Source organism: Arachis ipaensis, chromosome B6, assembly GCF_059453495.1.
Source record: "Arachis ipaensis isolate K30076 ecotype BB chromosome B6, ASM5945349v1, whole genome shotgun sequence".
Taxonomy (NCBI): Eukaryota; Viridiplantae; Streptophyta; class Magnoliopsida; order Fabales; family Fabaceae; genus Arachis; species Arachis ipaensis.
This window is the reverse complement of record NC_142441.1, coordinates 102,837,123-102,909,211: the sequence shown is the minus strand read 5'-3', so window position 1 is coordinate 102,909,211 and position 72,089 is coordinate 102,837,123. Positions and strand designations below refer to the sequence as shown.

Sequence of the window (72,089 nt, the reverse complement as noted above, 5' to 3'; positions counted from 1 at the left end):
AACTAACACAACAAATCCACCAGCAGGAGTAGCCAACAACAACAACAATCCACCACAGTAGAGAGTTTTGGCGTCATATACATTTGCAAATCCTAGACATTGTGGGAGTAGCATTCTTACCCCCAAATGTTAATGCAAATAATTTTGAACTGAAGCCACAACTCATCACCTTGGTTCAAAACAACTGCTCCTATGGAGGAGGACCACTTGAAGATCCAAACCAACACTTATCCACTTTTCTGAGGATTTGTGATACTGTCAAAACTAATGGTGTGCATCCTGACATCTACAAGCTATTGTTATTCCCTTTCTCCCTCAGAGACAAAGCCACCCAATTGTTGGAGTCATTTCCAAGAGATAGCATCAACAATTGGGAAGATCTAGTGAGCAAGTTCTTTGCCAAGTTTTACCCGCCTCAGAAGATTATTAGATTGAAGACTGAAGTACAAACATTCACACAGATGGAGATTGAACCTCTCTATGAGGCATAGGAAAGATACAAGACTCTAATTAGGAAGTGCCCTCCTGAAATGTTCAATGAATGGGACATATTGCAGAATTTTTATGAAGGCTTGACATTGAAAGCTCAGGAGGCTCTAGATCACTCAGCCGGGGGCTCTTTACAATTGATCAAAACTGCAGAGGAGGCCCAAAATCTCATTGATATGGTGGCTAACAACCAATATTTCTTTTCTCACCAAAGGCAACGCCAACCATCACAGAGAAAGGGAGTACTAGAGTTAGAAGGAGTGGACACAATCTTGGCTCAACACAAAGTGATGCAGCAGCAAATTCAGCAACAATTTGAACAAATGGCTAAGAGGATTGATAGCTTACAAGTTGCATCGGTGAATGTCACAAGCCAACCATCAACCCCTTGGGGCAGAATGAAGAGAATCAAAAGGATCAACAGCAAGAACAAATTTAATATGTGCACAATCAAGGGTTTGGATCAAATGAGGTTTATGGTGACACTTACAACCCTTCCTGGAAGAACCACCCCAACCTCAGATGGGGAGACAATCACACTCAGACTCAACAGCCATGGCAAAGGAATTCAACCCAAAATAGTTGGAAAAACACAAACCACAACAACCAGCAGAGTAATAACCAAAATACATACAGAAAATCACAAAACACTTACCCCAACTCTAACCATCATCCATCCAATAACCAAGCCACCAATCAAAACACTTACCATCAACCCTCAACATCTCACAACCAACCAATCTCACAAGACTCTCAGAGGATCACCAATTTGGAGCTCTTAATGGAGAAAATGATGAAGCACCAAGAGATGACAACAAAGAACCAGGAAGCTTCCATGAAGAATATAGAGAGGCAGATTGGACAGCTTTTCAAGCAAATTGCTATTGAGAGACCATCAAGCTCATTACCAAGAGACACCATTCCTAATCTAAAAGAGGAGTGCAAAGCTATACAGCTAAGGACTGGAAAGACATTGGTGGACAACAAAGACACAACCAAGAAAGCTATGGACAGCAACAAAGAGCCAACAGAGAAAGAGGAAGCCAACAAGGATGCAACAGCAAGCAAGCATACCCCAGAGAAGCTCAAAGAAAAAGAGGACCAGCCACAAATCTCAAGGAAAGGGAAGGAAGTAATGGAAGAACCAACCAAGGAACAAAGGCAAGGAGTGAACTTCACACCTCCACTGCCATACCCCTAAAGGTTTAACAAGGAGACTAAGGACCAATACTTCCCTAAATTTCTTGAAGTCTTCAAGAAATTGGAGATAAACATTCCACTGGCTGAGGCACTAGAGCAGATGCCTCTAAATGCAAAGTTCTTGAAAGAGCTTATCAACAAAAACAGAAGTTGGCAAGAGAAGGAAACAATGCTTCTCACTCAGGAATCTAGTGCCGTGATTCAAGGGGGTATCCCACCAAAGCTCAAAGATCTAGGGAGTTTTGTAGTTTCATGTACCATATGCAAGATGACCTTAGATAAAGCTCTCTGTGACCTTGGTGCTAGTATCAACTTAATGCCCCTCTCCATGATGAGGAAGCTTGCAATAGAAGAACTGAAACCCACCAGGATGTCGCTGGTAATGGCTGATAGATCAGTCAAGACACCCAATGGAATTGTGGAAAATCTCTTAGTAAAGGTGAGAGAGTTTATCTTCCCGGTGGATTTTGTGATTTTGGATACAAAAGAGGAAGGAAACAATTCAATCATCTTGGAAAGGCCATTTCTAGCTACAGCCAGAGCCATTATTGATGTAGAGAAGGGAGAGATGATCTTCAGGGTGCACCAATGAGCAAATGGTCATTAATGTCTTTAAATCAATGCAACATCCCCCTGAACAAGAGAACTATATGAAGGTGGATATGATAGAAAGTCTGGTAGAGGAAATGTTAGAGGCCACCTGTCAAGAGCAATAGGAAGAAGAAGTGGAGGAGGAACAAGAAGAGGAAGTGGTAGAAATCTCCATTGAAGATAAGGAGAAGCCAAAACAGGAATTGAAGCCCCTTCCCCCTTACCTCAAATATGTGTTCCTTGGAGAAGAAGAGGCCCTGCCAGTAATCATTAACTCCTCCTTGAATATGAAAGAAGAAACAAGGTTGATTGAAGTGTTGAAAGCTCACAAAACAACCTTGGGTTGGACAATTGAGGATATCAAAGGCATTAGCCCAGCCATCTGTATGTATAATATTTTGTTGGAAGAAGAATCAAAGCCTGTAGTTCAACCCCAAAGAAGGCTCAACCCAGCCATGAAGGAGGTAGTTCAAAAAGAAGTCATGAAGCTATGGAATGCTGGGATAATTTTTCCAATCTCTGACAGCTCATGGGTGAGTCCGGTTCAAGTTGTACCAAAAAAGGGAGGAATGACAGTCATCACCAATGAGAAGAATGAGTTGATCCCCACCAGGACAGTGACTGGGTGGAGAATGTGCATAGACTATAGGAGATTGAATGATGCTACAAGGAAAGATCACTTCCCTCTACCCTTCATTGATCAAATGTTGGAGAGATTGGCAGGCCATGCTTACTACTACTTCCTAGATGGATACTCTGGGTACAATCAAATAGTGGTAGACCCCAAGGATCAAGAGAAGACTTCCTTCACATGTCCATTTGGAGTTTTGGCCTACAGGAGGATGTCCTTTGGGCTATGCAATGCCCCAGCCACCTTTCAAAGGTGTATGCTTTCCATTTTTTCTGATATGGTGGAAAAATTTTTAGAAGTCTTCATGGATGATTTTTCTGTCTTTGGCAATTCATTTAACACTTGCTTGCATCATTTAACTCTTGTTTTGAAAAGATGCCAAGAAACTAACCTGGTATTAAATTGGGAGAAATGCCATTTCATGGTTCCTGAAGGGATAGTTCTTGGGCATAAAGTGTCATGAAAAGGTATAGAAGTTGATAAAGCTAAAATAGAAATTATTGAAAAACTTCCTATACCTGTTAATGTGAAAGCAGTAAGGAGTTTTCTTGGGCATGCTGGCTTTTACAGGAGGTTCATCAAAGATTTTTCAAAAATAGCAAAACCATTGAGAAATTTACTAATGATGTTCATCTTTGATGACAACTGTAAACATGTCTTTGAAACTTTAAAGAGAAAACTCATTACTGCACCAATTATCACACCCCCTAATTGGAACTTACCTTTTGAACTTATGTGTGATGCAAGTGACCTTGCTATTGGTGCTGTGCTTGGGCAAAAGAGAGACAAGTTGCACCATGTCATATATTATGCCAGCAAAGTGTTAAATGAAACACAGAAAAATTATACCACCACTGAGAAAGAGCTTTTGGCAATTGTATATGCATTCGATAAGTTTAGGCAATACTTGATTGGTTCAAAGGTTATAGTATACACTGACCATGCTTCTCTCAAGTATTTAATGTCTAAACAGGATTCAAAGCCAAGGCTTATTACGTGGGTGCTGCTGCTACAAGAATTTGACATTGAAGTGAGAGATAGGAAGGGAAGTGAAAATCAAGTAGCAGATCATTTATCAAGAGTACCACAAGAGGCCAATTAAGATAGACCACAACAAGTAAATGAGAATTTCCCTGATGAGCACATTTTCCAAGTTTAACAAGCACCTTGGTTTGCTGACATATCAAATTACAAAGTGGGAAGGAAGATACCCCAAGAATTCTCCAAGCAACAAGTGAAGAAGCTACTCAATGAAGCAAGGAAGTTCTTGTGGGACGAACCATTTTTATTCAAGAGATGCTCTGATGGAATGATTAGGAAGTGTGTCCCTGAAAATGAAATGAAAGATATATTGTGGCATTGTCATGGTTCAACATATGGTGGACACTTTGGACCAGAGAAGACAGCTGCCAAAATACTGCAGAGTGGATTCTACTGGCCAACAATCTTCAAGGATGCCAGGGAGTTTGTTCACCAGTGTAATGAATGCCAAAGGGCTGGAGGATTGACAAAAAGGAATGAAATGCCTCAAAATTTCATTCTTGAAGTGGAGCTATTTGATCTTTGGGGCATAGATTTCATGGGACCATTCTCCCCTTCTTACTCCTTCAAATACATCTTGGTAGCAGTGGAATATGTCTCAAAGTGGGTGGAAGCAATAGCCACAACCACATGTGATGCACAAATTATTCTTCAATTCCTAAAAAAGCATATTTTTACTAGATATGGAGTACCTAAAGGACTTATAAGTGATGGTGGTGGGCATTTTTGTAACAAGCAGATGGAGAAACTCCTTCACAAATATGGAGTGATCCATAAAGTAGCTACACCATACCACCCTCAAATCAATGGCTAGGCTGAGCTTGCAAACAGAGAATTGAAGAGGATCTTAGAAAAGACTGTGGGAGCAACCAGGAAAGATTGGGCCAGAAAATTAGAAGATGCACTTTGGGCATACAGGACAGCATTCAAGACCCCTATTGGGAAGTCACCTTTTTAGCTGTTATATGGCAAATCTTGTCACCTCCCTGTAGAGCTTGAACATAAAGCTTTTTGGGCCACTAAACTTCTCAACCTTGATTCTCAAGCAGTAGGGGAGAAGAGGTTGCTACAACTAAATGAGTTGGATGAGTTTAGGCGAGAAGCTTATGACAACGCCAAGATATACAAGGAAAAGGCCAAGAGGTGGCATGACAAGAAGATCTCAAGGAAGGAGTTCAAACCAGGACAACAAGTGCTCCTGTATAACTCCAGGCTCAAAATTTTCCCTGGCAAGCTCAAATCCAAATGGACTAGCCCTTACTTGGTGACAAAAGTCCTCCCTTATGGAAGCCTTGAATTACTAGATGAGGCAACAAAAAGCCAGTTCACAGCGAATAGGCACAGAGCAAAGCCGTATTTAGGAGGTCAATGGAACAAGGAAAAGAAGGTTCAGAACTTAAACTGACCAAAGAATGAAAGATGTCAAGCTAGTGACAATAAAGAAGCGCTTGTTGGGAGGTAACCCAACCTGAGGTAGTTTTCTTTTCATAGCTATTTTAATAAAAAGGTTAATTAGCTTTATCTATATTGCAAGAAGCTAAGTTGGTGTTGCACACCAAAACAATCTAAGGGAGAATGAAGGATTCTAAGTTTGGTGTTCCACCAAAATCTCATCATAAAACATATTCTCTCCTTCTGCATAATGCTAGCCTTAAGCATTTAGATAAACTAGTTAATCATTCTACTGTTTCCTAGTTTTTAGTTATATTACCTTTAGCAAGACAGAAGGGTCTTACATATGGTTAGTTTGTTGCATAAGAAGCATTGGCAAAGGGACTAAGTTTGGTGTTCACACACCAAAGTAAGTTCAAAAGCCCACAAATAAGCTTTGCATACTAACCAGTTACCTTAAGGGCTTGAGAAGCAAGCAACTTTTGAGACTCATGCAAGAATATGGCCAACATCTGAAGATAATCTGCATTATGACTCAAAAGGGACACAACAGCAGGAAGAATGAAAAATTGCAACCCAACAGGTTGTATTTACACTTTATCTTTATTATTGTGAAATATTTTAATTTAGAGATCCCTTCATGTCTGGTTAAAGTGTTCATTTGGTTGCAAGTGGAATTGTTTGTCAAGAATGCTGATCTGCATAATGCTTATTGTTCATTACTTAGCTTGAGTTTTGTTTTGTTTCCCATATACTTGAATAAAAGAGAAATGTTTGAATTAGGAAGTAAATATCCAATGTTGCATAAGTTAGAATGAAAGTTAGTGGTGGTATTTGTTGATTTAATGCATGGCTTATAAAATAAATGATGCATAATGATATGTTCTTTGAAGAAGGAACTAGTTTGCTGTTATAAATGCTTGTATCATTAAAGATCCCTTGAGAATGAAATAAAACAGAAAGAAAAAGAAAGAAAAAAAAGCCAAAAGTGGCAAAGAAAACAAACAACAAGGCTAGGCACCAATAGCTTGAACCTTAGGACACATGCCTGTGGTGTTTTTGTGCGAGGATATGCTTGGACAAGTAAGTTCTAAGGAGTATTTCAAAACTTGGCCACTTAGATCAACTGATTTGGGATTGCCAACTGAAAGTCCACAATAAAGAGCAACCTAGCTACAAAACATTTAGTAATCCAAAGAGATGCTGGGCATCAATGATCCTAGGAAAAAAATGTGAGCCATGTGTCTGTGGTGAAGAAATGTTGAGCAAAACTAAGCCAAAGGCTGCTGCAACATTTGCCACCAAGCCTTCAATGAACAATAAGCTCTAAGCACAAATAAAGAAGGAAAAGCTAGCAAGGGATTAAGCAAAAATTAAAGCATTATAGCAGCAACCTTAGTGAACCTTTGAGGAAACATATCTTATGTAACAGCAAGTAATAAATGAGCTATCATTGTCTGCATAAAACCCCATGAACCAAGTTCAACTATCGGCTCATAAGGATATGAACACTTCTCTGTTTCAATTCATTTTCTCTTATGATTAGTGCTTGCTTGGGGACAAGCAAGTCTTAAGTTTGGTGTTGTGATAACAAGTCATCGTATGCTAGCTTTTCAAGCAAATTTCACTTGTTTCATTAGTTTTTATGCACTTTCTTGCATTGTAAGTTAGTAATTTGGAGTGGAAATGCATGGTTTCTTTGAATCAATCAACCACCCTTTAATTGGCACAAAATCATAATGTTTAAGCTTGAATTAATTGGTTCTTAAATGAATTTTAAACCTTGTGAATTTGGTGATACTTTGATTGGTTGTTTTGATTTTTTGCAGGTGAAGAAAAGAAAAAATTAAGAAAAGCGTGCCCAAAGGAAACAAAAAGTGTAGCCAAAGAAAGAAAGAAGCATGGCTTAAGGAGGAGGAAATCGTGGCACATACAAGGAGCAAGAGCCTAAAGCTCTTGCCAAGAGCCTAGAGCTCTTGCCAAGAGCCTAGAGCTCTTGTAGAGAGCTTTACTTCAAAGGCCAAAGGCCAAGCAAGGGGAGAGCTAGGCTCTCCACAAGAAACGAGCGCTACACATCAAGGAGGGAGCAAGGAAAATTTTTCAAAGCTCAGCTTTCCCCAAGAGCTTTTTCAGGCTTGCCTCAAGGAAAATCAAGGAAGAAAAGCTTGCCAATGCACTCACCAAGGTTTGAACTCAAGACCAAAGGGGGAGGGGGCAGCGCTACCTCACAAGAAAAACAAGCCAAAATTGGCTTGTTTTCACTCCATGGGATTCGAACTAAGGACTTTAAGGAAGCAAGGCATTAGACGCTACTCATGTGCCAAGGAAAAGGAGCCAGCAAATGCTCTCCCAACAGTTTGAACATGGGACCTCACCAAGGATGAAGAGAAAGCTCTTGCCAAGAGCTTGAAGTTCTCACAAGGAGCGCTACTTCTCTTGTGATGTCACGCAACAAATTGGCACAAGGAGGGAACCAAAGCTCGGCTCTTGCAAGCACCCGAGCCTAGCCCTGGGACAAACACGCATGGGTGATGAGCGGATAATTTATACGCTTTTTGGCATTGTTTTTAGTATGTTTTTAGTAGGATCTAGTTACTTTTAGGGGTGTTTTCATTAGTTTTTATGTTAAATTCACATTTCTGGACTTTACTATGAGTTTGTGTGTTTTTCTGTGATTTCAGGTATTCTCTGGCTGAAATTGAGGGACTTGAGCAAAAATCAGATTCAGAGGTTGAAGAAGGACTGCTGATGCTGTTGGATTCTGACCTCCCTGCACTCAAAATGGATTTTCTGGAGCTACAAAATTCAAAATGGCGCGCTTCTAATTGCATTGAAAAGTAGACATCCAGGGCTTTCCAGCAATATATAATAGTTTATACTTTGTCCAAGTTTAGATGACACAAACTGGCGTTCAACGCCAGCTCTCTGCCCAATTCTGGCGTCCAGCGCCAGAAACAAGTTGCAAAGTGGAGTTCAACGCCCAAACTGGCACAAAAGCTGGCGTTCAACTCCAAGAATGACATCTCCATGTGTAGACTTCAAGCTCAGCCCAAGCACACACCAAGTGAGCCCCGGAAGTGGATTTATGCATCAATTACTTACTTCTGTAAATCCTAGTAGCTAGTTTATTATAAATAGGACCTTTTACTATTGTATTAGATATCTTTGATCAGTTGTATGCTATCTTAGATCACATTTTGAGGGCTGGCCTCTCGGCCATGCCTGGACCTTTCACTTATGTATTTTCAACGGTAGAGTTTCTGCACTCCATAGATTAAGGTGTGGAGCTCTACTGTTCCTCAAAGATTAATGCAAAGTGCTACTGTTTTCTATTCAATTCATCTTATTTCGCTTCCAAGATATTCATTCGCACTTCAATCTGAATGTGATGAACGTGACAATCATCATCATTCCCTATGAACGCGTGCCTGACAACCACTTCCGTTCTACCTTCGACTGAATGAGTATCTTTTAGATCTCTTAATCAGAATCTTCGTGGTGTAAGCTAGAATGATGGTGGCATTCAAGAGAATCCGGAAAGTCTAAACCTTGTCTGTGGTATTCCGAGTAGGATTCAATGATTGAATGACTGTGACGAGCTTCAAACTCGCGATTGCTGGGCGTAGTGACAGATGCAAAAGGATAGTAAATCCTATTCCAGCATGATCAAGAACCGACAGATGAATAGCCGTGCCGTGACAGGGTGCGTTGACCATTTTCACTAAGAGGATAGGATGTAATCATTGACAAGGGTGATGCCTCCAAACGATTAGCCGTGCCGTGACAGGGCATTTGGATCATTTTCCCGAGAGAAGACCGAAAGTAGCCATTGACAATGGTGATGCATTACATAAAGCCAGCCATGGAAAGGAGTAAGACTGATTGGATGAAGATAACAGGAAAGCAAAGGTTCAGAGGAACGAAAGCATCTCTATTCGCTTATCTGAAATTCTCACCAATGATTTACATAAGTATTTCTATCCCTATTTTATTAATTATTTTCGAAAACCCCATTACTATTTTATATCCGCCTGACTGAGATTTACAAGGTGACCATAGCTTGCTTCATACCAACAATCTCCGTGGGATTCGACCCTTACTCACGTAAGGTATTACTTGGACGACCCAGTGCACTTGCTGGTTAGTTGTGCGAAGTTGTGAACCATGGTATTGGCATCATGTTTTTGGCGCCATTGCTAGGGAAAGAAAGAGCAATGAATTTTACATAATCAAAGTGTAATCACAATTTCTGCGCACCAAGTTTTTGGCGCCGTTGCCGGGGATTGTTCGAGTTTGGACAACTGACGGTTCATCCTGTTGCTCAGATTAGGTAATTTTCTTTTTGTTTTGTTTTCAAAAATTTTTCAAAAATCTTTCAAAAATTTTTCTTTTGTTTTCGAAAAAAAAAAATAAAAAAAAAAATAAAAATGTTTTCAAAAATATATTTTTCTTCAGAATTTTTAAGAATGAATTCTAGTGTTTCATAAAGCATGTTGAAGCCTGGTTGGCTATAAAGCCACGACTGTAGGGCATGTTAGACGTGTCATGTCTGAGTACATACTAAAGCTTGGCTGGCTATTAAGCCATGCCTGACCCTTTGATTGGAGCTTTAGACTAAAGAGCATAAGATTCCTGGAATTCATATTAAAAATTTTGGAATCCTTATTTTTATTTTTCATAATAATTTTCGAAAAAATTAAAAGAAAATACAAAATATTATAAAATCATAAAAATCAAAAAAAATATTTTTTGTGTTTCTTGTTTGAGTCATGTGTCACATTATAAGTTTGGTGTCAATTGCCTGTGCATCTTGCATTTTTCGAAAATTTTCATGCATTCATAGTGTTCTTCATGATCTTCAAGTTGTTCTTGGTAAGTCTTCTTGTTTTATCTTTGCATTTGCATGTTTTGTGTCTTTTCTTGTTTTTCATATGCATTCTTGAATTCTTAGTGTCTAAGCATTAAAGAATTCTAAGTTTGGTGTCTTGCTGGTTTTCTTTGCATTAAAAATTTTTCAAAAATATGTTCTTGATGTTCATCATGATCTTCATAGTGTTCTTGGTGTTCATCTTGACATTCATAGCATTCTTACATGCATTCATTGTTTTGATCTAAAAATCTTCATGCATTGCATAATTTTCATGTTTTTCTCTCTCATCATTAAAAATTCAAAAATCAAAAAAATATCTTTCCCTTTTTCTCTCATCAAATTCGAAAATTTGGATTGACTTTTTCAAAAATTTTTAAAATCAAGTTGTTTCTTATGAGTCAAATCAAATCTTCAATTTGAAAATCTTATCTTTTTTCAAAATCTTTTTCAAAAATCAAATCTTTTTCAAATTTCTCAGTTATTTTCGAAAATTCCAAAAATATTTTTCAAAAATATTTTTTCTTATTTTTATATCAAATTTTCGAAAATAACATCATCAATTAATGTTTTGATTCAAAAATTTCAAGTTTGTTACTTACTTGTTAAGAAAGATTCAAACTTTAAGTTCTAGAATCATATCTTATGATTTCTTGTGAATCAAGTCATTAATTGTGATTTTAAAAATCAAATCCTTTTTCAAAACTAATTTCAATCATAGTTTTTCAAAAATATCTTCCTTATCTTATCTTTTTCAAAATATGATTTTAATATATCTTTTCTAACTTCGTATCCTCTTATCTTTTCAAAATTGATTTTCAAAATTTGTTTCAACTAACTAACTAACTTTTTGTTTGTTTCTCATCTTTTTCAAAACTACCTAACTAACTCTCTCTCTCTCTCTCTCTAATTTTCGAAAATATCTCCCTCTTTTTCAAAAATTCTTTTTTAATTAACCAATTATTTTAATCTTTGATTTTAAAAAAAAAATTTCGAAAAATTACTAACTTCTGTCAAAAACTATTTTCGAAAATCACTAACTCTTTTTCAAAAATTATTTTCGAAAATTCTCTCTCTCTCATCTTATTCTATTTATTTATTCATCTACTAACATCTCTTCCTCACATCACTCACCAAATTCGAACCCTCTCTTCCATCTGTGTTCGAATTTTTTTCTTCTTCTCTTCTTCTACTAACAATAAGGAACCTCTTTACTGTGACATAGAGGATTCCTCTTCTTTTCTTTTTCTCTTCTCTTTCTTATGAGCAGGGATAAAGAAAAAGGCATTCTTGTTGAAGCTGATCCAGAACCTGAAAGGACTCTGAAGAGAAAACTAAGAGAAGCTAAATTACAACAATCCAGAGACAACCTTATTGAAAATTTCGAACAAGTAAAGGAGATGGCAGCCGAACCCAACAACAATAATGCAAGGAGAATGCTTGGTGACTTTACTGCACCTAATTCCAATTTACATGGAAGAAGCATCTCCATTCCTACCATTGGAGCAAACAATTTTGAGCTGAAACCTCAGCTAGTTTCTCTGATGCAGCAGAACTGCAAGTTTCATGGACTTCCATCTGAAGATCCTTTTCAGTTCTTAACTGAATTCTTGCAAATCTGTGATACTGTTAAGACTAATGGAGTAGATCTTGAAGTCTACAGGCTCATGCTTTTCCCTTTTGCTGTAAGAGACAGAGCTAAAATATGGTTGGACTCTCAACCCAAAGACAGCCTGAACTCTTGGGATAAGCTGGTCACGGCTTTCTTAGCCAAGTTCTTTCCTCCTCAAAAGCTGAGCAAGCTTAGAGCTGATGTTCAAACCTTCAGACAGAAAGAAGGTGAATCCCTCTATGAAGCTTGGGAAAGATACAAGCAGCTGACCAAAAAGTGTCCTTCTGACATGCTTTCAGAATGGACCATCCTGGATATCTTCTATGATGGTTTATCTAAGCTATCAAAGATGTCATTGGATACTTCTGCAGGTGGATCCATTCACCTAAAGAAAACGCCTGCAGAAGCTCAAGAACTCATTGACATGGTTGCTAATAACCAGTTCATGTACACTTCTGAGAGGAATCCTGTGAGTAATGGGACGCCTATGAAGAAGGGAGTTCTTGAAATTGATACTCTGAATGCCATATTGGCTCAGAATAAAATATTGACTCAGCAAGTCAATATGATTTCTCAGAGTCTGAATGGAATGCAAGCTGCATCCAACAGTACTCAAGAGGCTTCCCCTGAAGAAGAAGCTTATGATCCTGAGAACCCTGCAATAGCAGAGGTAAATTACATGGGTGAACCATCTGAAAACAACTATAATCCATCATGGAGAAATCATCCAAATCTCTCATGGAAGGATCAAAAGCCTCAACAAGGCTTTAATAATGGTGGAAGAAACAGGTTTAACAATAATAAACCTTTTCCATCATCCACTCAGCAACAGACAGAGAACTCTGAACAAAATACTTCTAATTTAGCAAACTTAGTCTCTGATCTATCCAAGGCCACTGTAAGTTTCATGAATGAAACAAGGTCTTCCATTAATTTGGAAGCACAAGTGGGCCAGCTGAGTAAAAGAATCACTGAAATCCCTCCTAGTACTCTCCCAAGCAATACAGAAGAGAATCCAAAAGGAAGTGCAAGGCCATTGACATAACCAAAATGGCCAAACCCAAAGAAGGAGAGGAGGACGTGAATCCCAAGGGGGAAGACCTCCTGGGACGTCCAGTGATCAATAAGGAGTTTCCCTCTGAGGAACCAAAGGAATCTGAAACTCATCTAGAGACCATAGAGATTTCATTGAACCTCCTTATGCCATTCATGAGCTCTGATGAGTATTCCTCTTCTGAAGAGAATGAGGATGTTACTGAAGAGCAAGCTGCCAAGTTCCTTGGTGCAATCATGAAGCTAAATGCCAAATTATTTGGCATTGATACTTGGGAAGATGAACCTCCCTTGTTCACCAATGAACTAAGTGATCTGGATCAACTGACATTGCCTCAGAAGAGACAGGATCCTGGAAAGTTCATAATACCTTGTACCATAGGCACCATGATCTTTAAGGCTCTGTGTGACCTTGGTTCAGGAATAAACCTCATGCCTCTCTCTGTAATAGAGAAACTGGGAATCTATGGGGTGCAAGCTGCTAAAATCTCATTAGAGATGGCAGATAATTCAAGAAAACAGGCTTATGGACAAGTAGAGGACGTGTTAGTAAAGGTTGAAGGCCTTTACATCCCTGCTGATTTCATAGTCTTAGATACTGGAAAGGAAGAGGATGAATCCATCATCCTAGGAAGACCTTTCCTAGCCACAGCAAGAGCTGTGATTGATGTGGACAGAGGAGAATTGATCCTTCAATTAAATAAGGACAACCTTGTGTTTACAACTCAAGGATCTCTCTCTGCATCCATGGAGAGGAAGTAGAAAAAGCTTCTCTCAAAGCAGAGTCAACCAAAGCCCCCACAGTCAAACTCTAAGTTTGGTGTTGGGAGGCCACAACCAAACTCTAAGTTTGGTGTCAAACCCCCATATCCAAACTCTAAGTTTGGTGTTGGGAGGTCTCAACAAAGCTCTGCACATCTGTGAGGCTCCATGAGAGCCCACTGTCAAGCTATTGACATTAAAGAGGCGCTTGTTGGGAGGAAACCCAATTGTTATTTATCTAACTATATTTTTTCTTAGTTATATGTCTTTGTAGGTTGATGAGAGGATATTTTATACGCTTTTTGGGGTTAATTTCATATAGTTTTTAGTATGTTTTAGTTAGTTTTTAGTTTATTTTCATTAGTTTTTAGGAAAAATTCATATTTCTGGACTTTACTATGAGTTGTGTGTTTTTCTGTAATTTCAGGTATTTTTCTGGCTAAAATTGAGGGAGCTGAGCAAAAATCTAATTCAGGCTGGAAAAGGACTACTGATGCTGTTGGATTCTGACCTCCATGTACTCAAAGTAAATTTTCTGGAGCTACAAAACTCGAAATGGCGTGCTTCTAATTGCGTTGGAAAGTAGACATCCAGGGCTTTCCAGAAATATATAATAGTTCATACCTTTCTCAAGGATAGACTACGTAAACTGGCGTTCAACGCCAGTTCTCTGCCCAATTCTGGCGTCCAGCGCCAGAAAAGGATCAAAAGTTGGAGTTCAACGCCAGAAATGGATCCAAACCTGGCGTTGAACGCCCAAAATGGCCTTATGCACGTGAATTGCTTAAGTCTCAGCCCCAGCACACACCAAGTGGGCCCCAGAAGTGGATCTCTATACCATCTGCTATAGTTTACACATTTTCTGTAAACCTAGGCCACTAGTTTAGTATTTAAACAACTTTTAGAGACTTATTTTGTATCTCATGACATTTTTAGATCAAAACTTTGTACTCTTTGACGGCATGAGTCTCTAAACTCCATTGTTAGGGGTGAGGAGCTCTGCTGTGTCTCGATGAATTAATGCAAGAATTTCTGTTTTCTATTCAAACATGCGTGTTCCTATCTAAGATATCCATTCGCGCCTAACTATGAAGAAGGTGATGATCAGTGACACTCATCACCTTCCTCAATCCATGAACGTGTGTCTGACAATCACCTCCGTTCTACATCAGATTGAATGAATATCTCTTAGATTCCTTAATCAGAATCTCCGTGGTATAAGCTAGATTGATGGCGGCTTTCATGAGAATCCGGAAAGTCTAAACCTTGTCTGTGGTATTCCGAGTAGGATTCAGGGATTGAATGACTGTGACGAGCTTCAAACTCGCGAATGCTGGGCGTAGTGACAGACGCAAAAGGAGGGTGAATCCTATTCCAGCACGATCGGGAACCTCAGATGATTAGCCGTGCTGTGACAGAGCATCTGGACCATTTTCACAAGTGGAGGGGATGTAACCATTGACAACAGTGATGCCCCAACACACAGCTTGCCATAGAAGGACGTGTGTGCGTGAATCAGAGGACAGAGGAAAGCAGGGATTCAGGAGACAAAGCATCTCCAAAACTCCAACATATTCTCCATTACTGCATACAAGAAACCTTTAACCCATGCTCTCTTGTTTATTCGCAATTCAACTGATAAATACAATTGACTTCCTGACTAAGAATTGCAAGATAACCATAGATTGCTTCAAACCAACAATCTCCGTGGGATTCGACCCTTACTCACGTAAGGTATTACTTGGACGACCCAGTGCACTTGCTGGTTAGTGGTACGAGTTGTGAAAAGTGTGATTCATAATTCGTGCTCCAAGTTTTTGGCGCCGTTGTCGGGGATTGTTCGTGTTTGGACAACTAACGGTCTATTTTGTTGCTTAGATTAGGAAAAATTTCCCTTTTTAGTTTAGAGTCTCTTATTATTGTCGTGTTAAAATTTTAGAATCCTTATTTTCTTTTTTTTTCTAAAATCTTTTTCAAAAATAATTTTTCTATTAAATCCTGTGCCAAACTTTAAGTTTGGTGTTTTCTCGTTGATTTTTCTGTGTTTTTCAAAAATTTTAGTTTGGTTTTTCTAAAAATTTTAAGTTTGGTGTTCTTCCTTCATGTTCTTGTGTTCTTGTGAGTTTTCAAAGTGTTCTTGAGTTTTCCTTGAGTCTTGATCTTAAAATTTTTAAGTTTGGTGTTCCTTGGTGTTTTCCCTCCAAAATTTTCGAAAACTAGGAGCATTAGATCTAAAATTTTTAAATCCTGTGCTATTTTATTGTTTTTCTCTTTCCTCACTAAACTCAAAAATATCTTTTCTCTCTATTTTTAAAACATATTTTCGAAATTTATTTCAAAAAAAAATTCAGATTTTTTTTTTCAAAATTTAAAATCTTTTCCAAATCATACCTTTTTCAAAACTTTCTAATCACTTTCTCTCTCCTCATTTTTTCGAAAATCTTTCACTCATTTTTATTTATTTTATTTTGATTTATTTTATTTTCGAAATAAATAAATAAATAAAAATATTTTTTTTATCTTACATCATCTCCCTTTCTCCATCATGGACCTAAGCGGAAATGAACAGTCCAGGAGGACTCTGGGGTCATATTCTAACCCCTCTACTGCTTCATATGGGAGTAGCATCTGCATACCCTCCATTGGAGTCAGTAGCTTTGAGTTGAATCCTCAGCTCATTATCATGGTGCAGCAAAGTTGCCAGTATTCCGGTCTTCCACAGGAAGAACCTACAGAGTTTCTGGCACAGTTTCTACAGATTGCTGACACAGTACATGATAAAAAAATAGATCAGAATGTCTACAGACTATTACTGTTTCCATTTGCTGTAAAAGATCAAGCTAAGAGGTGGTTGAATAACCAACCTAAGGCCAGCATAAGGACATGGAAACAGCTGACAGAAAAATTCTTGAATCAATACTTTCCCCCAAAATGGATGACACAGCTAAGGCTGGACATCCAAGGCTTTAAACAAGGAGATAGTGAATCTCTTTATAATGGCTGGGAGAGATACAGAGAGATGCTACGAAAATGCCCTTCTGAAATGTTTTCAGAGTGGGTTCAGTTAGACATCTTCTATTATGGACTTGCTGAAGGAGCTCAAATGTCTCTAGATTACTCAACTGGTGGATCTATCCACATGAGAAAGACAATTGAAGAGGCTCAAGAGCTCATTGATACAGTTGCCAGGAATCAGCATCTGTACCTAAGCAGTGACCCTTCCATAAAAGAAGATGTTAAAACAACAACTGCTGAACTCAGTCCTGTAAAACAAGCTGCTGAATTCAATCAGCAATTGGACTTTCTAACAAAGCAGTTAGCCGAATTCAAAGATAGACTACAAGAGACAAGGATGGCTAATATACATATGGACGAACAGTTTCAGCAAACAAAGCAGCAGCTATCAAGGCAAATAACAGAAGAATGCCAAGCAGTTCAACTGAGAAGTGGGAAAACATTAAATACCCCACCTCAAGGCAGCAAAAAGCTAAGAAATGAGCAAACCACCCAAAATTCACCTGAGGACAGTAAGAGCCCAGGGAAAAGTAATTCTGGAACTAAAACGCCAAAAATTTGGTGGAAGGCTGGCGCTGAACGCCCAGACCATGCTCAGGACTGGCGTTCAACGCCAGAAACAAGGCAGGACTGGCGTTCAACACCAGAAATAGGCAAGGATCTGGCGTTGAACGCCCAAAATGGGCAAGATCTGGCGCTGAACGCCCAAATTGGGCACAGTCCTGGCGTTCAGACGCCAGGAACAGACAAGGAGTTGGTATCTAACGTCACTCCAGTCTCTAACTCTGGCACTCAATTACCAACAAGGGATCAGACACACACAAATGCTGAAAGCAACCCCTCTAAAAAGGCTTCTTCAACCACTTCTGTAGGCAATAAACCTGCAGCAACTAAGGTTGAAGAATATAAAGCCAAGATACCTTATCCTCAAAAACTCCGGAAAGAGGAGCAGGATAAGCAATTTGCTCGCTTTGTAGATTATCTTAGGACTCTTGAAATAAAGATTCCATTTGCAGAAGCACTTGAGCAAATACCTTCTTATGCCAAGTTCATGAAAGAGATCTTGAGTCATAAAAAGGATTGGAGAGAAACAGAAAGAGTTCTCCTCACTGAATAATACAGTGCAGTTATTCTGAAAAGCTTTCCTGAGAAGCTCAAAGACCCTGGGAGTTTTCTGATACCATGCATATTAGAAGGTCAATGCACCAAGACAGCTTTATGCGATCTTGGGGCAAGCATCAACCTAATACATGCATCCACTATCAGAAAGCTTGGCTTAACTGAAGAAGTTAAACCAACCCGGATATGTCTCCAACTTGCTGATGGCTCCACTAAATACCCATCAAGCGTGATTGAAGACATGATTGTCAGAGTTGGGCCATTCGCCTTTCCCACTAACTTTGTTGTGCTGGAAATGGAGGAGCACAAGAGTGCTACTCTCATTCTAGGAAGACCCTTCCTAGCAACTGGACGATCCCTCATTGACGTCCAACAGGGGGAAATAACCCTGAGAGTCAATGATGATGAGTTTAAGTTGAACGCTGTCAAAGCCATGCAGCATCCTGACACATCAAAAGACTGCATGAAAGTTGATCTTATTGACTCTTTGGTAGAAGAGATCAACATGGCTGAGAGTCTCGAATCAGAGTTGGAAAACATCTTTAAAGATGTTCAGCCTGATTTAGAGGATTCAGAGGACATGAAAGAGCCTCTGAAAATTCTTCTGGAAGAAGAAAAACCTCCTAAACCTGAGCTCAAGCCATTACCACCATCCTTGAAATATGCATTTCTGGGAGAAAGTGACACTTTTCCAGTGATCATAAGCTCTGCCTTAAATTCACAGGAAGAGGAAGCACTTATTCAAGTGCTAAGGACACATAAGACAGCTCTTGGGTGGTCCATAGGTGACCTTAAGGGCATAAGCCCAGCTAGATGCATGCACAAAATCTTATTGGAGGATAATGCTAAACCAGTGGTTCAACCACAGAGGCGGCTAAATCCAGCCATGAAAGAAGTGGTGCAGAAAGAGGTCACCAAATTACTAGAGGCTGGGATTATTTATCCTATTTCTGATAGCCCCTGGGTGAGTCCTGTCCAATTCGTCCCAAAAAAAGGAGGCATGACAGTGATCCATAATGAAAAAAATGAACTAGTTCCTACAAGAACAGTTACAGGGTGGCGCATGTGTATTGACTACAGAAGGCTCAATACAGCCACCAGAAAGGATCATTTTCCTTTACCATTCATAGACCAGATGCTAGAAAGACTAGCAGGTCATGATTATTACTGCTTTTTGGACGACTACTCAGGTTATAACCAGATTGCAGTAGATCCTCAGGATCAAGAGAAATCAGCATTCACATGTCCATCTGGAGTGTTTACTTATAGAAGGATGCCATTTGGGCTGTGTAATGCGCCTGCAACCTTCCAGAGATGCATGCTCTCTATTTTCTCTGATATGGTGGAAAAATTTCTAGAAGTCTTCATGGATGACTTCTCAGTATATGGAGACTCATTCAGCTCCTGTCTTGATCACCTGAAACTTGTTCTGAAAAGATGCCAAGAGACCAACCTAGGTTTAAACTGGGAAAAATGTCACTTCATGGTGATTGAAGGGATTGTTCTTGGGCATAAAATCTCAAACAAGGGAATAGAGGTGGATCAAGCAAAAATAGAGATAATTGAAAAATTACCACCACCCGCCAATGTTAAGGCAATCAGAAGCTTTCTGGGGCATGCAGGATTCTATAGGAGGTTTATAAAGGATTTTTCAAAAATTGCAAAACCTCTAAGCAATCTGCTAGCTGCTGACACGCCATTTGTGTTTGACACAGAGTGCCTGCAGGCGTTTGAAACGCTGAAAGCTAAGCTGGTCACAGCACCAGTTATTTCTGCACCAGACTGGACATTACCATTTGAGCTAATGTGTGATGCCAGTGATCACGCCATTGGTGCAGTGTTGGGACAGAGGCATGACAAGCTTCTGCACGTCATTTATTACGCTAGTCACGTTCTAAATGATGCCCAGAAAAATTACACAACCACAGAAAAAGAATTACTTGCAGTGGTTTATGCCATTGACAAGTTCAGATCATACTTAGTAGGATCAAAAGTGATTGTGTATACTGATCATGCTGCTCTTAAATATCTACTCACGAAGCAGGATTCAAAACCCAGGCTCATCAGATGGGTGTTGCTTCTGCAAGAGTTTGATATAGAAATAAGAGACAAAAAAGGGACAGAGAACCAAGTGGCTGATCATCTGTCCCGGATAGAGCCAGTAGAAGGGACGCCCCTCCCCTCTCTTGAGATCTCTGAGACTTTTCCGGATGAGCATTTATTTGCCATTCAGGAAACACCATGGTTTGCCGATATTGCAAACTATAAAGCTGCAAGGTTCATACCCAAGGAGTACAACAGGATACAAAAGAAGAAATTAATTACTGATGCAAAGTACTACTTGTGGGATGAACCCTATCTCTTCAAGAGATGTGCAGACGGAATAATCCGTAGGTGTGTGCCTAGAGAAGAAGCACAGAGGATCCTATGGCATTGCCATGGATCTCAATATGGAGGCCATTTCGGAGGTGAGCGAACAGCCACCAAGGTACTCTAATGTGGCTTCTATTGGCCCACACTCTATAAAGATTCTCGAGAGTTTGTACGTAACTGTGACAGTTGCCAAAGAGCTGGTAATCTGCCTCATGGTTACACCATGCCTCAACAAGGAATCTTGGAAATTGAGTTGTTTGATGTATGGGGAATTGACTTCATGGGACCTTTCCCACCATCATACTCAAACACCTATATTCTGGTGGCAGTTGACTATGTATCAAAATGGGTTGAGGCCATTGCCACACCCACCAATGATACTAAAACAGTGCTAAAGTTCCTCCAGAAACATATCTTTAGCAGGTTTGGTGTCCCGAGAGTACTAATCAGTGATGGGGGCACTCACTTCTGCAATAAACAGCTTTACTCTGCCATGGTTCGGTATGGAATTCGCCATAAGGTGGCTATTCCATATCATCCACAAACTAATGGGCAAGATGAAGTCTCTAACAGAGAATTAAAGAGAATCCTAGAACAGACAGTAAGTACCCGTAGAAAGGATTGGGCACGGAGCTTGGATGATGCTCTGTGGGCTTACAGAACAGCATTCAAGACCCCTATAGGGACCTCTCCATACCAACTTGTGTATGGTAAGGCATGTCACCTGCCCGTGGAACTGGAACATAAAGCCTACTGGGCAACCAGATTCCTAAACTTTGATGCCAAATTAGCAGGAGAAAAAAGATTGCTCCAGCTAAATGAGCTAGAGGAATTCAGATTCACAGCTTTCGAAAATGCCAAGCTTTATAAAGAGAAATAAAAAAAGTGGCATGACAGAAAGCTTTCATCTAGAATTTTTGAGCCAGGACAGAAGGTTCTGCTGTTCAACTCTAGACTCAGGCTATTCCCCGGGAAATTGAAATTCCGGTGGAGGGGACCATACGTGATTACAAGTGTATCACCATATGGTTATGTGGAGCTTCAAGATATTGATTCTGATAAGAGGTTCATTGTCAATGGACAGAGAATCAAACACTATCTTGAAGGCAACATTGAGCAAGAGTGCTCAAGGCTGAAGCTAGACTAAAAGCTCAGCAAGGTCCAGCTAAAGACAATAAAGAAGCGCTTGCTGGGAGGCAACCCAGCCATGGGGCATCAATCCTCTAAGAATTTTGCCCTATTTCTATTTTATTTTTATTTGTTTATATAGAGTTCATTGATGACAAGGTAAAGAATCAATTGCATAAGTTCACAGGGTTACAGAAGGAATTTGCACACAAAACAGAGAAAAAAAGCTCACTGGCATGAAAATGCCAGTAAGAGCCTATTTTGGGCGTTCAGCGCCCAAAAAGGGCAGCCAGTGGGCGCTGAACGCCAGTAAGGATAGCAATCTGGCGTTCAACGCCAGAAAAGGGCAACAATTGGGCGTTGAACGCCCAGGATATCAGCGTTTGGGCGTTCAAACGCCAGGATGGCAGGGAGGAGGCAAACTCATTTTTCTTCATATTTTTTCATTCTAATCTTGATTTTCATACTTCAATTCATGATTTCTTGCATAAACATGTTAAGAACCCTGATTTCTAAAATCCCTAATTTCTAAAAATCCTACTTTAAAAATATCAAATGTATCTTAATCCATAAGCACCAAGCCTCTTTGCAAATTCAATCCAACTCTTTTCAAATCCTATTTTCAAAACAAATCTAATTTTTTTCAACTAATATCTTTTTCAAATCCCCACATTATCTTTTTCAAAATCTAGATTTATCTTTTTCAAAAATCTTTCATATCTTTTCAATTTTAAACTATATCCTCTCTTATCATATCTTCTATCTTATCTTTTCCAAATCAATTTTTTTATCATATCTTTATCTCTTTTTTCGAAAACCCACCCTCCCTCCCTTTAAATTTGAGTTCGGCCTCCCTCCCCTCCCATCAACAATTGCACCTAGCTCTCCTTCTTTCCCTCTCCTTTCTTTTCTTTGGTTTGAGGACAAGCAAACCTCTAAGTTTGGTGTGTTTATCCGCGATCACTAAGATCATGGCTCCTAAAGGAAAACAACCCACTCCAAGAGGCAAGAAAGAGAGCGTTCCAAAACCACTTTGGAATCAAGGGAAGTTCTTATCTAAAGAACATTCAGACCATTATAACAAAATAATGGGTCTGAGATCAGTGATCCCAGAAGTTAGATTTGATCTGAAAGAAGATGAATATCCGGAGATCCAGGAGCAAATTCGAATCAGGAACTGGGAAGTCCTAGCTAATCCTGAAACGAAAGTGGGAAGGAATATGATCCAGGAGTTCTATGCTAATATGTGGCAGACTGACAAGCAAAAACTATCTGGAACTGCTTTCTATGAATATCGGACCATGGTCAGAGGAAAGATTGTTCATACCACCCCTGACAAGATCAGAGAGATCTTAAAGCTACCTCAGCTAAAAGATGATCCAGACTCCTTCAACAGGAGAATGATGAGAACAGACAAGGGCCTGGATAAGATTCTAGAGGACATATGTATCCCTGGAGCCAGGTGGACCACCAACACAAAGGGTGTCCCAAATTAACTCAAGAGAGAAGATCTCAAACCAGTCGGCAGAGGATGGCTGGACTTCATTGGGCATTCTCTGTTGCCTACTAGCAACTATTCTGAAGTCACAGTTAAAAGAGCAGTGATGATCCATTGCATCATGATGGGAAAAAAAGTGGAAGTTCATCAGCTGATCTCAGCTGAACTCTACAAAATTGCTAACAAAAATTCTAAAGAAGCCAGGTTGGCTTATCCAAACGTGATTTCTCTGCTCTGCAAGGATGCTGGGGTAAGGATGGGAATAACTGAGTATATCTCAGTTGAGAAACCAATCACCAAAGCATCAATGGAAAAACAACAAGCACAGGATGATCCCACCAAGAAGAAAACACAGGAATCTCTCCCAGAAATCCCTCAATCTGAATACTGGGAGTATCTTGAGAAGTCTGTTACCAAGATACGAGAAGCTATGGAACAAATAATAAAAGAACAAAAGGAGCACAGTCAAATTCTCACCTATATGTTTAAAGAACAAGAGGAGCAAGGGCGTGACTTGAGGGACTTGAAGCGCCAGAAGTTATCTCTTGAAGGACCAAACACCCCAAAGATCCGAGGAACACCCGTTTCCCATAACTAAGGTTGTTAAATTCCAATTTCTGCTTTAACTCTGTGATAGCATCGTTATAGAAGTTCACCTTAGGAGTCATATAGTAGTAATTAGTATCTATTTTGATTTTATCTCCAATTAAGCCATAGTTTATTTTTCTCATCATCAGCAAACATGAATAAAATAGTAGATCTTTTGAATAAGAGGCAATAAAATTTCGAGTTTTAATAAGAGAAATTCTAATTAGTTACATGTGGTGGCAATACTTTCTGTCTTCTGAATGAATGCTTGAACAGTGCATATGTCTTTTGAATTTGTTGTTTAAGACTGTTAAATATGTCGGTTCTTGAAAGAATGGTGAACATGAGACATGTTATTGATAATCTAAAAAATCATAAAAAAAAATTATTCTTGAAGCAAGAAAAAGCAGCAAAAAAAAAAAGAGAAGAGAAAGAAAAGAAGAAAAAACCAATAGCCCTTAAAATCAAAAGGCAAGGGTAATAAAAAGGATCCCAAGGCTTTGAGCATCAGTGGATAGGAGGGCCTAAGGGAATAAAATCCTGGCCTAAGCGGCTAAATCAAGCTGTCCCAAACCATGTGCTTGTGGCGTGAAGGTGTCAAGTGAAAACTTGAGACTGAGCGGTTAAAGTCAAGGTCCAAAGTAGAAAGAAGAGTGTGCTTAAGAACTCTGGACACCTCTAATTGGGGACTTTAGCAAAGCTGAGTCACAATCTAAAAGGTTCACCCAATTATGTGTCTGTGGCATTTATGTATCCGGTGGTAATACTGGAAAATAAAGTGTTTAGGGCCACGGCCAAGACTCATGAAATAGCTGTGTTCAAGAATCATCATACTGAAATAGGAGAATCAATAACACTATCTGAATTCTAAGTTCTTATAGATGCCAATCACTCTGAACTTCAATGGATAAAGTGAGATGCCAAAACTGTTCGGAAGCAAAAAGCTACTAGTCCCGCTCATCTAATTAGAATCTGAGCTTCACTCAAAAACTCTAAGATATTATTGCCTCTCAACCTATTAGTCTTCTATTTTATTTGTCTAGTTGCTTGAGGACAAGCAACAATTTAAGTTTGGTGTTGTGATGAGCGGATATGTTATACGCTTTTTGGGGTTAATTTCATATAGTTTTTAGTATGTTTTAGTTAGTTTTTAGTTTATTTTCATTAGTTTTTAGGAAAAATTCATATTTCTGGACTTTACTATGAGTTGTGTGTTTTTCTGTAATTTCAGGTATTTTTCTGGCTGAAATTGAGGGAGCTGAGCAAAAATCTGATTCAGGCTGGAAAAGGACTGCTGATGTTGTTGGATTCTGACCTCCCCGCACTCAAAGTAAATTTTCTGGAGCTACAGAACTCGAAATGGCGTGCTTCCAATTGCGTTGGAAAGTAGACATCTAGGGCTTTGCAGAAATATATAATAGTCCATACTTTGCTCAAGGATAGATGACGTAAACTGGCGTTCAACGCCAGTTCTCTGCCCAATTCTGGCGTCCAGCGCCAGAAAAGGATCAAAAGTTGGAGTTCAACGCCAGAAATGGATTCAAACTTGGCGTTGAACGCCCAAAATGGCCTTATGCACGTGAATTGCTTAAGTCTCAGCCCCAGCACACACCAAGTGGGCCCCAGAAGTGGATCTCTATACCATCTGCTATAGTTTACTCATTTTCTGTAAACCTAGGCCACTAGTTTAGTATTTAAACAACTTTTAGAGACTTATTTTGTATCTCATGACATTTTTAGATCAAAACTTTGTACTCTTTGATGGCATGAGTCTCTAAACTCCATTGTTGGGGGTGAGGAGCTCTGCTGTGTCTCGATGAATTAATGCAAGTATTTCTATTTTCTATTCAAACATGCGTGTTCCTATCTAAGATATCCATTCGCGCCTAACTATGAAGAAGGTGATGATCAGTGACACTCATCACCTTCCTCAATCCATGAACGTGTGTCTGACAATCACCTCCGTTCTACATCAGATTGAATGAATATCTCTTAGATTTCTTAATCAGAATCTCCGTGGTATAAGCTAGATTGATGGCGGCATTCATGAGAATCTGGAAAGTCTAAACCTTGTCTGTGGTATTCCGAGTAGGATTCAGGGATTGAATGACTGTGACGAGCTTCAAACTCGCGAATGCTGGGCGTAGTGACAGACGCAAAAGGAGGGTGAATCCTATTCCAGCACAATCGGGAACCTCAGATGATTAGCCATGCTGTGACAGAGCATCTGGACCATTTTCACAAGAGGATTGGATGTAACCATTGACAACGGTGATGCCCCAACACACAGCTTGCCATAGAAGGACGTGTGTGCGTGAATCAGAGGACAGAGAAAAGCAAGGATTCAGAAGACAAAGCATCTCCAAAACTCCAACATATTCTCCATTACTGCATAACAAGTAACCTTTAACCCATGCTCTCTTGTTTATTCACAATTCAACTGATAAATAAAATTGACTTCCTGACTAAGAATTGCAAGATAACCATAGATTGCTTCAAACCAACAATCTCCGTGGAATTCGACCCTTACTTACGTAAGGTATTACTTGGACGACCCAGTGCACTTGCTGGTTAGTGGTACGAGTTGTGAAAAGTGTGATTCATAATCCGTGCACCATAGGTTCATGATCATGAGGAGTCACAAAATAAATATAAAAATTGAAAACGGAATCAAAAGCAGCAGAAGAAAAATCACACCCTGGAGGAGGCATCTGCCTGGCGTTCAACGCCAGAATAGAGCATGGTTCTGGTACTGAACACCCAAAATGGGCAGTATCTGGGCGCTAAACGCCCAAAATGGGCATCATCTGGGCGCTGAACGCCAGAATTGCACCCTGGAGAGGAGCTGGCGCTGAACGCCCAGAACAAGCATGGTTTTGGCGTTCAACGCCAGAAATGGGCAACAAATGGGCGTTGAACGCCCAAAATGGGCACCAACCTGGCACTGAACGCCCAAAGTTGTGTGCAAGGGCATTTTACATGCCTAATTTGGTGCAAGGTTGTAAATCCTTGAACACCTCAGGATCTGTGGACCCCACAGGATCACCTCAGGATCTGTGGACCCCACAGGATCCCCACCTACCTCCACTCACTTCTTCTCACCCCTCTTTCACACAATCCCATAAACACTCTTCCCCAAAACCCTTCACCAATCACCTCAATCTCTCTTCCCCATCACCTCTTCACCACTCACATCCACCCACTCTTCCCCATAAACCTACCTCATAAACTCCACCTACCTTCAAAATTCAAAATCACTTTCCCACCCACACCCACCCTATATGGCCGAAACCTCACCCCCCTTCCTTCCCTATATAAAGCCTTCCATTCTTCCTCATTTTCACACAACACAACCCTCTTTTCTCTTCTTGGCCGAAACACAACCCCTTCTCTCTCTCCTCCATTTCTTCTTATTCTTCATCTATTCTTTCTTCTCTTGCTCGAGGGTAAGTAATATTCTAAGTTTGGTGTGGTAAAAGCATAAGCTTTTTGTTTTTCCATTACCATTGATGGCACCTAAGACCGGAGAATCCTCTAGAAAGGGGAAAGGAAAGACAAAAGCTTCCACATCTGAGTCATGGGAGATGGAAAGGTTCATCTCCAAGGCCCATCAAGACCACTTCTATGATGTTGTGGCCAAGAAGAAGGTGATTCCCGAGGTCCCTTTCAAACTCAAAAGAAATGAGTATCCGGAGATCCGACATGAAATTCAAAGAAGAGGTTGGGAAGTACTAATAAATCCCATCCAACAAGTCGGTATCCTAATGGTTCAAGAGTTCTATGCTAATGCATGGATCACTAGGAACCATGATCAAAGTAAGAACCCGAACCCAAAGAATTATCTCACCATGGTTCGGGGGAAATACTTAGATTTTAGTCCGGAAAATGTGAGGTTGGCATTCAACTTGCCAAACATGGAAGAGAACGCACGCCCCTACACAAGGAGAGTCAACTTTGATCAAAGGTTGGACCAAGTCCTCATGGACATATGTGTGGAAGGAGCTCAATGGAAGATTGACTCCAAAGGCAAGCCGGTTCAACTAAGAAGATTGGACCTCAAGCCTGTGGCTAGAGGATGGTTGGAATTCATCCAATGCTCAATCATTCCCACTAGCAACCGGTCTGAAGTTATTATAGACCGGGCCATCATGATCCATAGCATCATGATTGGAGAAGAGGTGGAAGTTCATGAGATTATACCTCAAGAACTCTACAAGGTGGCTGACAAGTCCTCCACTATGGCAAGGTTAGCCTTTCCTCACCTCATTTGCCACCTATGCAATTCGGCTGGGATTGACATAGAGGGAAATATCCTCATTAAAGAGGACAAGCCCATCACTAAGAAAAAGATGGAGCAAGTAAGAGAGCCCATTCATGGAGCTCAAGAGGCGTATGAAGCTCACCACCATGAGATCCCGGAGATGCCTCAAATGCATTTTCCTCCACAAAACTATTGGGAGCAAATCAACACCTCCCTAGGAGAATTGAGTTCCAATATGGGACAACTAAGGGTGGAACATCAAGAGCACTCCATCATCCTTCATGAAATAAAAGAAGATCAAAAAGCAATGAGGGAGGAGCAACAAAGACAAGGAAGAGACATAGAAGAGCTCAAGGACATCATTGGTTCCTCAAGAAGGAAACGCCACCATCACTAAGGTGGATTCATTCCTTGTTCTTATTTCTTCTGTTTTTCGTTTCTATGTTATGTGCTTATATATGTTTGTGTCTTCATTACATGATCATTAGTAGTTAGTAACTATGTCTTAAAGTTATGAATGTCCTATGAATCCATCACCTCTCTTAAATGAAAACTGTTTTAATTCAAAAGAACAAGAAGTACATGAGTTTTGAATTTATCCTTGAACTTAGCTTAATTATATTGATGTAGTGACAATGCTTCTTGTTTTCTGAATGTATGCTTGAACAGTGCATATGTCTTTTGAAGTTGTTGTTTAAGAATGTTAAATATGTTGGGTCTTGAAAGAATGATGACTAGGAGACATGTTATTTGATAATCTGAAAAATCATAAAAATGATTCTTGAAGCAAGAAAAAACAGCAAAGAACAAAGCTTGCAGAAAAAAAAATATAGGCGAAAAAAAATATAGAAAGAAAAATAAAAAGCAAGCAGAAAAAGCCAAAAGCTCTTAAAACCAAGAGGCAAGAGCAAAAAGCCAATAACCCTTAAAACCAAAAGGCAAGGGCAAATAAAAAGGATCCCAAGGCTTTGAGCATCATTGGATAGGAGGGCCTAAAGGAATAAAATCCTGGTCTAAGCAGCTAAACCAAGCTGTCCCTAACCATGTGCTTGTGGCGTGTAGGTGTCAAGTGAAAACTTGAGACTGAGCGGTTAAAGTCAAGGTCCAAAGCAAAAAAAAAAAAGAGTGTGCTTAAGAACCCTGGACACCTCTAATTGGGGACTTTAGTAAAGCTGAGTCACAATCTGAAAAGGTTCATCCAATTATGTGTCTGTGGCATTTATGTATCCGGTGGTAATACTGGAAAACAAAGTGCTTAGGGCCACGGCCAAGACTCATAAAATAGCTGTGTTCAAGAATCATCATACTGAACTAGGAGAATCAATAACACTATCTGAACTCTAAGTTCCTATAGATGCCAATCATTCTGAACTTCAATGGATAAAGTGAGATGCCAGAACTATTCAAGAGGAAAAAAGCTATAAGTCCCGCTCATTTGATTGGAGCTATGTTTCATTGATAGTTTGGAATTTATAGTATATTCTCTTCTTTTTATCCTATTTGATTTTCAGTTGCTTGGGGACAAGCAACAATTTAAGTTTGGTGTTGTGATGAGCGGATAATTTATACGCTTTTTGGCATTATTTTTAGTATGTTTTTAGTAGGATCTAGTTACTTTTAGGGATGTTTTCATTAGTTTTTATGTTAGATTCACATTTCTGGACTTTACTATGAGTTTGTGTGTTTTTCTGTGATTTCAGGTATTCTCTGGCTGAAATTGAGGGACTTGAGCAAAAATCAGATTCAGAGGTTGAAGAAGGACTACTGATGCTGTTGGATTCTGACCTCCCTGCACTCAAAATGGATTTTCTGGAGCTACAGAACTCAAAATGGCTCACTTTCAATTACGTTGGAAGGTAGACATCTAGGGCTTTCCAACAATATATAATAGTCCATACTTTGCCCAAGTTTATACGACACAAACTGGCGTTCAACGCCAGCTCTCTGCCCAATTCTGGCGTCCAGCGCCAGAAACAAGTTGCAAAGTGGAGTTCAACGCCCAAACTGGTACAAAAGCTGGCGTTCAACTCCAAGAATGACCTCTCCACGTGTAGACTTCAAGCTCAGCCCAAGAACACACCAAGTGGGCCCCGGAAGTGGATTTATGCATCAATTACTTACTTCTGTAAACCCTAGTAGCTAGTTTATTATAAATAGGACCTTTTACTATTGTATTAGATATCTTTGATCAGTTGTATTCTATCTTAGATCACGTTTTGAGGGCTGGCCTCTCGGCCATGCCTGGACCTTTCACTTATGTATTTTCAACGGTAGAGTTTCTGCACTCCATAGATTAAGGTGTGGAGCTCTACTGTTCCTCAAAGATTAATGCAAAGTACTACTGTTTTCTATTCAATTCATCTTATTTCGCTTCCAAGATATTCATTCGCACTTCAATCTGAATGTGATGAACGTGACAATCATCATCATTTCCTATGAATGCGTGCCTGACAACCACTTCCGTTCTACCTTCGACTGAATGAGTATCTCTTAGATCTCTTAATCAGAATCTTCGTGGTGTAAGCTAGAATGATGGTGGCATTCAAGAGAATCCGGAAAGTCTAAACCTTGTCTGTGGTATTCCGAATAGGATTCAATGATTGAATGACTGTGACGAGCTTCAAACTCGCGATTGCTGGGCGTAGTGACAGACGCAAAAGGATAGTAAATCCTATTCCAGCATGATCGAGAACCGACAGATGAATAGCCGTGCCATGACAGGGTGCGTTGACCATTTTCACTGAGAGGATAGGATGTAACCATTGACAAGGGTGATGCCTCCAGACGATTAGCCGTGCCGTGACAGGGCATTTGGATCATTTTCCCGAGAGAAGACCGAAAGTAGCCATTGACAATGGTGATGCATTACATAAAGCCAGCCATGGAAAGGAGTAAGACTGATTGGATGAAGATAACAGGAAAGCAAAGGTTCAGAGGAACGAAAGCATCTCTATTCGCTTATCTGAAATTCTCACCAATGATTTACATAAGTATTTCTATACCTATTTTATTAATTATTTTCGAAAACCCCATTACTATTTTATATCCGCCTGACTGAGATTTACAAGGTGACCATAGCTTGCTTCATACCAACAATCTCCGTGGGATTCGACCCTTACTCTCGTAAGGTATTACTTGGACGACCCAGTGCACTTGCTGGTTAGTTGTGCGAAGTTGTGAACCATGGTATTGGCATCATGTTTTTGGCGCCATTGCCAGGGAAAGAAAGAGCAATGAATTTTACATAATCAAAGTGTAATCACAATTTCTGCGCACCAATGGGCTAGGAAATTCACCAAAAATTCAAATTAAATCTATTTCTTCACCAAATTTAGAAGCCCACCCAAATTCTTAGATCCAAATTAGGAAGTGTATAAATAGAAGCTAGTTTGATTTAGAGAGGACTTTTGCTTTCATTTTGGAATTTGACACTTTTACTTTCTTTTGAATTCTTACTTTGGATCTTGGAGAATGGGGAAGGAGAATTGATCTCTCTTCTTCCTTGTTCTTGTTTCTGCACTCTTTATTTCTTTTCTTGGTTCTTGGGTGTTGAGAATTGAGAAAATTCTGTCTCAATCTCACCTTGAGATCTCTTTGTTCCTTTCTCTGCATAATTCAAGATTTGGTGATTTGAATTCAAATTTCTTTACTGTTTTGATCTTTAATTTGTTTGCAATTGTTCTTTGAGTTGTTCAAGGAAGGCAGTGAGATCTAGACTTGGATTTCTACTCTCTTGACCCCCGAGATCTGCATTTTCATTTTAGTTCATCTGCTGAATGCTTCTTCAAGCTAATTTACTTTTCTATCCGAGATCTACTTCAGTTCAATTCATCTTCAACTCTTTTACTTGTTGCAATTTACTCTTCTTTGTTTAAATTCTGCAATCCCAGCTCCCTGAGCCCTTTATCATTCAAGCAATTTACATTTCTTGTACTTTAAGTTTTAGCTATTTACGTTTCTTGTAATCTAGGTTTCTGCAATTTACATTACTTGCACTTTAAGATTCAGCTCTTTTAATTCTTCTGCATTTTAATTTCTTGTCAATTATCCCTCTCCCTTTAAATTTCATGCAATTTAACTTCTGTTGGATACAAATCACTCAAATCAACTCTTGTTCGCTTGAGTAAACTAACCACCTAACTCAAATTGCTCAATCCTTCAATCCTGTGGGATCGACCTCACTCATGTGAGTTATTATTACTTGATGCGACCCGGTCCACTTGCCGGTGAGTTTTTTGTTGGATCGTTTTCCACAAATCATTTAGAAATAATAGGAAGAAGAGTATTTGCCGAAGGGGAGCTAGAGGAGGGTGAGACGTCATCGGATGAAGCAAAACCAGTCTTGAAGGGAAATTTTGTTTCATAAAAAAAGACATGAGTGTTGAGGATAATTTTTCCAGCGGAAGTCAATCATTTGTAGTCTTTGTGTTGTACTCCATAACCAAGAAATACATAAGGTTCAGATTGGTCATCAATTTTATTGGATTTGTAGGGCCTGGTATAAGGAAAGCACAAACATCCAAAGGTTTTAAAAGATAGGTAATCAGGTTTGGAGTTGAACAGTCTTTCATAAGGTGTAACGTTGTTTAGCACTAGAGTTGGTAGAGTTTATTAACTTGACGGCAGTCATGAAGGCCTCCCCCCAGAACTTTTTTGGCATAGACGCAACTGCCAATAATGTCAACCCAGACTCTACAATGTGTCTATGTTTGCACTCAGTGGCACCATTTTCTTGGTGTTCATATGGGCAGGAAAACCTCCACATAATACCTGTATCCTGCACAGACTTAGCCAAACTAACATATTCTTTAGCGTTCTCACTTTGCACACATTTAATCCTAGTTCCAAGTTGTAACTCAGCCATAGATTGGAAATTTTCAAATGTAGATCAGATTTGAGACTTAGAGGAAAGCAGATAAATCCAAATGAAACATGAAAAAGCATCAATAAAATGAACATCGTATTTGCAATTATTTACTGAAGCAATCGGGGCAGGTCCCCAAACATCTGTAAAGACCAATTCTAAAAATTTGTGTGTAAAGGGAATTAGATTTAGGGAAAGGAAGTTGATGTGCCTTTCCAATACAACAAGAAAAACACACAAAATTTATTGATTTCAAAGGAATATGACATGACTTAAGAACTTGACTAACTACCAAAACTGACGGATGCCCAAGACGAGCATGCCATAATAAGCAGTCGTTATTTCCTGACAGAGGCACTGAAGATAGTAGGGCAGCAGCAACATCATCTCTTGATTTTGGACGGAATCCAAAGAATTTATACAATCCTTTATCAATTGTTCCTTGCAGTATGAACTCCTTGGAAACCTTGCATTTAACAACACAATGATCATCGTGAAATTCAAAAAATACCCTATTATCTATTACAAGCTGATAGACACTTAACAAATTCTTTGAAATTTTTGGAACTAACAGTAATTTGCTAAGCAAGAATTGCTTTCTATTCAGATCTGAAATGAAAATTGAACTTCCAATATGACTAATTGGCAAACCTGAACCATTGCCGATGGTGACTCTTTCTGAACCAGCGTATTCAGTCTTTTCCCCAAGGTTATGAGCATCGGCAATCATGTGGTGCGTGGCTCCTGAATCTGGAAATCAATCTGGATCTTGCAGCGTTGTTGGAGTAGCAAATTCAGCGTCATTCTGAACCAAGGCATTTGTATACGATAATTGGCGCTAAGGTTGTGTGAATGTGATGGGGCTTCAGCTCTTCCATTACCATAGCCATCATATGGATTGTTGTCAAACTCTCGAGTTAACTCGTAAACTCGTACAAGTTTACGAGTTTAGATATGGAATGGAGTTGACTCGGGCATAGACTCTATCTTGAGTAAACTCGACTAGACTCAGCTAGACTCGGTCAAACTCGGATAAACTCGTGAGTCTAGGACCGAGTTAGCGAGTTTGTGTTTTTTTTTTTATTTTTGCTCAAAAAAGCTTCATTTTGAAACCAAAAAATACTTTTTTATTAGGGTTACAATAACACTCCCAAAGAATGAAAGAAAACTCACTCACAACTCACTCATCTGCGTCATGTCTCTCAAGTCTCACTTTCTCCATGTTCTGCCGCAGTCGCCGTTCCCCGTCGAGCTGCCGTTGTTCGCCTGCGTCTGCTACCTCTACTCTGATTTGTGCAATTGTCTTTGTGGATTTTACCTATGTTGCCCTCTGCTTTGTATTTCTTCACATCTCCACTATCTGCAACTCCATCATGCTATCACCGTTCATGAGTTTGACTACTTCTCCTACAGTCCTATCTCTGCTCTGGTTTGCACAATCGTGAAATCCATGACTATTTGTCGCCGTCATTTCGTGCTGCTGCTGCACCCTCACCACCGTTGCCTGCTGCACCCTTGTCTTCGATATGCTATTGCTGGGACTTTGCCCCTTCTTTTCTTCTATATCCTCTATTTTTTGTATGCCTTTTGCCCTTTCTTTGAGCCTTTGCTTGTTGATTTAGTTTTTTTTTTCTTTTTAAATTTTATTGCTTCTAATTTTAGCCTAGTACTTATTGTTTATGTTAGATGGCCAGGTGGTTCATCCATTCATGGTTGATTAGTAATTAATTATTTTGATTAGAGTTAATTTGATATTATTCAATGTTCAATTAAAGATTTAATATTACAAATTTAGAATTTTTAATTTTGTGTGTTCTATGCTGTATTTGTATAAGAATAATTATAGAGGTTTTGAATGTGTATTTTAAAGTATTTGTTATAATGTATGCTCTTATTTTAATTTATATAAACTTCATAACAGGTGAACTCGTACGAGTCTACGAGTTAACTCGTGAGTCGAGTCTAGGTCAGCTCCATGAGTTTACTTAGACTCGCGAGTTTGACAACCTTGATCATACCTATACCAACAATTGGGAGCCGTGTGCCCAAGTTTGTTGCAAACTTGGCATTGCGACAGTCTAGGACCACCTCTTCCGTAATTTTGAAATTGAGACTACACCGTTCTTGCTCCTCTCATAAATCTTGCACTACCTCTACCACGAAAGACCCTCTGCTTCCACGGAAACCACCTCTTGAGCAACAGAAGTTTGATTGAGCCTGAGCCAAGTGTGCTTGCACAAGATTATCTTATTTCTTGTACTGTTCTAACAACTCCTCATGTGCCATCAGGAAAGCTTTTAATTTTTCCATGGACACAGGCTTAGATCTTGCCATGATTGTTGTGATAAAAAAATCCTTCCTTCTTTGTATTGACTCACTTGTTCTAGAATTGCCTAATTTTTGCTGTAATTTGAGATGCGAAGAATGTTTCTAACCTGCACTAGATTTCATGCGAGAAGACACAATCGATCATTCTCGTCGTCAACCGCTTGCTCAACGATGCTAGTAACCAAGTCTTCAACAATGCATCCTACTTCTTCCATTACGAATACACTAAATTTATCACATCGGCAGCTTTATCTCTGTTGAGGAGATACTTCACTGGAATTGATTGTCTTGTGATGTGGTCAAGCATCTCTATCCTTTGATCATGGATTCTACTTGATCCTTCCATGGTAGATAGTTATCTGATAAACCACTATTGTATGGTTTATCTTGTGTTTAATTGAGTAGTTTCATCAAGTCTTCACCCACTTATTCATACTAATTGCATGATTTAACATTTTCCTTCCTAGTTTAATTCTATGGTTGAAAACTTGCTTCCTAAGAGATCTTTAATTTGTGTATTTTAATTCTCCTTTATACCATTCAATGCCGTGATCCGTTTGTTAAGTGTTTCAGGCTTTATAGGGCAGGAATGGCTTAGAAAATGGAGAGGAAGCTTGCGAAAATGGAAGGAACACAAGAAACTAAGGAGATGACCAGCGAACACCGACGCGCGCGCATGGCTCACTCGAGCGCGCGGAATGGAGAAAATTGCAGCAACGCGTGCGCGTGCCTGACACATACGCGTGGATTGGAGTCTACACAAATGACGCGAACGCGTGGATGACGCGTACGCATGACAAGGAAAATCGCTGAATGACACGCACACGTGACTGACGCGTACGCGTGACCTGCGCGATCTGCAGAATTAACAGAAATGCTGGGGTGATTTTGTGTCGCATTTTGACCCAGTTTTCGGCCCAGAAACACAGAATAAAGCCAGGGAACATGCAGAGACTCAACACATCCTTTTTTCCCAATTTTAGATACATTCACACATTCTCATTAGGATAGTTTTTAGGTTTTCTTTACATTCATAGTTTATTAATTCATTACTTTTGCTTTTGGAAATTGAAGAGTCATTACCTCCGTTGAAGATGCTATTCTAGTTTGTTTCCTTACTTACTCTTTTATTTATTCCATATTCTTAACTCTTGTTTAAAGTTGTAAGTGGATTATTTTCATAAATTGTTAATGCAAAGGATTACTTTTACTTTTAATTAATTTTGAATCCCTATTTTATTTAAATTACCATGTCTTCTTCTTATATTTTTATGAGCGTTATATTCATGTCAATGGAGTAGACTCTATACTTGACATGGAGGTTGATTAAAAGGAGACACTTGAGTTGGAAGGCTTAAGTGCTGATTAAACTGGAAGTTGTTGGCTAGTTCTGTATTTACTAACGCTAGACCTTCCCAAGGCAGAGGACTAGAATTTGCGAATAAGAGTTAGCTCAATCACTTGACTTTCCTTTATTTAGTAAGGGTTAACTAAGTGAAAACAACAACCTTTTTTATACTAAACTTAAGAGACCCCAACAAGGATAGAACTTTCAATTAATCATTTCCCCGATCAAGGCTTTTTATCTAGAATATTAATAATAATTCTTAGTTTTTATTGCTTTAATTTACAATTATTTAATTGCTTATAAATCAAACTCAAACTCTCTTGGAAATTCCTAATTAATAAAATAGCACCCTTTCTTGCAACTCGTTGGGAGACGACCTGGGACTCATACTCCCAGTATTTTTCTATTCTAAATTTTTGTGACACTCTTCTAAATTGGTGAGGCAGATTTTAGCTGGTTAAGAGCTATACTCGCAACGCTGTTCTAGATTGCATTCATATACATAGGTTGCATTGCATTCATATACATAGGTTGCATTCATATACATAGGTTGCATTGCATTGCATGAGTCTTACTCTTTCCTACTCATTTGTTTTATCTCCTTAAGCTAAGCATGAGGACATACTAATGTTTAAGTGTGGGGAGGTTGATAAACCACTATTTTATGGTTTATCTTGTGTTTAATTAAGTGGTTTCATCATGTCTTCACCCACTTATTCATACTAATTGCATGATTTTACATTTTCCTTCCTAGTTTTATTCTATGGTTGAAAATTTGCTTCCTAAGATATCTTTAATTTGTGTATTTTAATTCTCCTTTATACCATTCGATGTCGTGATCCGTGTGTTAAGTGTTTCAGGCTTTATAGGACAGGAATGGCTTAGAGAATGGAGAGGAAGCTTGCAAAAATAGAAGGAACACAAGAAACTAAGGAGATGACCAGCGAACACCGACGCGCGCGCATGGCTCATGCGAGCGCGCGGAATGGAGAAAATTGCAGTGACGCGTGCGCGTGCCTAACGCGTATGCGTGGATTGGAGTCTGCACAAATAACGCGAACGCGTGGATGACGCGTACGCGTGACAAGGAAAATCGCTGAATGACGCACACACGTGACTGACGCGTACGCGTGACCTGCGTGATCTGCATAATTAACAGAAAATGCTAGGGGCAATTTCGGGCCGCATTTTGACCCATTTTTTGGCCCAGAAACACAGAATAAAGCCAGGGAACATGCAGAGACTCAACACACCCTTTTTTTCCCAATTTTAGATACATTCACACATTCTCATTAGGATAGTTTTTAGGTTTTCTTTTCATTCATAGTTTATTAATTTATTAATTTTGCTTTTGGATATTGAAGAGTCATTACCTCCGTTAAAGATACTATTCTAGTTTGTTTCCTTACTTACTCTTTTATTTATTCCATATTCTTAATTCTTGTTTAAAGTAGTAAGTGGATTATTTTCATGAATTGTTAATGCAAAGGATTACTTTTACTTTTAATTAATTTTGAATCCCTATTTTATTTAAATTACCATGTCTTTTTCTTATATTTTTATGAGCGTTATATTCATGTCAATGGAGTAGACTCCATACTTGACATGGGGGTTAATTAAAAGGAGACACTTGAGTTGGAAGGCTTAAGTACTAATTAAACTGGAAGTTGTTGGCTAATTCTGTATTTACTAACCCTAGACCTTCCCAAGGGAGAGGACTAGGATTTGCGAATAAGAGTTAGCTCAATCACTTGACTTTCCTTTATTTAGTAAGGGTTAACTAAGTGAAAACAACAACCTTTTTGATACTACACTTAAGAGACCCCAATAAGGATAGAACTTCCAATTAATCATTCCCCGAGTCAAGGCTTTTTATCTAGAATATTAATAATCATTCTTAGTTTTTATTGCTTTAATTTACAATTATTTAATTGCTTATCAATCAAACTCAAACTCTCTTGGAAATTCCTAATTAATAAAATAGCACCATTTCTTGCAACTCGTTGGGAGACAACCTGGGACTCATACTCCCAGTATTTTTCTATTCTAAATTTTTGTGACACTCTTCTAAATTGGTGAGGCGGATTTAAGCTAGTTAAGAGCTATACTCGCAATACTGTTCTATTATATTATAATCTCTTAATTAGCCTAACTGCTGCCACGCACCAGTTTTTGGCGCTGTTGCCGGGGAGTTGCAATTGTGTACTAAATTATTAATTAGTGTACATATTTTTATTTTTCTTTGCATATTTTATTTTTATTTTTTTTACCCTGAGCTATATGTTTCTTTAATTGAATGATACGTTCACTACCTGATCTGAGCTTAGCCACATTTGATCCTGAAATTGAAAGAACTATTTCACATATTAGGCGAGCTCGACGTCGGTTAGCCTCTGAGGGTGGTGAAGTGATTGTTATCGATTCACCAGTCTCATCTGAGGGTGAATCTGAACCGCCATTCGAGAGCGAAACAAGCTCCTTTACTACTGATTAAGTTGATTCACGTGCAGATAGAATGGCAACACCTAGGAGGATTACTCTCCAGGAAGCTGGAGCCCCAGATTTTACAATGCAGCTGTATCAAGTGCATCATCCAACTCTGGCTGCGGATTTTGAACTGAAAACTCCACTAATCAACTTAATGCCCAAGTTTCATGGCTTACCTACTCAGGAGCCTATCAAGCACCTCAGGGATTTTCAGACAGCCTGTTCTATTGTTAGGCGTCAGGGTGCGAATGAAACTTCTATTCTGTTAACTGCCTTCCCATTTTCTCTTGAGGAAAAGGCAAGGGAGTGGTACTACTCCCAACCTGAAGCGACTGTTACTAACTGGGATACGCTCAGAAGAGAATTTTTGGAGAAATACTTTCCAGCTAAAGTTACAGACAGACTAAGGAAAGAGATATCATGCATTGTTCAAGGTGAATCAGAAACTCTCTATGAGTACTGGGAGCGTTTTAAGAACCTTCTGGATGCATGCCCCCATCACATGATTGACAGGCTAGTCTTGATCAGCTATTTTACTCAAGGCATGAAGCCTCGGGATAAAACTACACTAGATGGTGCTAGTAATGGTTCTCTGAAAAAGTACAAGACCGCAGATGAAGCATGGCAACTAATCAGCGACTTAGCTGAGTCTACCAGGAATCACAGGCACAGGAATAGCCACTCAAAAGCCGTTGCAGAAGTTTTCTCTAGCACTGAGACTTCTGCTCTTACACAGAGCATATGTGAAATGACCAACCTATTGAAGCAATTACAATTGAATCAACAACAACAAGCTCAGCCTTCCCCACCACAACAAAGCCAACAGTTTGTTCCCCAAATAGTATGCGGCATATGTGCTGATTATAGTCATTATACTGATGAATGCCTGCAGCTCCAACAAGAAAAAAATACTGTGGCAGCTACTCATAACTTCTATGACCGCCCGAATGAAGGACACAATCAACAAGGCGACAATTACAACCAAGGTGGGAACTATAACCAAGGATGGCAGAACAACTCCAACCAAGGTTGGAGGGATAATTTCAACCATGGCTGGAGGGACAACTATAACAGAGGAGGCAGAGACAACAATGGAAACCAGAGGTAGAATAACAACAACAGATAGCAGAATCAGAACCAACCTTACAGAGCTCCTCACCTAAGGCAATCACAAGGACCCCAGCACAACCAACAACAAGTACCTCAGATCACTTATCCCACTTCCTCATCAAATGACGAGATGCTTCGTTCTCTTGCACAAGGACAATAAGATACGTAGACTACACTGAACTCTACTCTAAATGATCTGAATGCCACCTTACAAGCTCTCGCCGCCCGGATAGATTCATTACCTACTTCCACTAACCAGCCTTTAAATTCTAGTGGAATTCCTTCTCAACCCTTTGATAAACCACGATTTTATGGTTTATCTTGTGCTCAATTGAGTGGTTTTTATCAACTATTTACCCACTTATTCATACTATTTGCATGGTTTTACATTTACCTTCCTAATTATGTGCTTTGATTGAAAACATGCTTCTTTGGCCTTAATTTCCCTATGTTAAATCCTCTCTTATTACCATTAGATGCCTTAATATGTGTGTTAAGTGATTTCAGAGATTACAGGGCAAGAATGGCTCAGAGGATGGAAAGAAAGCATGCAAAAGTGGAAGGAATACAAGAAGTTGGAGAAATTGCTAAGCTGTCCAGCCAGACCTCTTTGCACTCAAACGGCTATAACTTTAGCTACAGAGGTCCAAATGACGCGGTTCCAGTTGCGTTGGAAAGCTAACGTCCGGGGCTTCGATTTGATATATAATAGGCCGTACTTACTCTGACGCTAGGCAACACGAACGCGTGCTCCACGCGGACGCGTCGCAGTGACGAAAATCAACGTGGCAGATTTCTTCTCCAGCGATTTTTGGGCTGTTTTTGACCAAGTTTTTGGCCCAGAAAACACAGATTAGAGGCTATAAAGTGGGGAAATGCATCCATTCATAATCACCAGCTCATAATTCATAATTTTAGATGTAGTTTTTAGAGGGAGAGGTTCTCTCCTCTCTCTTAGGATTTAGTTTTAGGATTTAGGATTATTTCTTCTTCATCACAGGTTCAATGTTCCTTTTATTTATTTTCCCAATTAATTTATGAATATTCATGTTAGATTTGATTTCTTTTATTAATGCTATTTGAGGAATTTTCAGATTTAATTTTGCTTTACTTTATTTACATGAATGCTTTTAATTTAATTTAGAATTTTCCCTTTTGGCTTTGGTTAAGTAATTGGTAACGCTTGAGCTGTCAAATAAAGAAGTGGTTGAAATTGGGAGTTGCTCCAATAACTCTAGTCTTTTCATAGGAATTGACTAGGACCTGAGGATTAAGCTAATTATCCACTTGATTTACCTTCATAGTTAAAGGTTAACAAAGTGGGATTAAAATCCAATTCTCATCACAATTGATAAGGATAGGACTTCCAGTTCTTATACCTTACCAGGAGTTTTATTATCTATTTAAATTAATACAATTTACTTTCTTGCCATTTACTATTCCCGCTTTTTATCTTATACATTAAAAACCCCCAATTTACAAACTCACAACCAATAATAAGAACACATCCCTGCAATTCCTTGAGAAGACGACCCGAGGTTTAAATACTCGGTTATCAATTTTAAAAGGGGTTTGTTACTTGTGACAACCAAAACGTTTGTATGAAAGGACTTTTGTTGGTTTAGAAACTATACTTGCAACGAGGATTTATCTGCAAATTTTTAGACCACGCAAAAGTTCTCTCATCAAAATGGCGCCGTTGCCGGGAAATTGAAAACGTGTGCCTTATTATTGGTTATTGTAAATATTTTACTTTTAAATTGATTTATTTTCGAAAAAAAAAAATTCAGATTTTTATTTTAAAATTTTTTTATCTTATCTTATCTTAGTTTTAAATTTCAAAATTCTTATCTTATCTTATTTCAAATTCAAATTTCAAATTTCAAATCTTTTCTCTTATTTATTTTATTTTATTTTCCTTTGCTTGTTTATTTGTTTTTATTTTTAATTTTTATTATTTACTATGAATTCTCACCCTTCTCGCTTTGAGTTTGGTTCTAATAATGTTGAAAGGAATGGAAGCTATAACAGGAACAAGCATCAAGGTTGGAACAATCAAAGATGGGAGGAGCCACAAGGATTTGATCAACCCTCATGGCAACAACCACCTCCAATGGACTATCAACAACCGTTCTATCAAGGCAATGGCTATGGTGAGCGCTCTTTTGATTATCAACAACCACCACCATATGCCTATGAACCATTTCCTCAACATGACTTTGGACCACCATACTCACAAGCCCCTTTCCACCATTCACCTTCATATGACCCTAACCCTTATCCACCCCAATTCCAACCCAATTACTCCCAAGAACCACCACCTCCCTATGCATCATATCCATCTTCATCACCCCAAGAATCAACGGATCGACTCAAGGAAACATTTGAAAAATTTAATGCAACCCTTCACCAATTGAATCAAGCAATAAATCAATTATCTTTCCGATGTTTGGACACTCAGGAAACCCCCATGGCTTCATGTGGACAATCTAATGAAAAACGTAGCATGAAGGAGACATTAGAAACTCCGGTGGACAGTAAGGAGCATGAATTTATACTGGAACAAGTGGAGGAAGCCGGAATTATTGAAGAAGAAGAAGTGGTTGCAGACTTAGGAGATGCAGAACCTCCATGGGAAAGTCCAGCCATAGAACCTCCTTCAAAGATGTTTGAAATTGATGTTGAGGAGGGTGTACAACCTCCAAGGCATATCATGGTAAAGGACTTGGAAGAGGTTGATCAAGAGATGGAGATTAAAGAAGAAAAAGCACTACCTCCCATGCCCTTGGTAAGTAATGAAGAAGAGATTGAATTAAAAGAAAGCTACCAAGAAGAAGAGGTTGAAATCAAAGAAGTTTGCAAAGAGGTGGAAGTTGTCAAAGAGCACAAGGGAGTGGAGCTTGAAATCACCTTGCCAAAGTTATTGGAGACCCCTCCCCCTAAGTTGCCATCATCCTTCACAACATTCAAGTGGGTAAAATTCATATCCCTTAGCTTTTTAATCCCACTTGAATATGGGCTACTGGAGACGGATGGTCAACTTAGAGCTCTTTGTGGCATTAAGAGTAAGAGGAAGATGGCCAGTGGTAAGAATTGTCCTGCAAGGTTCATTATGGTTGGAAGTTTTAAGTTTAAACGCAAAGGTTGGTGTAAAGCTCAACTGAATGGGTCTAGGAAGTTTTTTGGCCACTTTAGTGAGAATTCAGATTACTCGCTACCCGGATGGAATCATAATGATCAACACAAAGACGGGTGTAAAAGCAAAGTTTGGGACCCCGGAATTCATTCCAGGAATCAACACTCTTGGGGCCTTGTCACTTGCTTCAACTTGCTTGAAGGCTTTCTGCGCCTAGTTTGGGATCCCGGAGGATACTGGAAGTACAAACATTGGTGGGAATTCAAGGATCAATACAAACACAAGCCACCATAATAGGGAGCTCACCAAATTTCCAACTTAAGGACTTTAACTAAAAGTGCTAGGTGGGAGACAACCCACCATGGTATGATCGTTTCTTTATCAATTTTTAATTTTATTTAGTTTTTGTTTATTTTTCAGTTTTATTTTATTCTATTATTGAACCTGGAATTATTCATATCATCCACATTAGCATTACATATTGCATACTGTATAATTGCATATAGCATAATTTCATATTTAAAAAAAATTAAAAAAAAAACACGCACGCGACGCGGCAGCGTCGCTGATGCGTCTGCGTCACCAGTGCGTTTTGAAGAAAAGAGATTGAACAGAGAGTCACGCGAAAGTGTGGCTAGAGGCGTGCCTTTAGCACAGATTGTTCCACGCAACCGCGTCGATGACGCGTCCGCGTCAGCTGGGAACATTGGCCTCCCACGCGACTGCGTCACCATCGCGGCCGCGTGACCTGAAAATCGACGTGAAAAGGGTGCTTGACCGAAAGTTGTGCTGGAGTGGTGATGGACTGGCGCTAGACGCACAGCCCTTACGACGCGACCGCGTGCCCCACGCGTCTGCTTCATGTTCCAATATTGGCCACTAACGCGATCGTATGACCCACGCGATCGTGTCACCCAAAATTTGGCACTAATGAATTTTTTAACAGAAAGTTGTGCGAGAGCGAGGCTGCCCTCGCACCAGTAGCATAAAACGAGTCACGCGACCGCGTGACCGACGCGACCGCGTGACCGACGCGACCGCGTGACCGACGCGACCGCGTCAATCCATATAAGCGCAACTCGCGCGAACGCGTGACCTACACGTCCGTGTCGCTTGCACCGCACAACTCATCTAAATCTGCCAAAATATCTTATCTTTTTCTTTTCTAAATCCTTATTTTTCTTATCTTTTCTTATTTCTTTCTTCTTCCTTTCTTATTCTCTTTCACTTTCATTCTATTTTATTTAATTTATTTGCATACTTTCATTCATTGAATTATTTTCATTGGTGTTAAAAATTTACTTACTTTGCTTGTGGATCATTAAAGGAATTGTTTGACAATTATATATTACTTTTTAAAGGGTTGCTTGCATGTTCAATTTAATACTTTTAATAGCTTATTTACCATGCTTGCTATGTGTTTGTGAAAAAGCCCGTATGGCATTGTGCATTATTTTTAGATTTCTTTTATTCTACTACTCTAAATGCTTGCTTTTCACATAACCCTTTTTATATTTTATTAATTAAATATAATTATTATTACAAACATGTTGTTAGTTTGAAAGACTTGGTAATCTAACTTGGACATTGAATGCTTGATCTATGCTACTCATGCCTTTGCCTCCATGCCAATAAACATCTTGCATTTAATTGTCATTACATGCACTTGCTCTATTTCCATTGATGAAACTTTTCACATGTAGTCATGACCATGTGTTAACGTCATTCTTCTTTATTGTGCACTGATTACCATTTTTTCCGCTCTCTTCCTTGCTCTAACCCTTAGCTTTAAAAAGTTACTTTCTTTTTCCCTTTTCAGGATGGCCACCAAGAAGGGTAAAGAGAAAGCTACTCCCAAACCACCGGCAAGGAAAGGAACAAAAAGAGCCCCAACTGAGGAACCACAAACCCCGTCCACTTGTACATCTTAGCATGCACCGAGGACGGTGCAATCTTTAAGTGTGGGGAGGTCGATACCGATCTCCGTGGGTTAGTACCTTCCTATCTCAATACCAATGATTTATTTTCCTTATTAGTTGTTGCATTTGCATGTTTGTTTGATGGTTGTGCATATTTTACCACTTGGTTAAAGTAATATTTTCTTTTTCAAGAAACTTTTTAGAGCATTTCACTAATTTGAATTAAACTTTTTGAAAAACTTGTTTGAAAAAAATTTTATTTTGGAACATGGTTTAGAGCTCGAACACACAAAACCTGTGAGATTTTGAGCCTATTTAATTGGTTGCATTTTATCAACCAATATTTTTTTTAGTGTGTATTTTTCTCTCTAAAATTGTGATCTTTGTCTTGCTTGATTCTATATTTCCATGGTTTGATGTATGCATGCACTTATATGATTGAGGCCTTTGTTTTACTGAGCTTACATACCCATATGGCCTTAACCTTTTCATTATCCATTGCAAACCAATTTTGAGCCTATTTTACCCCTTTATTCTTTACTTTAGCTCATCACTAACTCTAAGCAGAAAATAATAATGTCCTTAATTTGAATCCTTGGTTAGCTTAGACTAGTGAGAGTGCTCATGAATTAAGTGTGGGAAAAAGTGGGTTTGGAAACGTTTGGTTTGAGAATTGGGTGTTATATATCTTTATGAAAATGTGAAAGAAATGTTTAGGACATGTTCATGCATTCAATAAATTAATCATATGCATTGAGAAAAACAAAAGAAAAAAAATAATATATAAATAAAAAAATGAGAAAAAAAAAGAGCAAACAACAAAAAGGGGACAAAATGCCCCAAAGTAAATGGTGAAAGCAATGCATATGTACTGTACTTGAAATCAAAATGCATGAATATGTGGAAAACATGCTTAATGGACAGTTAGATGTTGTATTATGATTACATGGATTGTCTTAAATTAGGTGGAAAAAGTTTAAGTTAATTAAGGATTCAGATTTTAGTCCACTTGGCCAAATACAATCCTACCTTGACCCTAATCCCATTACAACCATTAAAAGACCTCTTGATATGTGTATCTGTACATTAAATTTATGTTGATTGTTAGATGAAGAGCAAGCCTTAGAAAGGAAGGTTAGTAGAGAATTGAGAGAATCGAACCTAAAACACTTGAGTGATTAGAGTGCATACACTCCCAGTGAGGTTTCGATGCTCGATTCTTTGTTCCCGGCTTTCATGAGCTATTTTCTTCTACAAGCCTATTTGTACTTCATTTTTATGATTTGAATTAGTGAAATCCAGTTCATATTTATTCTTGGAGAATTTATTTACTTTTAACCAAGTAGGTAGAAATATTTTGCATGTAGTTGCATTCACATAGATAGGTTGCATTGCATACTCTCTATCATTCTTCTTCACTCCTTTATAGCTTCTCTTGAGCTTAGCATGAGGACATGCTATTGTTTAAGTGTGGGGAGGTTGATAAACCACTATTTTATGGTTTATCTTGTGCTCAATTGAGTGGTTTTTATCAACTCTTTACCCACTTATTCATACTATTTGTATGGTTTTACATTTGCCTTCCTAATTATGTGCTTTGATTGAAAATATGCTTCTTTGGCCTTAAGTTCCCTATGTTAAATCCTCTCTTATTACCATTAGATGCCTTGATATGTGTGTTAAGTGATTTCAGAGATTACAGGGTAAGAATGGCTCAGTGGATGGAAAGAAAGCATGCAAAAGTGGAAGGAATACAAGAAGTTGGAGAAATTGCTAAGCTGTCCAGCCTTACTTCTTTGCACTCAAACAGCTATAACTTTAGCTACAGAGGTCCAAATGATGCGGTTCCAGTTGCGTTGGAAAGCTAACGTCTGTGGCTTCGATTTGATATATAATATGCCATAGTTTTCCTGACGCTAGGTGACACGAACGCGTGCTCTACGCGGACGCATCGCAGTGACAAAAATCAGCATGTCAGATTTCTTCTCCAGCGATTTCTGGGCTGTTTTCGACCCTGTTTTCGGCCCAAAAAACACAAATTAGAGGCTATAAAGTGGGGGAATGCATCCATTCATAATCACCAACTCATAATTCATAATTTTAGATGTAGTTTTTAGAGAGAGAGGTTCTCTCCTCTCTCTTAGGATTTAGTTTTAGGATTTAGGATTATTTCTTCTTCATCACAGGTTCAATGTTCCTTTTATTTATTTTTCCAATTAATTTATGAATATTCATGTTAGATTTGATTTCTTTTATTAATGCAATTTGAGGTATTTTTAGATTTAATTTTGCTTTACTTTATTACATGAATGCTTTTAATTTAATTTAGAATTCTCCCTTTTGGCTTTGGTTAAGTAATTGGTAACGTTTGAGCTGTCAAATAAAGCAGTGGTTGAAATTGGGAGTTGCTCCAATAACTCTAGTCTTTCCATAGGAATTGACTAGGACCTGAGGATTAAGCTAATTAATCCACTTGATTTACCTTCATAGTTAGAGGTTAACAAAGTGGGATTAAAATCTAATTCTCATCACAATTGATAAGGATAGGACTTCCAGTTCTTATTCCTTGCCAAGAGTTTTATTATCTATTTAAATTAATACAATTTACTTTCTTGCCATTTACTATTCTCGCTTTTTATCTTATACATTAAAAACCCCCAATTTACAAACTCACAACCAATAATAAGAACACCTCCCTGCAATTCCTTGAGAAGACGACCCGAGGTTTAAATACTCGGTTATCAGTTTTAAAAGGGGTTTGTTACTTGTGACAACCAAAACGTTTGTATGAAAGGACTTTTGTTGGTTTAGAAATTATACTTGCAACGAGGATTTATCTGCAAATTTTTAGACCATGCAAAAGTTCTCTCATCACCCTTACCTAACCCCAAGGGTGGCATCAATGCTATCACTTTGAGGTCTGGAACCACACTGCAAGAGAGGAACCAAGAGGAGCCAAGCCCACAAATACACGCCTCAGCTAAGGATATGATAGAAGTGGAAGATGCTGAAGAGGAAGAGGAAGTGCAAGACATTGTTAAAGAAGAAGTAGCTCAGCAAAGGAATGAAGCACCAAAGGATGCAGAAGCTGCAAGTGGCGCTATTCCTATCCCATTTTCGCATCTTGCAAGGAAGTCCAGAAAGCAGATGGAACTTGATCCCAAAATGGTAGAAATTTTCAAAAAGGTTGAGGTAACTGTTCCCCTTTTTGATGTTATTCAGCAAGTACCTAAATATGCAAAGTTTCTGAAGGATTTATGCATACACAAAGATAAAATTAATGAATTAGAAACTATCCCTTTAGGTAGTTCTATATCTGCTTTAATGGGAGGTATACCTGAAAAATGTAGTGATCCAGGTCCATGCATGGTAAACTGTACCATTTGAGGTGTAATATTTTCTGATTGCATATGTGACTTAGGAGCGTGTGTTAGTATAATGCCATTGTCTATATATGATACCTTAAGGCTCCCTCCCTTAAAAAGGTTGGCAGCTCGTTTTGTGTTAGCAGATAAAAGCATTATTACAGTAGTTGGAATTGTTGAAGACGTATTAGTGAGCATTAAGGGGCTCACATTTCCCATTGACTTCTATATCTTGGAAATGCCCCCTAATGACTCAGGAAGACCATCATCAATCCTGCTTGGAAGACCATTCCTGAAGACCTCAAAGTTCAAGCTGGACGTATTCTCAGGAACTTACTCCTTTGAGATAGATGGCAGAACAGTAAGTTTCAGTTTAAATGAAGCTATGAAGCACCCTCCAGAAGATCATTCTATCTTCCAGTGCAACATCATTGATAAAACTATAGCTGAAGTTCACCAAGAAGAAGTAGAAGAGAAGCACATGGAGCAAGGTCCAAGTGTGGGGACATCCTCTGAACATAATGAAGACACCTTACAATTACCACTAGCCCCGGATGATCCAGAACCTAGCCATGAGTAGAAATTAGAATTGAAGCCCCTTCCTCCACACCTCAAGTATGCTTACCTTGAGGATAATCAGAAGTTCCCAGTTATCATTGCAAGGAAACTCACTTCTCAACAGGAGGAGCAACTGCTCAGTATGCTGAAAAAACACAAGAAAGCAATTGGGTGAAGCTTGGCGGATATAGTAGGCATCAGCCCTCAAGTTTGTGAGCATAGAATATATTTAGAAGAGGAATCAAAACCCGTCCGTCAACCCCAAAGAAGATTGAATCCCACCATCTTAGAAGTTGTCAAGAAAGAAGTAACCAGGCTATTTGAAGTAGATATTATTTACCCCATCTCAGACAGTGAATGGGTCAGTCCAGTACAAGTGGTGCCCAAAAAGTCTGGAGTCACAACAATAAAGAATGAGCATGGAGAGCTCCTGACAACTAGAGTGCAGAATTCATGGAGGGTTTGCATTGACTATAGGCGTCTCAACCAAGCTACTCGCAAGGATCATTACCCCTTGCCATTTATTGATCAGATGCTCGATCGCCTGTCAGGTAAATCCCATTATTGCTTTTTAGATGGTTATACAGGCTACTTTCAAATTCATATAGCTCTTGAAGATTAGGAGAAGATCACTTTTACATGTCCCTTTGGAACGTATGCATACAAAAGGATGCCTTTTGGCTTATGTAATGCACCTGCTACTTTCCAAAGATGTATGATGAGTATCTTTTTAGATCTTATTGAGAACTGTATGGAAGTAATTATGGATGATTTTAGCATATATGGTGATTCATTTGACCTTTGCTTGGATAATTTAGCTAGAGTATTAGACAGGTGTGTTAGTTCAAACCTTGTATTGAATTTTGAAAAATGTCACTTTATGGTAAAACAAGGGATTGTTCTAGGACATGTTGTCTCTAAAACTGGTATTTCAGTAGATCCAGCAAAGGTAGATGTCATTTCTAGTTTACCTTACCCCTCCTCCGTGAGGGAAGTCCGTTCATTCCTAGGCCATGCAGGTTTTTACAAGAGATTCATTAAGGACTTCAGTAACGTAGCATTACCTTTATCCAAACTGCTACAGAAAGATATTGAGTTCGAGTTCAGTGAAGATTGCATGAAAGCGTTTAATAAGCTGAAAATCGCCCTGACTCAAGCTCCAATTATGAGAGGACCAGACTGGAGCCAGCAATTTGAAATTATGTGTGATGCCTCCAACCATGCAGTAGGAGTGGCACTGGCTCAGCGCGAAGGTAAGGATCCTTTTGTAATTGCTTATGCATCTAAAACCTTAGATGCTGCTCAGTCTAATTACACTACTACTGAAAAAGAGCTTCTTGCTATTGTTTTTGCTCTAGATAAATTCCGAGCTATTTACTTAGTACTAAGGTAGTAGTGTACTCAGACCATGCAGCTCTAAAATATTTATTAGGTAAAAAGGAGTCCAAACCAAGGTTGATACGTTGGATACTGTTGCTGCAAGAATTTGATTTAGAAATTAATGATAGGAGTCGTAACCAGAATTTAGTGGCAGACCACTTGAGTCGCCTTGAGCATATTAAGGATGACTCCACTCCTATAAATGATGCTTTTCTATTTGATAGCTTGCATGCAGTATCTGAAGTAGTTCATTGGTATGCACCTGTAGCTAATTATCTAGTTAGCCATACTTTCCCTCCCAATTTTACTAAACATCAAAGGGACAAGCTGAAAAGCGAGTCTAAATATTATATATGGGTGACCCATATTTATGGAGGTGTGGTGCTGTCTAGGTAATTAGGAGGTGTGCACCTCAATCAGAATTCCAGTTCATTTTAGAGGCCTACCACTCTTCTGAGAGTGGAGGACATTTTGTCCCTCAAAGAACAGCTAGGAAAATGTTAGACTGTGAATTCTGGTGGCCTACTCTTTTTAAGGATGCTGCTGAATTTTGTAAATCTTGTTCCCCATGCCAAAGATTTGGTAATATATCCAAAAGGGATGAGATGCCTCAACAGATTATGCTTTTCTGTGAAATTTTTTATGTTTGGGGCATTGACTTCATGGGTCCATTTCCAAACTCTAATGGTTACCTTTATATACTGCTAGTTGTAGATTACGTTTCTAAATGGGTGGAAGCAATTCCTACCCGTACTGATGATGCTAACACTATTGTTTCCTTTGTTAGAAACCATATTATCTGTCGCTTTGGATCACCACGAGCAATCATGAGCGATCGAGGCACTCACTTTTGTAACAGGAGACTAACAGGATTACTGAAGAAGCATGGGATAGTTCACAAAGTAGCAACAACTTATCATCCCTAGACCAATGGATAAGCAGAAGTATCTAACAGAGAAATCAAACGCATCCTAGAGAAAATAGTAAAGCCCCATAGGAAAGACTGGAGTGCAAGGCTACAAGATGCACTCTGGGCATATAGAACAGCGTATAAGACACCCATTGGGACGAGCCTCTTCCGCTTGGTATACGGAAAGGCTTGCCACCTTCCAGTAGAGGTGGAACACAAGGTTTTCTGGGCTATAAGGGAATGCAATATGAATTTAGAAGAATCTAGTGCTGAAAGAAAGTTGCAACTAGAAGAATTAGAGAATCCTCGCCTAGAAGCATATGACAATTCCAAGCGATACAAAGAGAAGATAAAGGTTGTCCATGACAAGCACATAAAAAGGAGAGAGTTCAAACCAGGGGAGTTAGTTATTCTTTATAACTCCAGACTGAGGCTTATGCCAGGCAAACTAAGATCAAGATGGGAAGGTCCCTACAGAGTAGAGAAGGTAGAGCCATACGGAATTTTTCACCTGCGTCATCCTTCTAGCTCCAAATTCATTAAGGTCAATGGACATCGCCTAAAGCTTTATCATGGTGAAAAGATGAAGGATCACAAAGAATTAGAGGTTTTCCTCTTGGAATACCCACCAACAGAAGCAGGATGAGCCTGAAGACCGTCCAACTTAAGGACGTAAAAGCAAAGTGCTAGGTGGGAGACAACCCACCATAGTATGATCGTTCAGTTTCAGTCTTAGTTTTATTTTACTTTATTCTATTTTTATTTTTGTTAATGACTCTTCTCATAATCTCTGCATATAGCTGCATATAGCCTGCATTTGCATTTGCATGCTGCATAAAAAAAATGCACGTGACGCGCAAGCGTCACTAACGCGTCCACGTCATAGGTGCTTTCGAAACATGAAGAAAAGAAGCAGAGAGTCACGCGGAAGCGTGGCTGGAGGCGTGCCTTAGGCATAACCATGCCCGCGTGAACACATCGCTGACGCGTCCGCGTCATTTTGAAAAATAGCCTCCAATGCGTGCGCGTCACTCACGCGCACGCGTGACCCTGCAATATCGACGTAAAGAGGTGTATGGCAGAGAGTTATGATGGAGTGGGACTAGAATGGTGCTGGAAGCACAAGCCCTATCACGCGAACGCGTGCCCTCGCGTCCGCGTCGTTTTTCAAAATATGGCCATTCACGCGATCGCGTCACCCAAATTTTTGGCAATATGCATATAAAATAGAGAGTTGTGCGTACGCGAGGCTGCATTCACACCAATAGCACAAATCAGGTCACACGATCGCGTGAACCACACGTCCGCGTCACCTGAACTTATCACACACCACGCGATCGCGTGCTCCACGCATCCGCGTCACATGCGACACACAGCTTATCCAGATCAGCGCCTGATATCTTATCTTTTCTTCCCCAAATCCAAATCTTTTCTTTCCCTTCTTATTTCTTTCTTCTCTTTTCTTCCTTCTTTATTCTTTCTCACTGATGACAAGTCATCTTAGCCTAGTTTCACTAGCCTTTTTCTTTTGTTCTCAATTGAATTATGCACTTTCTTGAGCCAAAAGCAAGCCAATTGGGTAGATTTTCATGTTTCCTTTGATTTAATCAACCATGTATGAATTCATGCTATTTCATGAGGTTTTATGCTATAATTGTCATATATTATGAAAGAATGAATATCTCATGATTTTGAGCATAGCTTTGATGTGTTTGGTTGATTAATGATAGGTGAAGAAAGCTTGGAGAAAGGTTGATGCAAGAAGGAAGGGCTAGGAGGAAGAGAGAACAAAAAGTTTGAGCAAAAGTTTGCCCTCAAACTTTAGCTCAAACTTTTGGATTAATTATGAACCAGGAAGTAAAAGCTGGAGCAAAAGTTAGACCCCTAACTTTTTGGCTAACTTTTGGCATGAAAAACACTCCCTGGATGCACAAAAAGTTTGCGCCAACGTTAGCCCCCTAACTTTTTGGCTAACGTTGGCGCCATGAATAACCAAGGGGAGGCCAACGTTGGAGCAAAAGTTAGACCCCTAACTTTTGCCCCAACGTTGGTATCAGCAAAACAAGGGTGCTGATGTGAAAAGTTGGAGCAAAAGTTAGACCCCTAACTTTTACTCCAACTTTTACTCAAGCTTTCATGATTCCAACCCTGTTCAATTTGGTTCTTCTCCAAACTCCAAGAGCAATCAACCAAGGCCTCTCTCAACCCAATTCCACCAAGAGCAAAGGCCCAATTGAAGGCTTGAAGACCATTTGAAGAAAGTGTATAAATAGATTAGAATTTAAGTTTTGAAGGGAGCTTCGCTTTTAGTTTTGCAGAAGAACTTTCTTTTCGGTTTTGGCTTGGAGCTCACTTTTATTTTTCTTAGCATTGTTGTTTTAATTCAAGAGAATTTGGGAGGAGATTTGATCTCTCTTCTTCCTTGTTCTTGCCCAGCACTCTTTACTTTTCTTGTCTTGGATTTTGGGTGGAGAGTTGAAGAAATTCTATTTCAATCTCACTTTGGGATCTTGTTTAATTTTCTGCTTAATTGAATTTCAGTTTCGGTTCATTGTTCTTCATCTACTTTCTTTGCAATTTACAATCTCCTTTGCAATTATTCTTGTTGGATCTAGGAAGGCATTGAGATCTAGACTTGGCTTTCTAGTCTCTTGGGTCCTGAGATCCGGAATTTCCATTTCCCATTCCCTGTTTACTGTTTTCATGCTCATTTACATTTTTGTTTTAAGATCCGGTTCGATTCAAGTCCTTCTTTACTTCTCTATTTGTTGCAATTTTACATTTCCTTGTTTAATTTCTGCAAATCCAACTCCCCATTCCCTTTACAATTCAAGCCATTTACATTTCTTGCACTTTAAGATTTTGCAATTTACATTTCTTGCATTCTAAGTTTCTGCCATTTAATTTCTTGTTCTTTAAGATTCAGCACTTTAATTCCTGTTCTCTTTAATTTCATGCCAATTACCCATTCCCTTTACTTTCTATGCAATTTAAGTTCTGCAAATCACAAATCTCTCAACCAAATCTTGATTCGCTTGACTAAATCAACCACTAAACTAAAATTACTCAATCCTTCAATCCCTGTGGGATCGACCTCACTCCCGTGAGTTATTATTACTTGATGCGACCCGGTGCACTTGCCGGTTAGTTTTGGGTGTTTTTGAGAAATTCGTTTCTTCCAAGAAAATATCCCATCAAATTTTTGGCGCCGTTGCCGGGGATTGAATTTGATTGACAATGATTAAGTGAGGTGGTGATCTAGATCTAGCACCTTTACTTTTCTGTTCTTTAATTTTCAATTAACCCACTAACTGTTTGAATTTTTGCTTAAGCTAACTAAAACTTCATTCTAGCAGTAGATTGAAGTGTCACTAGTTTGTGTGTTTCTTATGTTCTGCTTGTATGTCAGGTACAAGAAGAAATACACCCATCTTTCATGAACAAGACGAAAGAACTCTTAGAAGGTTAAGAAGAGCTGAAAGAGGGAAAAATATTGTTGGAGAAGAGGAATCAGAAGAAGAATTCCAAGATATGGAGGAACATTCAACTAATCCACCAGGAGGAGCAGACAACAACAATAACAATCCACCCCAGAGGAGAGTTTTAGCTTCCTATACTTTTGCAAATCCTAGACATTGTGGAAGTAGCATCTTAACTCCAAATGTCAATGCAAACAATTTTGAACTAAAGCCACAACTCATCACTTTGGTTCAAAACAATTGCTCTTTTGGTGGAGGACCACTTGAAGATCCGAACCAACACCTATCCACCTTCTTAAGGATTTGTAACACTGTTAAAACTAATGGTGTGCCTCCTGACAGCTACAAGCTATTGCTATTCCCATTTTCTCTTAGAGACAAGGCCACTCAATGGTTGGAATCCTTTCCAAGAGACAGTATCAACAATTGGGATGATTTGGTAACCAAGTTCCTTGCCAAATTTTACCCACCTCAAAGGATCATAAGGTTAAAGACTGAGGTACAAACATTTACACAAATGGAGGCTGAACCCATCCATGAGGCATGGGAGAGATACAAGGCTCTAATCAGGAAATGTCCTCCTGAAATGTTCACTAAGTGGGATAAGCTGCAGAATTTTTATGAGGGCTTAACATTGAAATCTCAAGAAGCTTTGGATCATTCAGCTGGAGGTTCCTTGCAACTCATGAAAACTGCAGAGGAAGCTCAAAATCTCATTGATATGGTGGCTAACAACCAATATTTCTTTGCTCATCAAAGAAACCGCCAACCATCACAAAGAAGAGGAGTAATGGAGCTAGAAGGAGTGGACTCAATCTTGGCTCAAAACAAGATGATACAGCAGCAAATTCAACAACAATTTGAACAAATGGCCAAGAGGATTGATAGTCTCCAAGTTGCAGCAGTTAACACTAGCCAACCATCAACTACATGGGGACAAAATGAAGAAACTCAAGAAGAACAACAACAAGAGCAAGTACAGTATATGCACAACCAAGGACCAACTGAAGTGTATGGTGATACATATAATCCATCCTGGAAGAACCACCCAAACCTCAGATGGGGAGATAATCATACCCAAAACCAACAACCATGGCAGAGGAACTCAAACCAAAACAACCCAAGAAGCAACCAAAACCACAACCAGCAGCAGACTAACCAAAACCCCTACAGAAAACCTCAAAACAACTACCCCAACCCCAACCAGTACAGATATCTCTAGAGCTAGTAGATAAGTCAACAGTATACCCCAGGGGTATGATTGAAAACCTTCTGGTCAAGGTGGACAATTTCATATACCCTGCAGATTTTGTGGTTCTAGATTCAGAAGGGGATGATGGTGACTCTATTATTCTGGGAAGGCCATTCTTGGCCACTGCTAGAGCTATCATAGACATAGAGGAAGGAGAATTAACTCTCAGAATGCATGATAAGAGTGTCACTCTGAAGGTGTTACCAGAAGCACAGTTTGGTAATGAGAAGAAAAACTATATGGAACTTGACAAGGAAGAATCTCAGTTAAAGGAAGAAAGCAACAAGGCAATTCACAACAACATCCCAAGGCAAAAGATTGTGCAAACTGATGAAGAAGTCCAAGAGAATATTGGATTATTAGCCACTGAAAGGATGAAAGATCCCCAAGGTAAGCCTACAGCCAGAAAAGAAAGGTCAACGAAAGAAAGGATGAAACGCAGAAACGAAACAAAAAGGGGTTGGAAGAATAGGAAGATTCCAACAGAGGGGCTTTCCAAAGGTGACAAAGTGCAATTGATATATCAACAACTGGGAGCAAGCCGACAGACTGATGACTATTACAATGTCAGCAACATACTCTCGTTGGAACATGCTGAAATTGAACACCAGAGAACAAAGAGGAGGATCACAGTCAGGGGAGACAAGTTGAGGCACTACAACCCTCAACCACCATAAAAGAAAGCTCCAATGTCAAGCTAGTGACAATAAAAGAGCACTCCATGGGAGGCAACCCATGATTTAAGATTTATGTCATTTCAAATTCAATAAGTTATGATCATCTGAGCATGAAATTTATTTTCATAGACGTACTCAATGAATGCATGCAAAATTTTTTTTTTCATATGCTAAGACTTCTAAAGTTTGGTGTGCCTTCAAGCACACCAAACCAGTGTTGCAAACATTTTCATACTATATGCTTAGCATATGACCAAACACTAAGTTTGGTGTTTCTCTTCTCATGAAAAATAAAAAAATCATGCATCAATGATCATACATTATCTCTTACTGAGACTTTTCAATTAAAAAGAAATCATACTCTATGATGTAGGCATCAATTGTGATTTAATACTAGCATCTCACATTTATCCCTTAAGCAAGATACAAGTTTGGTGTTCACCAAACTTTGATGCACGGATTTAGGAGCACAATTGATCCTTCATGAAAAAAAAAAAAGAGAGAGAGAAAAAGGAAAATTATGATGAAAACATCTCTTATAAACATTTGACCAAGAATGATATTGGGATTTCAATTTCACTAGTTGGAGAGAGAACCACATATTTTCAACTATATGACCAAACATTAAGTTTGGTGTCCTCCAAGGAAAGTCACGGTCCAAATGGATATAAGGAATGATAATTCATATAGTGTTAATAAAAAGAAGCACTATTGCCACGGTTTGATATAGCTAATGTGTGTTGTCTTGTTGTGATGACTAGATGGTCAAAGAACACTTTATGAAAGACACAAGATAAAGGAAAGCATAGCATGAGGACAAAATCTCATCACATGCTTCAAAAAGAGAATCTGCCACTCCTTGAGATGATCACGGCAAAGACAATTGAAGAAGCAAGCTTTGTCTTCATTCACCCTTACATGCACACCTTTGATTCACATAGTATCTAATTGCATCCTAGCCCTTCATTGTTCATTTAAATAATATACCACCTCCAAACCATGCATGTGACCGAACCTTTGCACTCCAACCATTTAAACTTCCCTTCATCATTTCTCATCATAACAAGCTCGGCCTCAAATTTCATCTTTCTCCAAGACACACATCAAAATCTCTAACATTCTTCACACTCCCTTTAACCTCAAGACTCTCAAACAACCAAGTGATCATGGCCTCTTCCTCAAGAACCAAACGAAGAAGAGGGAAAGATCCCATGGTGGAGGAGAGCACCCCTGAATATGACCAATGGAGATTCAAATCTCGGTACCATCAGATGCAAATTGAATGGATGAATCAGAAGAAGATATATCCAGAAATTCCATTCTTGCTGCCGGACGATGGATGTCAAGAAATGAAGGACAAAATTCGAAAGAAGAGGTGGGAGGAACTCATATCACCAATCACCCAAATCAATGCTAATATCATAAGAGAGTTCTATGCCAATGTCTCAAGGCTTGACATGAGTGAGGCCCAACATACAAGAGCTATGTGCGGGGAGTGGAAGTAGATTTTAGCTCGGATGCAATCAAGAAAGTCTTGGGACTAAAATCAGTTCGCTTTAGTGAACCGGGATACCACCAAAGGGTAAATGGTGATCCGGATTATGATGGAATTGCTAGAGATATTTGTATGGAGAACTCAGAGTGGGAAGGAGATGACAAGAATAAATACAAGTATTTGAAGAGAGTTAATCTCACCCCGGAAGCAAAGGGATGGTATGAGTTGTTGAAAAGATCAATCCTGGGCACAGTAAACACCTCAGAAGTTAACAAGAATAGAGCTATTATGTTGCATTGCATAATTGTGGGAGGAGAGGTAAAAGTTCATAAAATTCTGGCAAAGGACATTCAAAAGCTAGCTGAGAAGAATTCAGCCGGATCTTGGTTGTACTATCCGAGTACTATTTGGAGGTTGTGTGCAAAGGCTAAAGTTCCAATGGAAGAGGAGAATCCAATGTGGTTAAGCCAAGGCATGCCTATAACCATTGAGAGAATGATGATGGCTCCTGAAGCACATCAAGGCCGAAGACCACATGGAAGAAGGGAAAGAGAGGAATCAATGGAAGGAGAAGAATTACAAGAGGAAGAAGAGTCACAAGAGGAGGATGAACAGCAGCACATTCCTCTACATAACAATCTCGACATGATTCAAATGCAGGAAGCAATTGGAAGATTATCACAACAGTACATGAGAATTCAAGAAAGGCAAGAGGAATACCACTCATTATACATGAAAAACCAACAAGCACAAGAAGAACGGGAGCTAAGAATGATGAACAAACAAAGTGAATTCAAGTCAAGATTCCTTGTGATGCAAGAAGAACATGCCTTTCAATCTCATGAATCATTTGGAAAGTTGGAACAAATGCAAGCTGAAAATTTGAGGGCTCTCAAAGAGTTCACAACACTCCAAGATGCAAGATATGAAGTCCAAGCCGACTACAACATAAATAGTCAAATCAAGCTGAACTATATTGGAGAGCATCTGCACAACATGGATCCAGCTTTTCCAACTTTTGACGAATTCTTCAAAAAGAGAAGTGAGATAGAAGTAAGCAATGCAATGAAGCTTGAAGATAGAGTAGAGGAAGCAATGAATAGAGCTGGTTTCTGGCGGGATCAACAGACAACAGACATGGACACAGGAAACACCAGCAACCAGGTTTATGAAAGAAGAAAGAAAAAGCATGACAAATAAAAGGTGGACTTGCTCCTTGTTCATCACTAAGAAAGCATGCATTGTGTCTGTTTTAAGTAGTCCTTGCATCTTTAAGTAGTTATCATAATCAATAAGGTTTGCATCATGTTTGTTTATCTTAGAATAAGTAAGCTAGTCTATGTGTGTGCTTGTGTGTTTACCTTCACTGAAAAAAAAAAGAAGCATGCTTTGTCCCCTGCATTTTCAATTCAATAAAAGAAATGTTTGAATGTGAAGTGAGATAGTTCTCTGTTAGATAGAAGTAAAATAAAAGTAAGTGGTGGTATGTGTGTGATTGTATAATAGCTCACCTTTAATGAATAAGAACACTAGGATGTCTCCTCTTAAGTAGAAAGTAGCTACTGTCTATGAATCTCAATTGAATAAAAATCCTTGGTTAGAAAGAAAAACAAAAAGAAAGAAAAAAAAGGGGAGAAAAAGAAACAGCCAAGAAGTGGCAGAACAAAAGAAAAACAAAAAGAAACAAAGTTGGACACCAATAGCTTGAACCTTAGAATATATGCCTGTGGTGTCTTTGTATTAGGATCTGCTTGGATTATTAAGCTCTTTGGAGTGCATCAACACTTGATGACTTGGGTTAACTAACCCGGGATCATCAACTGAAAGTCCACTATCAAGAGCAACCTAACTACAAGGCATTTAGTAGCCCAAAGAGGTGCTGGGCATCAATGTTCTAAGAAGGAATGTGAGCCAAGTGTCTATAGTGAATAATGTGTCAAGTATAAAGAAAAGGAAATGAACTTGCTACACATGACACTCAAACAAAGCTTATGAACAAGACAATAGCCAAGGATAAAGGAATAATGAGAGGTCATAGCAGTATGTTACTTGAAGCTTGAAGGAGGCTTTCTAGGCTTAAGAGTCAATAAGAGGTGATTGTGTACATATCCACATAAAACCCCATGAACTACCAATAACACTCTACTAGCATGAACATCCTCTTCCATTTCATTCTTTCTTCTCAATAAATCATTTCTTGCTTGGGGACAAGCAAGCTTTAAGTTTGGTGTTGTGATGACAAGTCATCTTAGCCTAGTTTCACTAGCCTTTTTCTTTTGTTCTCAATTGAATTATGCACTTTCTTGAGCCAAAAGCAAGCCAATTGGGTAGATTTTCATGTTTCCTTTGATTTAATCAACCATGTATGAATTCATGCTATTTCATGAGGTTTTATGCTATAATTGTCATATATTATGAAAGAATGAATATCTCATGATTTTGAGCATAGCTTTGATGTGTTTGGTTGATTAATGATAGGTGAAGAAAGCTTGGAGAAAGGTTGATGCAAGAAGGAAGGGCTAGGAGGAAGAGAGAACAAAAAGTTTGAGCAAAAGTTTGCCCTCAAACTTTAGCTCAAACTTTTGGATTAATTATGAACCAGGAAGTAAAAGCTGGAGCAAAAGTTAGACCCCTAACTTTTTGGCTAACTTTTAGGCAAAAGCTGGAGCAAAAGTTAGACCCCTAACTTTTTGGCTAACTTTTGGGCAAAAGCTGGAGCAAAAGTTAGACCCCTAACTTCTTGGCTAACTTTTGGCATGAAAAACACTCCCTGGATGCACAAAAAGTTTGCGCCAACGTTAGCCCCCTAACTTTTTGGCTAACGTTGGCACATGAAAAACACTTCTTGGACTAGCAAAAGTTTGTGCCAACGTTAGCCCCCTAACTTTTTGGCTAACGTTAGCGCCATGAATAACCAAGGGGAGGCCAACGTTGGAGCAAAAGTTAGACCCCTAACTTTTGCCCCAACGTTGGTATCAGCAAAACAAGGGTGCTGATGTGAAAAGTTGGAGCAAAAGTTAGACCCCTAACTTTTACTCCAACTTTTACTCAAGCTTTCATGATTCCAACCCGGTTCAATTCGGTTCTTCTCCAAACTCCAAGAGCAATCAACCAAGGCCTCTCTCAACCCAATTCCACCAAGAGCAAAGGCCCAATTGAAGGCTTGAAGACCATTTGAAGAAAGTGTATAAATAGATTAGAATTTAAGTTTTGAAGGGAGCTTCGCTTTTAGTTTTGCAGAAGAACTTTCTTTTCGGTTTTGGCTTGGAGCTCACTTTTATTTTTCTTAGCATTGTTGTTTTAATTCAAGAGAATTTGAGAGGAGATTTGATCTCTCTTCTTCCTTGTTCTTGCCCAGCACTCTTTACTTTTCTTGTCTTGGATTTTGGGTGGAGAGTTGAAGAAATTCTATTTCAATCTCACTTTGGGATCTTGTTTAATTTTCTGCTTAATTGAATTTCAGTTTCGGTTCATTGTTCTTCATCTACTTTCTTTGCAATTTACAATCTCCTTTGCAATTGTTCTTGTTGGATCTAGGAAGGCATTGAGATCTAGACTTGGCTTTCTAGTCTCTTGGGTCCTGAGATCCGGAATTTCCATTTCCCATTCCCTGTTTACTGTTTTCATGCTCATTTACATTTTTGTTTTAAGATCCGGTTCGATTCAAGTCCTTCTTTACTTCTCTGTTTGTTGCAATTTTACATTTCCTTGTTTAATTTCTGCAAATCCAACTCCCCATTCCCTTTACAATTCAAGCCATTTACATTTCTTGCACTTTAAGATTTTGCAATTTACATTTCTTACGTTCTAAGTTTCTGCCATTTAATTTCTTGTTCTTTAAGATTCAGCACTTTAATTCCTGTTCTCTTTAATTTCATGCCAATTACCCATTCCCTTTACTTTCTATGCAATTTAAATTCTGCAAATCATAAATCTCTCAACGAAATCTTGATTCGCTTGACTAAATCAACCACTAAACTAAAATTGCTCAATCCTTCAAGCCCTGTGGGATCGACCTCACTCCCGTGAGTTATTATTACTTGATGCGACCCGGTGCACTTGCCAGTTAGTTTTGGGTGTTTTGGAGAAATTCGTTTCTTCCAAGAAAATATCCCATCACTCACTCTTTGCTTTCCCCCTTTCTTATTATTTTTCACATCCATTATCAAGGTTCTTTTCTTTCTTTCTTTACTTTTTACTTTTCCTTTGTTATTTTTATTTATGTTTTCTTCTTTTTTTTTTCTTTTTACTTTCATTATCTATATTTTCTTTTTCTTTCTTTTTTTCTTTATTCCTTTAATTGGTGTTAGAAATTTAATTGGGTGATTATTTTCTTTTATATTTTTCTTGTGAGTTATTGTGGAATTGTTTGACAATTAATATTACTTCTTAAAGGGTTGCTTGCATGTTCACTTTAATACTTTCAATAACATACTCACCATGCATGCTATGTGTTTGTGAAAAAGTCCATATGGCATTGCGCATTATTTTTATATTACTCTATTCTACTACTCTAATGCCTGTTTTTCACAAAATCCCTTTTATATTTTATTGATTAAATATAATTGTCAATACAAACAGATTGTTAGTTTGAAAGAGTTGATAATCAAACTTGGACATTTAATGCTTGATCTATGCTACTCATGCCTTTGCCAGCATGCCAATAAACATCTTGCATTTAATAGCCATCACACGCACTTGCTATATTTTCATTGATGAACTTTTCACATGTAGTCATGACCATGTGTTAACGACATCCTTCTTTACCGTGCATTGATTATCACCTATACCATCCTCTTCCTTGCTCAAACCCTTAGCTTTACATATTACTTTCTTTTTCCTTTCTCAGGATGGCCACCAAGAAAGGTAAAGAGAAAGCTACTTCCAAACCACCAGCAAGGAAAGGAACTAAAAGAACACTAGTGGCAGAGCCATCTTCAACAGCAGTAAAGCCCTCAACAAAGCGAATCAAGAGGATCATCAAGGTCGATGAAAAGGAGAAAGCTTTTCCAGCAAAGGACACTACGCGGTTCACTAACCGCTACTCTGAGCAGATGTTCCCCATCCTAGCTGAGAGAAACTATAACAATGAGTATCTACTCATCCTCCCAATCAACATTGTTGAATTTGTTGAGCCCCGCATTGAGCGAAGACAATGGAATTCCTACAGAGACAGCCACGACAGGTTAATCTTTCATGGGTAGTTGAATTCTACTCCATTTTTCACATGCCAACCATGCAGTCTGTCTATGTTCGTCAGAAGCAAGTCCCCATAACAGAAGAGGCCATTCAACGAGCTTTAGATCTTCCCCCTGCTCCAGAAGGATTAGACGCATTCCAAGAAGCCTCATTCAAACGCCAGACATACCAATTTGACTGGGACGCCGTTTTCAGAGTTATAACACAACCTGGTAGTAGATGGATCTACGGATACCATCGATCTTGACCTAAGAGCATATTGGCTTCAGCACTCACCTTGGAGGCTCGAGTATGGGCACAGATTATGTCCCATTACATCTTTCCGAGCACTCACGAGTCCTCCTTCATTGCAGACATGGCTGTTCTACTCTGGTGTATCCTTACAGACCAGCACCTCAATTTACCAAGACACATTCGGCATGCTATGGGACACGTACAGATTGCGGGCAACCTACCTTTTCCCGCCTTGGTTTCAGATTTAGTCTCAGCAGCCGGAGTCTTCTACAGAGCTGGGGACACCAAGGCCATGATTCCACAGGATGATCAAGTCGTCCCTAACGGAAAGTATATCAGACCTCCAGCAGCCACTATTAGCCGACCTGCAGACCTGGCCGAAGATATTCTTACTCCTTCTACATCACAAGCACCGTCAACAAACCAACTGCTCCATCAGATAATTGAGAGATTAGACCAGCTTGACCGGAAACAAAAGCAAAGGGAGCGCTGTAACAAGCGCCGATTCACATACCTCAAGGAGCTGCTTGTTGGTAACCACCCACCTAAAGAAGACCCAGACACCCCGGACTCCACTTCATTTACCAGCACAAAGAGCCATGACGGTCTCGATTGTGGAGATGCTGCTACCAGCCCCCTTTGTTCCTGACTAATGGCACTGAGGACAGTACCGAGCTTTAAGTGTGGGGAGGTCGGTCAGTACTTGACTTTCGAAGGTAATTTCTCTTTCTTAGCACCAATAGAATAGAATATTTATTTAATTTTTTCTTTTGTTTAGGATAGGATAAAATTTCATAGTAATAGGTTATTTGCATGCATGTTCTATTTGGTTAGAAAATAATAAGTTTCTTTATAAGACCCTATTTTTGAAAAATTTCACTGATTTAAATCAAAACTCTTGTGTTAAACTCGTTTGGAAGTTGTATTTGGAACATAGTTAAAAGCTAGAACACACAACCTGTGAGACTTGAGCTTAATGACATGGTTACAATATTTAACCATAAAATTTTATTCTTGTGTGTTTGCTTCTCTATGATTGTAATATATATTTTGTTTCATCTTATATGTCCAATGTTTAACGTGTTATATGCATGCATATGATTGAGGCCATTATTTTTTTAACTCACTTATCCCAAATAGCCTACCCTTTCAATCACCTTGTTAGCCAATTTGAGCCTTTTAATCCCATTTATTCTATATTTTACCACATTACTAGCCTTAAGCAGAAAAACAAGTAATACCCCAAATTAAATTTTTGGTTAGCTTAAGATAGAAATTGTGTGTCAATTAAGTGTGGGAAAATTGTGAGAACATGGGTTAACAAGGGAATGTGTTATGGTAAAATAATTAGGAATTTGGGTACCTACTCATATGAAACTAAAAAAATTATAAATCCATGTGCATTGATAAGATATGTTTACTGTTACTTTTACTTTAAAAAAATTCCAAAAATATTCAAATAAATAAGTGATTAAATAAATGAATAAGGGTACAAAATTACCCCAATGCTAAGTTAAGTTTAATAAAAAAAATCAATGCATATGTGATACAAGTTAAGAGAAAAGTTAATGCATGAGTATGTAAAACAAAAGTGGGAAAATTTTGGGTAGCTAAGGATGATTTAAGAAGAAAATAGAGTATGTATGTTAGGTGATAGCTTAGGATAATCAAGGATTCAATTTATAGCTCACTTAGCCATATATATACCCTCACATTTACCTTGGCCCCATTACAACCTTGAAAAGACCTCATGATGTTTGCATTGGTACATTAAGAGTTAGCTCAATCACTTGACTTTCCTTTATTTAGTAAGGGTTAACTAAGTGAAAACAACAACCTTTTTGATACTACACTTAAGAGACCCCAACAAGGATAGAACTTCCAATTAATCATTCCCCGAATCAAGGCTTTTTATCTAGAATATTAATAATCATTCTTAGTTTTTATTGCTTTAATTTACAATTATTTAATTGCTTATCAATCAAACTCAAACTCTCTTGGAAATTCCTAATTAATAAAATAGCACCCTTTCTTGCAACTCGTTGGGAGACAACGTGGGACTCATACTCCCAGTATTTTTCTATTCTAAATTTTTGTGATACTCTTCTAAATTGGTGAGGCGGATTTAAGCTAGTTAAGAGCTATACTCGCAACACTGTTCTATTATATTATAATCTCTTAATTGGCCTAACTTCTGCCACGCACCATTATCCTCATCCAATTTTATAGCTATTGGAATAGAGAAGGTTTGCGCTATTTGCGCCAAGGATATTGTTGCGGAAGTCATGGGAGAGAGAAAGCTCTGATACCATATAGGTATCAGGCCAGTAAGAGAGAGAATAGAGAAAGAGTAAAATTTTGGAAGTGTGTTAGGAATGAATTGATAACAAGCTGGATGGAAGTGATTACACGTGTATCTCATAATATATATAATTATAGAGAATGCTGACTAGAACTGTAATAAACTCACTAACAAACTATTAATAATCCTAACAATAAGCTAACTTTCTTTATCTCCTTCAAATTAGTAATAAACTGGTGTTTGCACAAAACTACACGTCCATCGTAGGGGAGCGTCTAGCTAGTGCACCATACACCACACCATCACGTGTTTCCTTTCTGATTCTCTGCAAGCTTTATAAAGATTTTTTTTTATAACGAAAAGTTTTGCCACTAGGCTGAATTATATATATAACACCAATTAAATTATGTTATATTAATTTAATTAAATTTTACATTTGTACTCACTTTTTTCATATTAAATTTTTTAATTATATATAATTATTAAAATAAATAATTAAATTTTTAAATATTTAAAAATAAAAAAATAAAAATATTTTTGTTAATTATACTATATTTTCTCTTTCTATAATTATATAATATTTTAAGAGTTAATACTCAATTTGGTCCCTAAATTTGTAGGGAAGCCTCAATTTAGTCTCTAAAATTTTAATTATCTCTATTTAGTCCCTAAATTTTATTAACCTACCTCACATTAGTCTTTGAGACAATTTTTAGCACAAAAACATTAATGAAGTACTAAAATGAACAATCAAATGCTACACTAAAACTTGTAAAATTATGCAGTTTTGGTTTTGGCATTTAAATAACTCAAAAATAACGTCGTATCATTCGTTTTGTTAGGTAAAATTTCAACAAAAATCACTTATGATGTTTTTGGGTTATTTGTGTGTCAAAACTAAAACGACAGCATTTTACAGAGTCTAGCATGGCATCCACTTGTCCACGACAGTGTTCTATTAACGTCTATCCATTTAAAATTGTTTCGAGGACTAATATGAGTCATGTTCGCAAAGTTTGGAGACTAAATAAAGGCAATTAAAATTTTAGAAAATAAATTAAGGTTAATTTGTAAATTTAGGGACCAAATTGAATATTATCTCTTTCTTTAATAAATAACTAAAGTATATAATAGATATAAATTACCTAATGAATTAAAATACTTATTAAGAAAAAGTATAATAACTAAAGTATATAATAGATATAATAATTAATTTGATATAAAAATAAAATTAAAAAATACTTATTAAGAAAAAGTATAGATCAAAATATATTTTATATAATTATTTAATTATAACTAAATTATCGGATCAACTAATAATTAACAATTGAATCAATAATTGAATGATCTAATATTTTTACAGCGTTTATTATTAGTTCGATTTTATTAACTATATTTTTTAATTAAAGTACTAATTAATTAATAATATTTATAATTTTAGATGACCCTCAATAGTATTTGGTGTGAGAATAGTATTTTTCACATTTGATGCTTTATAAAATATTTAACATGAAACAAACATAAGATACTAACACACTATAAACCAATGTAACAGAAACAACATAACACTAAATCCCGACTAAAACATATCCAATCATCTTTTATTATTCAGATAATATTTTTATATTTTTTTTCAAATCCTAACTGAGTACATTATTATTTTTTTTTCCTCCTTCTATCTTGAGAACTAAACACTAAAATATATCCCAATAATCTCTTATTATTTAGATAATATTTTTATAATTTTTTTTCAAATCTTAATTGATGAGTACATTATTATTTTTTTTTTCTCCTTTTATCTTGAGAACTAAACACAGTAGTTGGTTATTTGTCTCATCCTAAGTGCAGGATGCGTGTCAAAATCGATTATATTGGCATTTAATTAGCCAACAAGTTGATTTTGAATCTGTCAGAGAATTATGATAGTGGGCATTTTTACCAAAACTAACAAATAAAATAAAATAAAGCGGATATTCCAACCTTACACATACACTTGCTGGCTAGTTATAAGGTGTTGAACTACATTAACTTAATAGAAAAATATAAGTAATCAATTTTTAACTAGCCAATTTTAAATAATTGTAATTAATAATTAATAATTTTATATTTTTAAAAAATAAATTTAAATAATTACTAATTAATGATCATTAATTAATATGTAATGTAATTTAAAAATATTTATTAATTTATTATTGATTAAATCTTTGTTGAGTACCTAACAAAATTGTAACGTAATAATGTCTCCACGTTATTATTATTTTTAATAATGTATGCATGGACTTCACTCATCATCTCGATTTTCACAAGTTTAGACACTTTTGGATTTTGGCATCTTGCAATACCCAGCTAATGCATGAGATCAATATATACACTACTTGGCGGATGATCCAAAAATTAATGTTATGTGCTGTACGTTTGATTCTATACATGAGATCAATATACACACTTCTAGAGGAACCAAGCTCGTTAGAATCATCTTGAATCATGATATCATGGATTCAATGTTCAATATATATAAAAATTGGAACACTTGAAAAGATTTTTCGGCAAACTAATATTATAGATAAAAGCCCTACAAAATATCATCATCATCATTGAACTCTTACCAACAAAATCAAAAAAGAAATTATAAAATGATTACTGTCATCGCTCTAAAAATGAATAGCATTTTATATGATAATTAAAATAATAGTTTTAATATAGTATACTTTCTGGTTATTAATTTATAATAAAATAGTATTTGATGTTAATAATCATAAAATGAAAATGTTTGAAAATATTTTTGACAACTATTACTTGTCAAAATAAATTTTATAGACGTTTATCTTTCATTCAATCATTACTAAATGTCAATAACATGTCAAGATGGTTCAAGAATATGTAGCAGAGAGCCGAAGCTCTTGATATCAGAAATTGCTTGATGCAGAAGAAAGGTTCGCAGGGAGAGTAAAATTTTATTATATTCAGAGTTATAAAATAGCTTATATATATACACATGTCACTACTAGTTAGGCTTATTAGTATTATTACTCTCCACGGTTATAAGGGATTTATCTTTTGGTTTTGTTTTTTCTTAAATATTTTTAATAAAAGATTTTGTTCTAAGCATTAAAAATTCAACATATATTTAAACTTACCAAAATATTATGTAAAATTAATCATTAAATTAATCATTATATATATATGTATAAATAAATATATTGTTTAACTTATTGTTAATAATTTTTTGTATTTCACTTTTTACATATATTTTATATTGTATAAAATGTCTCTGGTACGGGTTGAGAGATGGATCGAGAACTTGCGGGTTAAGGCAGATGCCGGATCACTTGACTGGAGCAATGGGGGGAGGTACCTGCAAAGACACTCCGACGCTCAAGTCAGAATGGATCTAAGAGGTATAAGGTGTGAGGAATGAATGAATACCTGGGGGGACTTGGGTCCTTTATTTATAGGTGATGGTGGTTATCTTATCTTATCTTGTTTGGGTAAGATAAGGAGGACGTTCGAATTCGAAAGTCGGTTGGGAGTTTCTAGAGGGTCGGTTTCGGGCCTTCCAGAAGAGTGAGGCGGGTTGGACCCGGAAAACCGGGATAGGGTTCGATCCTGGGTCCGGGATCCGTGGGCCGGATCCGTAACAGTTGCCCCTACAGCAGGAGGGCGAGTGAGATCGGCCTGTCGCTGGGAGGTGTGGTTTTGACCGTGGGTTAGGTCGGTTTGTCGCTAGAGGATGTGGTTTCGACCGTGGGTTAGGTCGGTTTGTCGCTAGAGGATGTAGCCTCGACCGCGAGTTTAGGTCGGTTTGTCGTGTCGGCTTGATCTTTTTTGGGGTCGTGGAGAGGTTTTGTTTGGCCGTTTTACGCGACTCTTCTGTACCCAACGTGCCTGTTGCGTTTTTCGAGGCGTACTTTATTGGTTTCTTTTTCTAAGGGGGCATTTATTGTGAGGGGACATTTTTTGGGCATTTTTCCTCTATTGCCCCTGTGCGCTATTTTATTGTTTAGGGTTATTTGCGTCTTTTCTGCCCCCTTTTCAAAACCGTTTTTTGGCTTTTCGCTTCTCTTCCCTCTATTACTTCACTTCCCTCTATTATTTCATTTTATTTTGTTTTCTCTCTTGGAAAAATTCTTCTGCCTTCTGTGGATTCCTCTTGGTGCTACTGTTGTCTCTTCTTCTCAAGCTCTTTCCAGGCTCACTTTCTGCATTATCAGGTTGGTCTTTTTCGCTTTTTCTTGTTTTTTGTTTTATGGTGTATCTGTTTGTTCTATTTCTGCCATGCATTGTTCTGCCTGTTTCCTTTTTTCTTTCGTTTTTGGACTGTGTTTTGTGTTTTGGGAGGTGGTTTTCGAGTCTTGAAGGGGCTGAGCACCGCCGTGTGGGTTGGTAGTGGTGGTAGCTTTTGTCTTGCTTTTGTATAGGGTTAGTAGGCTGATGGTGGTGCTCCTCCCTGTTTTAGGTATGCACCAGCGAAGAAATGAGGGTGTGGGTGCCCCGATAGCCCCTTCCAGGGGCGTCCCCGCTCGCTACACTTGGGTGACTAGCGATGTGTGGGGCGTTCCGTCACGGATGACGGAGGACGATCTTCAACGGCTCCGTGATCAGGGGGCGATTTGTGGTGGTGGTGATGAGGAGGGGCGGTACGAGCTCGTCCTCCCGGATGCCGACGAGCGCGTTTGTTACCTGAACCTTCATTCGCCCACTGTTCCGAACTGGATGTGGGTTTACGAGTCGATGTTCACTTGGCTCGGCGTGTGGTTTCCTTTCTCACCATTTGTTCAAGATCTGCTGAGTCGGTGTTCCGTAGCGCCGTCTCAGCTTCACCCGAATAGTTGGACTGCCGTGCAGTCTTTCGAGTTGGTGTGCCGGTATCTCGATCTTCCGGCTTCTGTTCCTGTTTTCCGTTTTCTTTTCTTATGCACTCTTCCGACTAAGGAAGGAAAGCATAAGAAAGGATATATGTCATTTCGTGCTCAGCCTCATCGCCAAATTTTTGGGTTGTTTGAGGATTCCTTTCACGATTTCAAGAGGGAGTACTTTAAGGTGCGCCCCGTCCATGGGCATCATCCGTTTTGGCTGATGCCAGAGGACGAGCGCCGGTTTTCGACGTATTAGAACTTCCGTGCCGGCCCGTCGGTTTTGACTAAGGTCACCTATGACGGTTTATCTCGGGAGGATAAGGACGTTGCCAGTGTTTTGTGGCATTTGTTTGGCGAGCGTCCGTTAAATCCTCGAGATGTCATGGGGGATCCCGAGGCTTGTCGGACGTATATCGGTGTGTGCCTTGTCCCTTTCTTGGCTTTTTATGTTTTGTTTTCCCGACTTTGTAACTTGATTTTTCTTCGGTTTCTTTCAGTTGAGATGGCTGGTGGTCTGACTTCTTTGGCAAGGTTGAAGGCAGCGATGGGTTGGGAGGAGGGGTCTTCGTCTCCCTCTACCCCTGTCTCCAATCCTACCGTGGATTCTCAGCTGGTTTCTCAGGAGGTGGTTTCTTCGGGGGTGCAGGCTGGTGTTCAGGCTTCGCCTGGTCCCGCGAACTCACATGAAGTCGTCGTGGTCACGGCTGCCCGAGGAGGGTGCTGTGCCCAGTGTAATGGATCGGCGTTTTGATGCTTCTGGGTTTATTGATCAGCACTTGATGCTTGGGACAGAGCCGTTTTTCGATGATTGTGATGTTTCATTCCAGGCTAAGTCGGTGTATCATGCCCATGCCCTCCTCCGATCTGCTATTGTTGTTCGGAAGGCCGAACCCGTGATGGCTCAGGTTGGTTTGTCGGACAAAAAACTTCGTCATTTGCACGCTGAGGTGGCTAAATTGAAGGAGCAGCTTGAGGCTGCCGAGGTCACGAGGAAGAAAGCAGTGAAGTCTTCCGAGGAGGTTGGGGCGGAGATCCTCCATCTTTCCGAGGTAGAGTCTTCACTTCTTTCCCAACTGAGTGCGGAGCGGCAACGGGCTTCCGACGCGGGTTCTCAAGCTGCCGTGTTTCTTAGCGAGCTGGAGGTTTTGAAGGCTAAAGTTGCAGCTCTGAAGAGGGAGAAGTCGGAGTTGTTGGCTGATGCTAAGGATGCGATTGCCGCTACTGAGGAGATGATGAAGGCTCAGGCCCTGGTGTTGGCTCCGGGTGTGGACGTGTCTGTGATGGGGGCTTTCAAGACCGTTCGCGATGGCCAAATTGTCGACCTTGAGTAGCTTTATATCTTGTATTTTGAATTTTGCTTTGAACTTTAGTTTTTGCTTTGGGTATTTGGTTGGCCGTGGGCCGTGTAACCGTGAACTCGTAGTTTAAACTTCGTTTAATGGTTTTTGGGCTGTTCGGGCATCTTTCTGTATTCCGTTTTAAGCTGTTCTATTGTTTATTTGTTCCCTGTTTGGGGTGGGCGGACCGTCGTGAGGTTGGTTTTTACATGGATATCCGTATTTTGGGCCTG

General features: G+C 38.7%; 2 non-coding genes across 2 annotated transcripts; both read right to left on the bottom strand.

Annotated features, from left to right (window-relative positions):
• Positions 1-12,010: 12,010 nt before the first annotated feature.
• Positions 12,011-12,118, bottom strand: LOC148562116 (small nucleolar RNA R71). Its single transcript, XR_015887622.1, has one exon. It is a non-coding gene; the product is annotated as a small nucleolar RNA R71 (small nucleolar RNA).
• Positions 12,119-39,047: 26,929 nt separating this feature from the next.
• LOC148562115 (small nucleolar RNA R71) lies at positions 39,048-39,155 on the bottom strand. Its single transcript, XR_015887460.1, has one exon. It is a non-coding gene; the product is annotated as a small nucleolar RNA R71 (small nucleolar RNA).
• Positions 39,156-72,089: the final 32,934 nt, after the last annotated feature.